Genomic DNA, 72,089 nt, shown 5'->3' with positions numbered 1-72,089 from the left:
TTAGAATCATCTCGCTGGCTTTTAGAACGTCGACGGTTCCTACCCAGGTGCCCGTCGGTGCTTCAAAAAATACCCGGAAGGGCATCTGAACCTTCATCTTAAGGATGTACGATCGAATTTTTTCTAACAGTTAGAATTTTTTCATACTCTGTGAGCTTGAAGAACATTAGTTTTCAAGACAAACAAGAGAAGAAAAAACATAGGTCACCGAACTCGTTTTAATTTTATAGGGCATTTTGTACACCCACTGTTTAAGCATTTCTGAAATTTTGTAAAATTGAAAAAATGGTTGTACTTTATAAAACATATAATATCCCATTTAATGTTATAGGGATTTCATGTCTTACAGGTTAATATGAATACAAGGTGATGTCAGTATTATATAAGCATAAATGTCACAAACAAATCTCTTTCATTTTTACATGTTGACATAATTACCCCGCCCACTTTATTTTCAATGGAAAAAATGTATTTAGATCTACAAAAAAATTTCTGACGGTAAGATTTTAAAAATATTTTGCAACTTTAATGACGCACAAAAATGTTTTAAAATGGAAAGAAAAAAAGTAGGGGTCACCGTGCATCTAAGAGATTTATTAAGAAAAAACTGTCAAAAACTGGTGAATTTTGATATTTTGTGTTCTTTTTTATTTAATTTATATTTTCCAGATAAAATAAAGAGATATCTTGAAATTTTTTATTTCATTTATAGCTTATCATTACATGTATCAGTCAGGAAAATATCAAAACGAAACCTGATCTAGTTTCATAGATATTTGAAATTACCTACCCCTACCCCGTTGTAAAACTTACGTCAATTTTAGACAAATGCCAGCCAAAAATAAGGGTGAAATTTTTTTTTTCGTAAAAAGCAGAATCCATTTGCTTAAATGGTACTTTATTAGCCATATTTTAATGATTTAGCATTAATTTTCGGCAAAACTTTTGTTGGAAGGCAATATTTGAAGAAACATTTTTCAAAATGGCGGATATCCTGAAAAAAAAAAACGCTCGTACATCCTTAAAGGGAATTCCTATAATTTTTTATGCGCATCTTTCTGCGCAGCCGACACTTTCTATGGAAAACTGAAATGAAGTCAACATTTTGTTGAAACATGTTACAGACAATCTTAAATATGAGGAATTTTGAATGAAATAACATTTTTGATAAGTTATATCAGTAATCAAATGTTGATACTGGTTTATCTTGTATTGACAAGTATCATGCCTGACAGGTATCTTGCTATTTTTGTGGTTGTGTTTTCACATCGCATTTTAGTACAAAGACAGTGTTGTTCATATAATGTAAGATAATTGACTTAGTACTGATAAGACAATATCGCCTTTCAGATTATTAAGTATTCAATTATAGAAAGAATTAAGAATTTTTAAAACTTTTATTTAACTTTTAGCAGACATAGATGAAATCAATTTGGCCAGGTTCGCGCCATTTCCGTCCGAACAGGTGTTGTATTCTAGCGGTCTTAACATAAAATTTAGCCTGGTGACCCATACATTTTTAGCCATTTTTATGCTCACAATACAATTATCTATACACAAGAAGAAAAAGAAAAAATTCTATGAAAGAGTTTTTTCAAAATTTAAAAATAATATTCTTCACTATGGGTATTTTTCATTGAAAAAAGTTCACAAAAGTAAATATGAAACAATATTTTTTTTTCATTTGTACCCATTATTGTAAGGATAGAGTATTACAAATATGATTATGATATCAAATAAGTATATAATAAAATCTGTGAAAAGAAAAAACCGTATTGTGCTGCCTGGATGTATATTTTGGTTGGTATTTATAAAAAAGCAGAAAATTATGAAAATGTTGAAAAATCGCTGGCAGTTTCAGCAAAAGTGGGTGTGTTCAAAACAATTTTTCACAAAAACAAGCCTGGTGACCTATTGTTTTTATTTGTTCATTGTTTTCAGCACAAATTTTCCTATCATATATGTGAATTTAAAAAAAATCTATGAAAGGAAAAAAACTATAGGAATTCTCTTTAAGCTAGAAAGACGCCAAATGAGCAAAAATTTACCGGTTTGACTCCAAACAAAACAGACAATAAAACGAATGATATAATTACATTTTAGACATCGAAAGATCTGCAAGAGAACAAAAATTCGACAAAAGCTCTTGATGGAATATACTACGTGGCTCTTGTGGCATCATCTTTGTCGTTATTGTTAAAGGTAGCAACATTAGTTCTAGGCATCATCGTCTGTCGTAATATCGGAAACAGAGCTAACACAACAGAGGAGTCTCGTAATGTTACCACTGAAGAAGGTAAAAATTCAACATTTTATTGGATTGGACTAAATAGTTTAAGTTATGAATTCACGGTTCATTATATTCCGTTTTTATAATAAATGTTTATCAGTAAATAAAAGTACTTGGTTGGTACATATACATCTTGCTAGGTAAGAGAATCAACTGGAAAAATTAAGTATGATTCTTGCATTAGAGTATACATTGATAGAATGTAACAGAATTTACAAGATGTAGCACAATATACCTATCTGATAAATGACTCGATTTTCATTATATTTCTGTATTCTTTCCAGAAGTCGCTGTAACTTCTTTCAATAATACAGAACCGAAGCAAAGAAGTGACGGGCTTGAGTCATCCATGTGTTGATAGGAATAATAGAACTTATATTGCATCATAATTCCATATGAAGGTAGAATGGATTTGACTTTAGATATTGACATCACGGCAAACTAAAAATGAGAACTTGTATTATAGTGGTTATATGTTTCTGTTGATAAAGAGCCTTAAAGAGATACAACATATGCTAGAGACTTTGAAAATTCCTTGTCATTACCTAATTGGTACAGGTAACCACCGGGATACCATCAATTTTATTACCTCATTGCTACCGTTACTTAGTTACCATATTTTTTATCAATCCTGAGAAGAATGAACACAACGGTAAACATTGTCATCGTTAAAGGATTTTTGACGCACAGAGGAGAAGCACAAACGTGATTCAATGACTTGTTTCTATTTATTAAATGGTGTTACACATATTTGTTTCTTTGAAATCTAAATCAAGGATATTTACCTGTTACGATGGTCCAAAAAACTTACCGAAAGGCGGGCCTGAACTCGTGACAATCTTACAGTCATTGATTTTGTTCTTCTGAAACCTTTCAGAAAATCATTGGAAAGGAAACTAGATGTATAATTTGACAATACAGTTTAGTAGACAATATCTGAAAGAACGCAGTTGGCAAATAGCATTTTGCATTAACTGTTTGTCATAAAGTAGTCCTTCGCGAACCAGCCTTCCATAAAAATATTAAATTAATAATATAAAAACTTCTTAATATGTCACTTACACGTTCGAGGAACGAGTGAGTAGAAATGCATTTCAACGGAAGGCCGGTGCGCCTTGTTAATTGTCGTTTGCCAAATGCAAAATGCTATTTGCCGAATGCTTAATATCAAATATTGATTGTCAAATGAAAAATTCTAAATATCTGAAAGAACGCAGTTGGCAAATAGCATTTTGCATTAACTGTTTGTCATAAAGTAGTCCTTCGCGAACCAGCCTTCCATAAAAATATTAAATTAATAATATAAAAACTTCTTAATATTTCACTTACACGTTCGAGGAACGAGTGAGTAGAAATGCATTTCAACGGAAGGCCGGTGCACCTTGTTAATTGTTGTTTGCTAAATGCAAAATGCTATTTGCCGAATGCTTAATATCAAATATTGATTGTCAAATGAAAAATTCTAAATGTTGATAGTGAAATGCAATAATGGATAATTTTAATAAATTAATATATGAATGCGTCTTTTCAACAGTCTTTTGGCCTTCGTGAAATAACATTGTCTTGGTAAAAAACGTTTAAACATTTTTGTGTAAATAGTGTCGATACGAATTACAATTACATAAAAAACGATCAATTTCTAATTGGCCACGCAGACAAGTACAGCTGTATGAAGCAATTACGTAACATTTCGGATGAAGTTTTTTTCTATAAATATAATAATTCCAGCGCAATGATATCACCTTTTTAAAATGAGATAATTTATATAGACATTTTGCACGGGCCAAAAAAAAAAAAAACGCCAAAAAATCTCAAAGTCATGGGTTGTTCAAAACATTTACATGCACTCCTTCAATTTTGACCTTTGTTTTATATGGAACATCTTTTTTGGTGCGAAGGCCTGCCAGGCAAAACGTCTGAAGTGTGTCCTTGCAAAAAATGCAGATCAGCGACACTTGCTGCAGAAAACACACTGCTGAGCAGCTCCGTTTAAATCTGCCTCCAAAATTAATGACTAACTAAATTTATTAATCCAGATGTCACACAATATTCGCATCTGCTATTTAAAGCAACACATATGCACTCAGTAATGATCTTCGAATTTCATTCATTAATTAAAACATTTACATTAATACTCTTTGAACAAAGTTACCACAGATATTTAAGAATCTACGATGGTCATCATTCAGAACTGTTCTCGGACCACTTTTAGCTTTTGTATATGTCGTTTTGTAAATACCCATGCAATTATAATTTACAAATTCGCTCTATTGTCTTGTGTCATATTTGATATACGTACTGTTAAAATGATGACTCCATCTCCCCCAATAAAGGGAAACAACAACAACTATCCTAGCTGACATTTGAGCAATGCCACTGTCTTTTCCTTACTTTAATTCTGAAAATTGCACTTTCATGCAATAAAACATACCAGAATTAAAGAATAAATGTAATGAACAATGCATTCTGAGATTGGAATAACCTACAGGAATCTGCTGGAGAGAAAATATAACCTTGACGTAACAGATGTAGAATGATATCTGTCTGGTAAACTGACAGACTGCACAACAAATCATTGTTTCACATTGGTAATTTAAAAAACAAGGCACTAGAAATACACAATATACTCAGTTTAGTATGGAAACAGAGGATATGTGAAGTCAGGGATATTCATTAATCCCCTTCCCCCCACCCCACCTAAAACATAATCATGCACAACTCACAGCCGGTCAATTTGTTGATATTTGTATCAAAATCTGTCCAACTTTTAATAGAATTTTATCCCTTTTTAATGCTTCGAAAAAGCGTGGTGCCCAATATTTTCAAGACCATCTTGCGTTACATGTATACATATGAAAAAAAAAACCGTTTGTATTTTACGCTAAACGTCTTGAAAATCGTTATTCATAAAATGCCATTAAACATTGCTGACTCAGCTCTAGACCATGCTAAATCTATCCGATGATAGTTAAAAATGAGCCATGTAGACATCTTCAAGCGTATGAAGTAGTTCACATTTTTTTAACACTAAAAGTTATAATTTTTAATGAAGACACTATTTTTACTTCAATGTGCCAAAAACTCATTGCCAGTTTTAAAGTTAAGAGCAGTTCAAGTGAAAAGCTGGGAACAAACGTCATGTTAAATGCACTTTGTGACTGGAATGACCCAAGGGAATCTACATATGACAAAATGTGAACCAGGCCAAATTTAATGAGAAAACTTATGCAATTGCTCAGCTAATTCTGTTATTCAAATGCTCGTTTTGCCCTTTATGCGTCTTCGATGTTGACGTTTTCGTCTATCTCAGAACAGCGCATGACTTTTACATGGATCAAAACACGAGACTTCTGAATTTTACATGAAAACAAGTATAAAAATAATAGATATACTCAAGCAAATACTTCAGCTCGTTATGCAGTGCTAAAATAATAATGTCATATCTTAGTGACTGAAATAAGAAGTGCAGACAAATACTGCTAATTGAGTTATAAATACATTGTTTTAGAAAAAAATCATCATAAACATGATTTTAAAATAATAGACTTAACTTAGTAATTGCATATGTAGAATGTTGTCTGTCTGGTAAGCACGCTGCTGAGAAGCACTAGAAATATTCAGCCACATTCTTCTTCTTGCGGATAATGTACTGGACTCTTCTGGAGCATCGTCGCACAATTGTGAATAATAGTATGTACATGTGTGAATGAAAAGTCAGTACATCTAAAAACAGGATAAAATCATTCTGCTCCAGAGTGTTGCCTGCCCATCCTAGTCTTGAAGACATGTAGGGACGGGGCTAACAATACCTCTTCTGGCAGCCTGTTCAAAAGTTTGATTCCGGAAGGGAAGAACGAGATCTTGTATGCGTTTACATAGGTGAAAGGCTGAAGGAATCTGTTTGTATGGCTTCTGGTGTTTACGTCATTTGGAATCAGTAATTTGGCTCGGATGTCCACCAAGTAATTAATGACCCGGTACATCATTAGTGGCTTGGTTTGTTGAAGACGGGATTCTAGTGTATCCCAGTTCAACTCTTGCATCATGGCCTTAACAGAATATATTCATTTTAATATGGAAGCAGAGGTTATGTGATGTCAGGAAAATAAATAAATATTTCCCCCTGAAATACAAACTGGCACATTCCATAGCCATCCGGTCCATTTGTAGAAATTTACATCATAAGCTGTCCATCATTAAATAAAATATTGATATTTCATTTCTTTCTAGTGTTTCCACGTGGTCTTGAATTACTTCAAGATCATTCTGCTAAATATTAAAAAACTGAGAAGAAAGTTATGTATTTCAAACTTAATTTCTCAAAAGATGAGCTAGTTTCTAATAAAAGGTCATAAAAACTGACTCAGCTCCAAATCATGCTTAATTTATTTGTAATAACACGAAACGTTCAAAATTGTCACGCAGACATCTCAGGCATATGAAGCTGAACATTACGAAATATTTCGAATGAGCACTATTGCATGATGAGATTATTAATACGGACTTCTTGTAAGGGCCAAAACATCATCGCCAGATTTAAAGTAAAGGGTGTTCTATACATTTTCATGGTAAGATTAAAAGTAAGCCACTATTTCCATTTGTATTAAGTCAGGTTTAAACCAGCAGCACTTGTGCTCAATATTGTGATATTGCAGTAATATTAATGTGTGCTTCAAACAAACAGAGTTGTCCAATACATGAACATGGTTAGATTGAAAGTACGCCTAATTTATATTACGTCCAATATCATAAAATGATAAATTCTCAAGAACGTTTTGGATACAAAAACATTTCCATCTGTATGAAGTCAGGGATAAATGTGCATCCAGCCCTATTCTTCAATATTCCAATATTGCCTGCTTCAACACCATTGATTTAGGACTTTGTGATCAGCTCTAGAATTTATCAACATTTATATCTATCCCAGCCCCTCTTAAAATCGAGGAAATAATGGCATTTTTTTCTAATTTCCAACACATGCCGTAGACTCGTTTGTGTACTTTTACATGATTTGACCTTGCTTTCATATAAAACAATCTTTACTTTAAAGTGTAAAGAGCCTTTCTAAGCACAATATCTGTTGTGACTTGCGTTTTAGGAGAAAAAGCATGGCAAAAACACGGAAAATAGTTTTCCTACAGAAAACTTACTGCTTCTTTCAAATCTGCCTTCAAAGTAAATGACTAACAAAAGTTACCGACCTAGCTATCGACAAATATTTCCATCAGCTATTTATGCATGAACAAATTGATGATTTCTTCAAGAATTAACATCCAATAACAGTAATACACTTTGAACATACTTATCCAAATATCTATTATAACGCAGCCTGGGGACATAATTCCTAACTTCCCCTGTCACCGAGCGGTTTTCCATATCATTTTTAAGTGTTCATGCTATTTTAACGTACAAATTGTTCTATTTTCAATATAGGAAAGGGAAATAAACATTTGAAAACCCCTTCTTCCCCAACCAAGGGAAGAAACAACAACTATTCTAGCTGACATTTGAATAATGCCACTGTCTTTTGTAACTTAAATTCTGAAAAATTGACTTTTTATGCGAGAATACATGTAAAAAGCAGGGAGCAAATGCCACGTACAATGCATTTGGAGACTGGAATAGCCCAAGAGAATCTGCATGAGATAAAATATAAATCCGTCGTTACAGATTTAAGATGTTGTCTGTCTGTTAAACAAACAGGACGCAAGCTAGTGATTATACAGCAAAACCTGTAAAAAGATCTTTTCGAAGCAAAAATATCCAACCAAGCATAATAATAGCAGACTCGGTTTAATCGAGTCTGTTGATGAGAGGTAATGAAATATGCAACACCTCTCACGCCCCCTAGCACCGGCTTAAGCGGAACTCTATTACACATCAGTTGTATGGACTCCATGATTTTAAAGGACCAGAAAATATAACAACAGTGAATCCAAGTATGAGGAGACTTTTTACAGCCGCCACAAAGCAGTTAAAGATTGTTGTTGTGATAATTAACAGCATATGTAAAAAGATCTTTTGGAAGCAAAGAATGCAACCAAGCATAATAATAGCGGACTCGGTTTAACTGTGCCTTTACATAAGAGGTAATGCAATATGCAACACCTCTCACGACCCCTGGCACACAATATAGCAAACCATAATTTCGCATTTATAATTGAAAAACAAAGATTTTAGAAATATACAACCAACTTAAGCGAATATAGATCTATCCATTTTAGTATGGAAGCAAAGGATTTGCAAAGTCAGAAAAAAAATCAAACTTTTCCCCTGTGACATACAAGCTCAACCCATAGCCATTTGCTAAATGCCAAACTTTCTATTCGTAAAAAAATTACATCATAATCTTTCCATCATTTAATGACCTTTTTTTATTTTACGACTTTCGAGTGTTTCGAAAAGCGTAATGTCCAATACCATTCTGCAAAATATTAACGAATAGAAAAGAAAATAATGTATATTAAACTAAATTTCTTAAAAAGTAGCTTGTATTTTTATAACATACAACCAGACAAGGCTAAATAAGCTCCAATAATAATTAATTTATCCAATGATTCTTTAAAATGAGCAACGCAGACATGTCTAGGCATTCATGAACCAATTACGGAATATTTTGGATGAAAGATATCTTACAAGTATAATAAGTACAGAGCAATGACATGGGAGCGCATATTTCGAAACTTTGCAGCACGTCCTGGATACTCATTTCCCCCTATAACAAGTCAAATAAAAAGGAGTAGCACTTGTGGATAATTTTATATTGCAGTGATGTCCGCTTTCAGATAACACCATTACCTCATACTTTTGGAATCACCTCTAGAATTAATAGGCATTTAAACATTTCCCTGTCCCCGTCTTAAATTCAAGAACATTTTGGCATGCTTTTTCTTATTTTAAACACTTGTCATCAACTCGTTTGTGCACTTTGATATAATTAATCTTGTTTTCTTATAGAACATCCTTTATAAAGCGAAGCAAAATATCTGTCCCAAAAGAGCGTTTTAGGAGAAATAGCAAGTCAGAGACATTTAAATTCGTTTTCTTTCTTTCCGTCACATGTAGAATTTTGTCTATCTAGAAAACAGATAGGCCGCACGCTGGTGATGACACAGCAAACCATTGTTTCGCTACTGAAAAATAAAGCACTGAAATATACAACCACCTTAACTGAACATATTCATTTTAGTATGGAAGCAGGGGATATATGAAGTCAGGTAAATATATTGATATTTCCTCCCGCACAACCCTTAACCATCTGCTGTATACTATAAGGATCTTACATGCCTGCCTGTGTAAGACGGGGTTTTCCCTACCCGAGGGACAGTGTGGAATGGAAAACCGAGCGTTAGCGAGGTTTTTTATCCATGCTGTCCCGAGGGTTGGGAAAACAGCTGTCTTACACAGGCAGACATGTTAGATCATTTTTCTTGCCTATCACGTTCAAAATTGATCGTGGAGACAAACAGATTTGGGTATTTCCTGACATTATTTATAAAGTTTATGACGTCACAACAGTGGCAGTACTATGTGACGTCACCTTAGTGCACGCTTTTTAGACAAGGTTTTTCCCTAGGGAAAGACAGGAATATCTATCTCCGGCGCGTGCTCGGACAAATGTATACTTTCCCCGCTAGGTAGGCAAGAACAGCCTGTCCATTTGTAGCAATTTACATCATAATCTGTCCAGCATTAAATAATGTCTTAATATTCTATGCCATTCTAGTCTTTCTTATATATGTTCAATATCATTTTGCTAAATATGAAAAACAGAGAACAAAAATCATGGATTTTAAACTACATTTCTTAATACAAGAACTAGCTTTTCATAAAATACATTACACAAAGCTTCTGCTTATGCTAAATCTATCCGATGATACGTTCAAATGGGCCACGCCGACATGTCCAACGTAAAACGCAGTTGGGTTTTGTTTAGAACGAAACCTTTTCTTTTCTTTTGCTATACTAATTCCTATATCATGTTGAGATTATTTATACTAACTTCTTGTATGGACCAAAAACTTACCGCCAGTTTTAAAGTCAAAGGATCTTCTATACATTTACATTGTTACATTTAAAGTACGCCTAACTTATTTTACTTCAATAATCAAGTGGAACGGGAGCGGACATTTCGAAATTCATAAGCTACTATTTCCGTTTGTATTTAGTCAGATTAAAACCATCAGCACTTGTGCTTAATACTGTTATATTGTGCTTCAAACAGACACCATAAATTTAGACCTCACGAATTGATAGGCATTAAATATATCCCCGTCCCCTCTTAAAATCAATGACATTTGGCATGGTTTCCTTATTTCCAACGCTCGTTTGTATACTCTGATATAAGTTGACCTTGTTTTAATATAAAACAACCATTAGGGTGCAATATCATGAAGTGCATGGGGGGAAAAGGTCAAACTCACTTAACGTCGTTTTGCTACAGAAATACACACTGCTTTGTTCAAATCAGCCGCCCAAAACATCCGGATGTAGTTGTAGCCAATTATTCGTATCTGCTATCTATAGCTACGTTAATGCACAAATCGTATTCTTTGAAAATTAACATTCAGTAATTAATTCAATGTCCATAATTATTTTTTTTATATATTTCACGCCATTCTAGTGGTTCGATTCATGACCATTTTGCTAAATCTTCCCGAATAGAGAAGAAAATCGTGTTTATTAAACTAAATTTCCTAAAAGTCCGCTAGTTTTTTGTAAAATACAATCAGACAAAACTGACTAAGCTCCAAATAATAATAAGAATAACCGGTTATACTTTCAAATAGACCACACAGACTTGACCTGTCGTATGACGCAATTATGTAACATTTCGGATGAAACATATTGTACTATAGTTTTTTCAACGCAACGATATTACCTTTTTTATAATGAGATTATTAATACAGACTTATTGCAAGGGCCCCTAAAATAAGGAAAGGGTTGTTCAATACATTTATATGGTTAGATGAAAAATACGCCTTATTATTTTGCCTTTAATATTTCTGAAGGTGGCACTGGAGAGGGTATTTCGAAATATTGAAGTACGTTCTGAATACTCAAATCAAGTAAAAAGGAGCAGCACTTGTGTTTTATTCTGTAATATTGCAGTAATGTGTGCGTTAAAATGACACCATTTATTTATACCTTTAGGATCACCTCTAGATTTAATAGGCATTTAAACCTATCCCAGCCACCTCTTAAAACCGAGAAAAGTTTGGTATTTTCCCCTCATTTGCAACACCTACTATACACGTTTGTGTACTTTAATATACTTTAACTTTGTTTTCATATAGAACATCCTTAACGGTTTTATGGAGCGAAGTCCTGCAAAGCGAAATTACTGTCACGATGTGCGTTTCCGGAAAGAAAAAAACAGTCGGAAACACTTAAAATCGTTTTTGTTTTGCAAGAGAAACAAAACTTTTCGTTCAAGTAACTCCAAAAGTAATGACACACGAAATTCATAAATCTCGGCGTCGCGAAATATTCGCATCTGCTATTAATAGCTACATGCATGAACCCACTGATTTCTGTAATTAAAACATTAACATTAATACACTTAGAACAAATTTACCCCAACGACTTAAAAAAAATGACCGGGACCATCGTTTGAAGCTACAGTAAGATGTTACGTGTCATTTCATTTGTTCATAATATTAAAATGTACAAATTTTTCCATTCTTAATATAAGAAAATGAAGTATACATGCAAAAATGTGTTTTGTTATATAATGATATATGTACAGTTAAAATCATGACCCACTCTTTCCAAACCAATTTGAACAATGCCACTGTCTTTTCCACACTTAAATTCTGATTTTTTTTATGCAAGGGCACCTGTCAAAAGCAGAAACTAAATATCACATACAATGTATTCTATGACTGGAATAACCCGAAGGAATAGCAAATGACAAAATGTAAACTAGAGATTTTTCTCTGTCTGGTAAACAGACTGGCAGCGCGCTTGTTATAACACAACAGGCCATTGTTTTATAGTTGTAATTGAAATAAAAATCACACAAAAACACCTTAACTAAATATATCCACCTTAATCAAATATATCCATTTATGGTTCGAAGTAGAGGATATGTAAAGTCAGCGAATATATTAGTATTTTCTCAATGAAACATAAACAGGCACAACTCTTAGCCATTTGCTGTAAACCATCAGGTCTATTTGTAGAAAATCACATCATAATCTGTCCAGCATTAAAGCTCATGACTCTCTAGTGTTCCAAAAGAGCTAGTAGTTAGGTCTTGAACATGATCAAGACCATTTTCAAATTGATAAATACAAAAAAATATGTATTTAATCTGAAATTCCAGTTTTTCATAGAATGCCAATAATCAAGGCTGCCTCAGCTATATTTTCCCCCAGACACTTAAAGTGGCACAACACATAGCCATCTGCCGTACACAAGCCAGTCCATTTGTAGGAATTTAGATCGCATCAAATAAAATGTTGGTATTTGATGACTTTTTAGTGTTTCGAATTAAAACCTCTTGAATGTGTTTAAGATCATTTTGCGAAATATAAAAAAGGGATAAAAAATCACGTATTTTAAAATAAATTTCTTAATACATGAATTTGTTTGTCATAAAATTCAAAAATAACTAGGCTGACTCAGCTCAAGATCAGTGTCAAAGTCGAGGTGTGTTCAATACATTTACATGGTAAGATTAAAAGTACGCATAATTTATTTTATCTTAAATATTCATTAAGGTGGGCGAGAACGGACATTTCGAAATTCTTGGGCAACTCTTTCCGTCTAAATAAAATAAAACAGCAGCGCTTAAAATTTACACCTTAGGAATCACCTCTAGAATTGATAAGCATTAATCATATCCCCGCCCTTCTTAAAATCATTGAAATTTTGGCATGTGTTCCTTATTTCTTACACCTGCCATACATTCGTTTGTGTACTTTGATATAATTTGACCTTATTTTCATATAGATCAACCATATGTGTGCAAATCCTGCCAAGCAAAATGTCTGCCATGAAGTGCGTTTCAGGGGTAAAAGCAGGTCACGTTCACTTAAAGTCGTTTTGCAACAGAAACACACACTGCTTCGTTCAAATCTGCCGCCCAAAATTTCTAGATTTACGTGTAGCCAAATATTCGCATCTACTATTTATAACTTCGTGCATGCACAGATCGATTTCTCTGGAAATTAACATTCAGTAATTCAAACATATTAATATTAAAACACTTTGAACAAAGGTACCCAAAATATCTAGAAAAAGACTGTTGGCGATCGTTCGAAACAATGTCGCTGAAACCGATAGTGTTTTACATACAAATTTTAAATGTTCATGCAATTTTAATTTAAAAATTGTTCTTAATAGAAAGAAACATTTGAAAATGTCATATTCGATATACATACTGTTAAAATGGTGAAGCTTTCGCCCCTGACAAGGGAAGAAACAGCAGCTTTCTTAAGTGACATTTGAATAATACCACTGTCTTTTTCTCGCTTAAATTCTGAAAAATTGACTTTTCATGCAAGAAAAAGAACATGCAAATGCCACGTACAATGAATTCTGTGACTGGAATAACCCCAGAGAATCTTCATGAGACAAAATGTCAACCAAACGTTATAGATGTAGAATGATGTATGTCTGGTAAACAAACAGGACGCACGCTGATGGTGAGTGACACAGCAAACAATTATTTTGTATTTGTAATTGAAAAACAAAGAATCAGAAATATAAAACCACCTTAACCGAATATATTCAGTTTAGTGTGGTAGTCGAGGATAATATAAAGTCATGAAATATGTATTTTAATACGATGTCTTTGGATGATGACATTGATCGATTTATATACATAATTTAAACTTAAAAACATATATCAATAAAGGTGATCTACCCGCATCACCACCCCCCACCCCCACCCCCCATCTAAAGGCTTGTTTGAATATTTTAATGCTGTATTTTTATTACATACCAAACAAACTGAGAACTATCCGAGGCTGTCATTATTCGACTATCATTTATTTTGCGCTAGTTTCCTATTTAGTGTCTGTTTTTTCTACTAGAAAAAACTTTCTTAAGATAGTGCCAGTCTCATGCATAAAAGTACAAGAGCTTTGCTTGATACCAGCATTTTAAGTTATCCTTAAGTTTTGCCCTGTTTTAACATTTTCTACTCTGATTTGCATACAAAATATTAAATTATTACATTTTTCATTGTCTGCTAACTATTTTTGTCCCCTGTTCCCGGTAATTATTTTACCGCGTTTTCTGCTTGCAATTCACGATTTTCTCATGTTTTCAGTGCACTATATAAGTGATTCTTAACTGATATTCACTCGAGGTTGAATATTTGACAGCATAACAAGTATTTTGATTATTTGTTTATTCCCTTCCACCCACCCTTACAGACATTTCTTAATAATTATTGCTGATGGCTTGTAGCAGTATTCGAATATTAAAGGCAGATTTGACTTTTTGACTGTGATTTAAACAAGAGTAATCATTTAGTTCTAGAGAGATTCCTCAGGCCAGACATTACGTCTCCTTTATGTTCTGATAGAAAATAAGGTTAACAGTTACGTACCTTATATTTCAAGGGTCTTTAGACATGAACTGTTCCTTGATAATTATGACTGTTGAGTATTCATGTATTACTAGAACTTTAAAGGCATATATACATTTAACATTATATGAGAACATTTGAATTCTTCATGCCAGACTCGGTATCTCATTAAGAAGAGTAGCATTCACAAGTATGCATTTAATTCTATATCAATATATCTTATGCTGTTTTCCCCATGCAATGTTATTTTTCGTTATCAAATGGAAATTGCCGTTATCCTCTTTTGAGCTAGTTTTCATTTTAATTTGATTTTACATTGAAAGAATGTTATGTTTTACACACTGCACATTTTTTCTTATTTTGTGGTTGTTCAACGAAGCTGAGAGAGACCAGAATGGCCATCTTATATACTGTTTAACTATTCTAGATTAGATGAGTTCAAATTATTACATTTGGTTCATTCGGGACCTGATAGAAAACAAATTTTTACAGTTTAGATTTTCATGTACATCTGATTGTATGTTTGCCTTAAATTTTGATAGTATGTTTTCAGGCTGAGTGGTGTACAAAGATAAAGATAACAACATTTATCCAACTTCTATTGGTCGATCATCACCTCATCGCACAACATCGTACCACATGTTATTGTCATAAAATTGTTCCAAGTCACGTAATGTTGTCGGGAAGAGAATGGGGGTGCACCTAAACTGCCTAGCTACAGCTACTGCTGTTATAGGGAAGTGGTAGAGTGTGTGCCTTAGATGTGAGAGGTCCTAGGTTCGAGTCCCGGTCAGAGCTTAAATATTTGCCTTCTGCTACAGTATGGTTTTGCTGTTATCAGACTGTTCCAGATGTTCTATATTTTTAGCGAACAGTAGCATGGGTCATTATTTAGCAATCCAGATCACAGCTGAATGTTAAGTCAAATGAATTTAAATAGAAAATATTCAATATATTATGCCCCTTTGATATTACTGCTCTCCATGTTCAAGAAGAGTTAAATTTCCTTAATCACAAAAATTTTTATTAATATAATATGAAAATTTTAAATGCTCATAACTCTACGGTTCTGGTTAAAATATTGTATCTATGATTTGGAAAAATAGGTACTATTTCTATCTGTGTCCGCCATAACGCGACATCCATTTTGTTCGCGCCATTTTCCTTTTTTAGTGTCTATATACATCTTATGATGTATTAACTCCATCAGTGAAGACACAGTGTATTCTAAAATTATTCATGATAGAGTTATGGTTCTTGTGATCCTACTTCCACTTACTGCAATCTATGTTGTGTCAAGTAAATTATAATTCCGTTCCGTGCCAAAGTTATTGCATTGAACGTTTCTACACCGACGCAAGAGCAGAGAGACGGCGGACATGGCAAAGTATAAAACTCCTTGTCCCCCACGCTACCACAAAACGTGTTTTATGTGGGTATACTGAAAAAAAAAACAAACAAGTAACTAATAATGATAAAATGATTTTTAAATTAACATCAAAATGAACTTTGTGGCTTAATTTTAACATCAGGTTTGAACTTGACCCCTCTTTCATGAACTGTTTATTGCTTATATTGTGTGTAATGCAAACATTTAAGGAATAATATCAAGAACAGAGTTTTGAACAGTGAAACAATGTCATTTTTATGATTTTTTAAAATCATTTCCTGACATAACGTAAAAATAAAAAAGCATCAATGAGTAATGATGGCACACAATAAAAACAGAGAAAAAGAAAAAATATGGTATTTTTTAGCTTTTACAGGAAAATGGAAATGACATTTAATATCAGGACTGACTTTGACGCATTTATGATGAACTCTTCATTTCTATTTTGTGACATATATGCATTCAATTTGAATGAATAAAAACCAGTGACTATTGATGAAAAATATTTTATTTTGAACAATAAAAATAAATTTATAAAATGCCATGTTGTGACTTTTTAGACTAATTTAGTTTTTGACCGTTAAAATAATGTTTGACCTTGACTCATTTTTTGATGAACTCCTTATTGCTGATTTTATTTGACATATGTATATTTACTGACAATCAGATAGTCACTGTACTGTGGCCGCGTGGTTAAGATTCCTGACTTCAAATCACTTGTACCTCACCGATGTGGATTCGAGCCTCACTTTAGGCGTTGAATTCTACGTGTGAGGACGCTTTCCAGCATGCTTACGAATGGACTTCTAGGTCTTTTCCCACCAATCAAAGTTGGAAAGTCGCCTGTGTTGGTTAAATCCAACAAAATAAGTTACATATTAAATCAGAGCAAACTGCACGCTCTGATTCGTGTAACATGTTATTAGACAATCGAAATACAAATATGGCACTCGATTATGTGCAAACGCGAATATCTTTACTAGATAAGGTTCATGTTGCTTATTAGAAAAAGAAAATATTTCTATAGTATTTCGATTCTCTAACAATTGCTCGCGTCAAATAATTGGTAACATAAAATTAAATGGAAAAGCAGTTATTTTAACGTTAATTTTGTCTGTTGAGTCTTCTAAAATCATTTAAGGCAGTGAAAGAATTTTCAAAATCGACTGTTAAAACATTTCAACATTTCTTTTTGATCAAAATAGTAAACATTTTGTTTTCCAGCTGGCTTACGAATTTTTGAAAAAAAAAAAGAAATTATCATGCTTTACCTAATGAACTAATGAAAACAAGAAAGTTATCCTTCTGAAATGGTATTTGCTTAATAAAGAATGTCTCCATGGCTAGCATTTTTTTTTATATTTAAAACTGCCATACCTTTTTCAAGGGTGGTCCGATTTTAAAAATTATTTTAGCGTTATTAATTGCTGGACGACGGTTTTCATATAAAATCATCTTATGACTAAATATCCCTTTCCCTTTAACTTGGTAAGTTTCGTGTTATTAGTTATTATCGAAAAAGCGAATATGTCTAGGAAACAAGAGGGTCATGCTTGCCGTATATCGCTCATCTGAGTTTATTTGCTTGCTCTCTTTGCTAAAGCTTCAAAAACGAAATCTTTCAGATTTGGTCATGATAAAGATTATTCAAGATAACTACTGAAATCTGGTATAAAGTTATACAGGTGGACCAAATCTCTTTGCTGTAACTTCAAAACGAGGAAGTAGGTCAGCAGGTCACGATTAAAACTATACAAGATTAGTATTTAAACCTGTATCAAACATTAAACTTGTAGTCCAAATTTCTTTGCCATTGCTTCAAAAACAAGCAAGTCTATGTAAAACAAGGGACCACCCGGGCGTGACCTATATTGACCCCAGGGTCATGACTTGAACAATCTTGGTAGAGAACTACTAGAGCATGCTCCATACCAGATATCTAAGCTTACAGAAAATATATTTTTAAGTGTTGACACTTGATCCAGGAGTGCAGTCAATTTTGACCCAAGGGTCATGATTTGAACAAACTTGACAATACAATGTACTAAATTACAAATATCTAAAGTCTGGGCATGATGGTTCTGGACAAAAAGATTTTTAGAGATTTTTCTTTATATAAGTCAATGTAAAACAAGGGACCCTCTGGGCGTGGCATACTTAGACCCCAGGGTCATGATTTGAAGAATCTTGATAGAGAACCACTAGGGCATGCCTCATACTAAATATCTAAACTTTTCGCCTTATGGTTTAAGACAAGGATTTTTAAAGGTTTTTCCCTATACAAGTCTATTTAAACTATGTGCCCCCTGGGCGGAACCTATTTTAACCCCAGGGGGATAATTTGAACAATCTTGGTAAAGGACTACTACACTATGCTACATACCAAATATCAAAGCCCTAGGCCATGTTGTTTTGTACAAGATTTTCAAAGTGTTCCCCGTATAAGACTATATAAACCATGTGACCCCCAAGGGCGGTGCCATATTTGATCCTAGGGGGATAATTTGAACAGTTTTGGTCGGGGACCATTAGATGATGCTACAAACAAACTATCAAAGCCCTTTTCCCCCTATATAAGTCTATATAAACCATGTGACCCATGCCCCCCCCCCCACCCCCACCCCAGTCATTTCAGTCATTTGGGGATAATTTGAACAGTTTTGATAGGGGACCACTAGATAATGCTACATACCAAAAATCAAAGCCCTAGAACCTGTGGTTTTGACCAAGAAGATTTTCATTTTTTCCTATATAGGTCTATATAATGAATGTGGCCCGCAGGGCGGCGCCATATTTGACCCTTGGAGGATAATTTGAATAATTTTGGTAGGTGACCACTAGATAATGCTACATACCAATTATCAAAGCCCTAAACCCTGCGGTTTTAGACAAGACGATTTTCAAAGTTTTTCCTATATAAGTCTGTATAGACCAGTCATATTGAAAAGAGTAATTATTGATGCTCGTTTTTTGAAAATCTTTTCAGTGGTTATAAGATTTGGAGCAAACACAAATTGAAGGTATTTGATTTTTTTTATCTCTAAGTGGACCTAATGACTTTGGTTTGCACTGTGCATTTCGTCTGGATGAGGTTAACAATTAATGCTAACTTTATAAAATTCATTCCAGTGGTTAAGAAGACAGTGAGAGGACACGAATCTAAGCTCTAAGTGTGACATTGACCTTGGACCTAGTGACCTTGGTGAAAGGTACGTCGTCTTAGTGAGGTAAACAACTTTTGTCAGTTCTATGAAAATCTTTAAAGCGGTTAAGACAAAATTGAGCGGACATGAATTCAATTCAGTTTAAATTACATAAAATAAAGCTATTTGACATAAGACCTCCAAGTTTGACCTTGACCTTGGACCTAGTGACCTGGCTTGTGCACTCTGCACTTTGTCCTGATAAGTTTAACAATTGATGCTAGTTTTATGGAAATGTTTCCAGCGGTTATGAAGATATGGAGTAGACATGATGGTCAGTCGTATGCACGGACGGGCAAACGGACGGACCGACGACCATGTGTGACTCCAATATGTACTTTGTATCTCGGCGTATAATAACTTATCTTGTAACAGTTAAGGGCCCTCTTGTGGCTATTTTTTGCGTTGATATATTTATCTTACTTTGAAAAATCACAAACATCAAGTAGATAACCCGTTAACTTTATCGATAATTATCTAGCAAAGAGAATCTGTTTGGGACCCTTAACAGGTTATCGTACGCAATACATACTTTCTATAAATGTAAAAATGCGTAAGAATAGTTCGTCTTTACAATTCCGTATAATTAGTGTGTGTGTCAATTTATTCCATGAAACTATTCATTGTAGAAAATCATTAAGAATGTTCCTTTTAGCAGCCGAGTGACAAAATTTGTCTAGGTATGGTATATACGTGTACCTGTTGTAGATTTGTTGCAGATTTTTCAGATTTTATTTAATGAACGACATCAGGTACCACTGCATTAATAATTGTAGGCAAGGAAGGAATATATCAACCTTTAGAAAAAGCGTATGTGAGGCGCAGCTACCGTAAACACTTTGTACCGGAAACCACTATTGTTCTACTGACTCAGTCATAAATTAGTATACCCTAAACCTGCACTGCATTTAAAGGCTCATTATGCGTTTATTTGTGATGTGGCTGCCCCATTTTCTGCCATGAATACAAAAAAATATTAATTTGTTGTTAAATCCTATTTTGATAATCGTTTTCTGTAACATTTGTCAAAGGTATTAATACTGATGAATATAGTAGATAGTTATATTGAATTTATTGTTCTTATTACCTCCCTTTAAGGCCCTAACTGTATAAGTTCATGCGCAATATTTAAAGTAGCACTTTTCTAGTAATGTAATTATGCATATCAGTTATTTGAACAGTTGTGCTATCGGTTTTTACATACAATTTAAAGCCGTATGGAACTTTTAAGAAAATGTAATATATACAGTCAAGCACATAAAAAGTAGGGAAGATGTTTTTCGGAAGCAGTCTAGTCAGACTTCATAACATATAATTTATTTCTTTTTTAAAAGTGTAAGTTCAAATTACGACCTATTTGTATTAACATTAAAAATGTAACAATTCAATAGTGTTTTCATATAGAACATAACATAACATAACATAACATAACATAACTTTATTAACTCAAGTTACATATGCAAGTATATGTGAGTATACAGACATAAAAGAATTATTACAAATTTTCACACGACATGGTATTTCTAAGAAAATAAGTAAGCGAACATTTTTTTCTATTTCATTATAAACAGTGACCTTAAAAAATTTCCATGGTCACATTTCAAAAGATAGGAGAGGTTGTTGACGCGAGAGGCAGGGTGTGTGTGTGGGGGTGGTGGGGGGTGGGGGGGAGGTGAATGCCATGATGACCTTATTAACCTTCGTTATTAAACTTTAACCCGGGACGAGTCAATCAGGGACAGAAGTATTAGGTAATTGAAATAGACTATAGACTGTGCGTGGGAGGAAACATGATTAACTGACATGAGAGTAAAATAGGTCATGTGGTTAATTCAGGTCAAGGTGTGTAATTTACATGTGTGCTTAGAGTTATGGAATGTTTTTTTTTTTTCAGAATGTAGAATGTGACACATGTGATTATATATATCCTGCGATTGTGGATTTACATATAAGACTTGGGAAAAATCATGATTGGTTTTACATGCATGGACTATATCACGCATATACGGACATATATAGATCAAACAGTAACGGATTAGGGCACCGCGTGTTTGTAAACATCTGACGAGTGTACAGCTGTGTACATGACATGGCAATGGGTAAGTCGAAAGTCATTTTATTTGTACGGCTGGGTTCAGTTCGTTGTGGCTAGAAATAACCAATGATAGTTAAGTGACTAACTTATATACGAATGACATAAAACAAATTGTATGCATTATAAAAAGTGTCATTAAGTTACAATACACAATACAGCTGATAAATATATATAGAAACTGAAAGCAGAGCTTGTAACTAGCTGGCGTTGAAAATTCAACAGTATATCATTTCTTCAATGCATTTTAATGTACATTTCTGATTTACAGAGGCATAAACTGTTGTAAAGTAACAATAAAAAATAACCAAACTTTTCATAAATTTTCAAATGAAAGATATACAGATAATCGTTTGTGTATATACAATGTAAGTACTCTAGTAAACATAACAAAACAAAGCTTTGTTTGACTTCTATCGTTATCGAAATAATTTAGTGACAACAAAACTATATAGATTAGATATGAAACACAAGTTTCAGGTATTTAAGAACTCAGTATGTCAATATTCGGCTTTGCGACACAATTTTTCGTGTTGGTGGTCTCGTACTGTTACAGTGTTGTTATATAAATGTTCGTCTACATGAAGGCAATTTATGTTTGACTGGAAGCAAGTAGGGTAACATCAAATCTTTAGTGAAGCCGTGAATGCATTTTTATAGGCAACTATCAACCCAGTCTTCATCGCACCAGCCTAGCGATGGGATTTTATAGCGAAATATACCTAGCAAACGAACAGAATTGTACATTATTTTCGCCCAACTAAGACATTTTTCTGGGTCGTCCCTCTGTTCTGGATCTGTTCTGCAGCGCCATTCGAGGTTGTCGAGAAATGTGTCATCACATACTTTTCTGGACATCCCATTGTCGTCGCCCTAAAAATAAGATAGTTGTCAATGAATAATCAAAATAATAAAAATAACTATTAGAAATTTGCATAAAGATTTGTCAAAATACGCATGCACATTAATATTGACAAGCCACAGTGAGGTATATAATATTAGATATAATTCTATTTATTTGTATCCACAAACCACTAAGTTTTAACCATTTTTTAATGACTAGTCAGTAAAAAAATTAGGATATTCACGGGTTCCGGAAATGCATCTCGTAAAACTATTGACCTGTCCACTTATTTGTTCCTGGTTATGTATTAAGAAAAACACGAAAAGTACTAAATAAGTAACATTTATTTTTAAAAGGTATTGTCAACAGTGGTGGACAGCATTTCTGCTGACCATTATTCAGACATAACATAAACATGTACGATAATAATTCATTAAAGGAAAATATCACACACACGATGTTGACTGGAAACGAAAACTGTCAGTTATCTCATCTGAATACGCAATCGTTTCTCTCTGTTTATAAAACTAATTTCGTGTCTCCGTGTTATGCACACGGAAAACGTGACATATGGGTTAAGGAAGTAGATTAAATCAAATGAAAAAAACTGAGTACAGATATCAAGAATTACTGCTTTATCAAGTTGATAAATATCATTTATCAAAGCTCAATACTTTATACTTACACAGGCATAGCAGGTATCATGTTTGTTACACTCTGGCCTGAAAAACTTTTTATAGGGGTAAGGTAACCCTTTAGGGCTGCAACCGTTTGTCCTTCCAGAAGGAGGATCACATGGCGCCACTTTCCCTATTGCCGTGGCCAACACAAGTACCAATACTAAAAGTGGTGTGACAGACATTTTACTCATCCCGAGCTGAAAAAGAACGGAATATATGTACACGTACTTCAAAATAATGATTATTCCTGTACAAGGTGATTTCAAATCTTTTTTCATCTTTAAGTGAATAAAGTAAAGATATTATGCAAACGTTCTTTTTCTTAATATAATACCATTTCATACATGCGTAATTTATTTCGATTAACATTTTGTTATGAACCATGGTTCAATAGATTTTTAATATTTATAAAAACAGAATATCTACTTTTGTATTGATTTTTTGCAGAGTCATATAACCTATGTAAACAGCTTTCGATGAATGTTTCAAGGATGTCTGACCAGTATTCACGCCTTGTTACGGGAATGTAGGGATCTGAGCAATTTTCGATCTCGTCTTGTTTCGAACTCGAGACAACGGGTCAAGAGCCCAATGCTCTACGCCTGCACCACTGTTTTACAGATTAAGCTCCAAACCACAATACTTTTTGGATGATAATGATTTTTCACAGCAGAGAACAGAGATAAACTGGCATCCTGACAGGTAATTTAATATATAACTTTTGTTTTTCGCTTTTAGAAAAGTACTTATTTCTTGTGTAGAATCAAAGGAATAAAGGAGATGTATCTATAATAAACAAGATATATAAAACACATTCATATTTCACCTGCAAATTCCGTGTGATATCTTTCTGATACAATACCAAATAACCCTACGTATTAATTTTTTTAGTTGTATGTTTAACTTTTAGTGCATTGTATGTTACTCGGTCGGAACGGTTTAATTGAGGGGAAATTTGCTTTTTATACAGATTTTATACAAATTTCTGTTTTCGACGTGACTGATTGAGTTCAATATTTCATTTAATGTAAACAAAATGTGTTTATTTTCAAACTTACGGGTTGATATTTTCTCTTTTTCAGGACTCCGTTATTGAAAGAATATCCGTTTCCTTTATTCTGTTATTCTTTAAAATAATTACTTAACACTAAGACATACAGATTTCATTTTTCAATAATCAGTAATCCGTTACTGAAATTATTTCTAATCAATGCACACCATTTACATAAAAATAATAAAATAGTGTAAAATGCACAAAGACATTCAGTTTTTAATTACAGGAGACAATTAATAAAATAAACAATATATAATCTTTTAATTCGATAATATAAAGGGGATCACGGAATATTTCCTATTAGAATCTAAAATATTCACATTCAGTTTAAAAAGAATCGTTTATCTTGATCAAAATAGGCAAGTTTTTTTTTTCATTTATCTGTGTAAGATAATCAAACTAAAATGTTAATTGTGTGGGATGAAAAATAAAAAATACTTTCATCAAAATATCTATATTGTGACTTTCCAACAAGCGCTGACGGAGTTGTTGATACATGCACAGAATGAAAGGCCGCAAGAGAGCATGAAATGATAACATAAGACAAGAATAATTAGTACTGTTGCAGTGCTGCTGAGTTTATAATCAATCCTATTGCTAGCAATAGTATCAGAAAGAATCTAATTAACGCCTTTACACTTTCGTCTAACTCCGAATTGATTAGAGCTGATTTAGAATTTATCATTTATTATAGTCTCATTAATGTACATATTCAGCGATAAAATACATATAACATCTTCGTATCATCAGTTATCAGATAAAATGCAATGTGTGCTTACCCAAGAAAAAATAAATAATTTTAGATAAAAAGCATCAAAAACGCTACTTACATAATTTATATATTAGTCAAGTTCTTTCCCTGTGGTGATAATTTATTTTGTATGCGTTTGCCGCAGCTCGGGATATTCATATACTAATTTACCCGGAAGTTTTAGGTAAATGCTAGGTCATATCTTCAAACACTGACTACGTGAAGAATATGAGGTCTAACCCAAACAAAATATTGCGACGTTCTTTTCAGACTGAAAACAACATTTGTATTTTGTTATTTTTTATTTGTTATTGTTCAATGTTTTATTTTTTTTATTTTTTTTTTTCAAGTAAGTCTTAATTTAGTACAAAACTTAAGTTACACGCGTCACTGTTTCGTAGAAAGCACCAAAACGCCTAAGGTGATGATGATTATGATGTAGTCACTTAAAACAAACAACATACTGTTTCATTCGCGTATTTTGGGATTTTTTCGGTAACTTTTTTTCTTGCACACCGGGGCGTTTCCGGTTATTTTACTCATGCCGGCAAAACTCACCTGGCAACCGGCGTGTCATATGTTAATGGCAACTAAAGATTCGTGCACTGTTGACATTTGTTTTATGTTAAATGCGATCAAAATCAAATACATTGATAGATGCGTTTCGTTATTTGATTGGAAATACTTATTTTACGAAAAGAAATACAAAAAAAATAACAAAATAACGTAACGTTGCGCTACAAACAATTACACCACACCGGGACTTTGATGTCGTCATGACGTCCTTTTTCAAATGCGCCATTTCGTTTCTATTATTTGTAAAACCTTGATCTGCATCTGCAACCAGTAACAGACTACTATGAATGGAAGTAGGAACTTTCAATCTATATATCTTTCTACATTCTTATTTTGCGGCTAAAACTGTACTTTTCATTTTGAAATGTCTTAAAATATTAACACCGTGAAAGTATCGGAAAATCTAAAGCTTCCAGTATTTTACATGAACATATTTTGTTTATGGTACCGTAGCTGATAAATTCTGAAAGTTTAAAAAGAATCCGACAAGAAATGGGGGAGAACAACGTTTTGTTAAGGTTAAATGCTCCGTACACAGCCTTTTGATTTATAAAATATAATATTTATAGGTTATCAAATATCTGGAAAGATACGCGCTTCGAATGAAATGCACGAGAAAAATAACTAAATTAATGAATTTATGAGGAATCCGGCCAGCTGGCCTATGAAATATCGATGTTTCTACATAGGTGTCCGCTCGTGCCAAGGGGCACCTGGTGTCTTTCTTCATCACCAAGAGCCAGACTGACAAAATACATAATACGAATGAGCCGCACCATGAGAAAACCAACATAGTTCATTTGCGACCAGCATGGATCCAGACCAGCCTGCGCATCCGCATGCGCAGGCTGGTCTGGATCCATTCTGGTCGCAAATGCACTGTGTTCATTTTCTCATAGTGCGACTCAAATAGTTTTTTAGTATCTAAAAGGACATCAACTTAAAATTGTATGCTTAAGAAAAAAAATAAGAACAGAGAGAAAAACGGTTCAAGGAAACGAACTTGGTTGCAACTTTTAGCTAAAAATGTTTAAATGTTTACAATGTTCCATCAGTTTAACTATTCAATGTTTTGCAACACTCATCATGTTTATTTTCATTGTTGCTCATCATAAATAAGTAACCAATGTTAACAAAAAAGCTGCAACAGTTGTTTTCTTTTTTTTTTTTTTTTTTTTTTTTTTGTTTGTTTTGTGTTTTTGTTGTTTATTTTGAACGAACATAATAAGTTAAAGATATGCTATCTGATGTTTTGCAAGATGCACTGGTCAAATGTTATTGTCTACGTATTTGTTTACTCTTCCCTTACGCGACCTCTGTCAGAAATACGTGCCCAAATGGAGTTCAGCTTTTAAAAACAATCATACAATAACCGTAATAGATAACACTTCTTGATTCATATTAACATTAGTTTTCCTTTATATCTAATACATGTTTGTACACAGAGTATTATACTTACAAACCATAAGATATCACTATTAAAACTAAGCTTGTTTGAAATGAGGTAATTTGATGAAATTTGTGTGTTCTATACAACAAGTGATGCTTATTAGTTTGCAAATATGTTTTGCACTTTTCCTTAGTTTACAACTTATAACTTTACAGCAAATATGGAAAAGAATCAGATTTACATAATATGTATTATAAGCGTGCCACAACACGTATCATAAGAGATATATAATTAACTTAAAGTCAATATAAGATGTCCTGCATAGAGCAGTATCAGTATCTGTTCATAAAACCGTATGTATTTCCAAATAAAGTCAGAAGTTTCAACATGTACAAACGATTCATCTTTCTTTCAAAGTATAAACTATAATTCTTTATCATGGGGCAGGGAGTTCCAAAGCAATTGTCTACCTGCCTGCAATAGTAGGACAGAGAGTACCGAAGCCACCGCATATCAGCCTGCTATAGTAGGACAGGGAGTACCGAAGCCAACGCGTATCAGCCTGCTATAGTAGGACAGAGAGTACCGAAGCCGGCGCGTATCAGCCTGCTATAGTAGGAAAGAGAGTACCGAAGCAACTGCCTATCAACCTGTAATAGTAGGACAGAGAGTACCGAAGCAACTGCCTATCAGCCTGTAATAGTAGGATAGGGAGTACCGAAGCCACCGCGTATCAGCCTGTAATAGTAGGATAGGGAGTACCGAAGCCACCGCGTATCAGCCTGGTGTAGTAGGACAGAGAGTACCGAAGCCACCGCGTATCAACCTGCTATAGTAGGACAGAGAGTACCGAAGCCTCCGCGTATCAGCCTGCTAAAGTAGGACAGAGAGTACCGAAGCAACTGCCTATCAGCCTGTAATAGTAGGACAGGGAGTACCGATACCACCGCGTATCAGCCTGTAATAGTAGGATAGGGAGTACCAGAACAACTGCCTATTAGCCTGCTTTAGTAGAACTGGGAGTACGGAAGCCACCGTGTATCAGTCTGCTATAGTAGGACAGGGAGTACAAAAGCAACCGCCTATCAGCCTGTAATAGTAGGACAGGGAGTACCAAAGCAACAGCCTATTAGCCTGTAATAGTAGGATAGGGAGTACCGAAGCCACCGCGTATCAGCCTGTAATAGTAGGACAGGGAGTACCAAAGCCACTGCCTATTAGCCTGCTTTAGTAGAACTGGGAGTACCGAAGCCACCGCGTATCAGCCTGCAATAGTAGGACAGGGAGTACCAAAGCCACCGCCTATCAGCCTGCTATAGTAGGACAGGGAGTACCAAAGCAACTGCCTATCAGCCTACTTTAGTAGGACTCGGAGTACTGAAACAATTGTCTATAAGCCTGCAATAGTAGGATAAGGAGTACCGAAGCAACTGCCTATCAACTTGCAAAAGACAGGAGGTACCGATGCAACTGTACAAGCCTGTGATAGTAAAACAGGAAGTACCGAAGCAAATGTCTGTCAGCCTGCAACAGTAGGACAGGGAGTACCGAAGCAACTGTCTATCAGCCTGCAGTAGTAGGACAGGGAGTTCCGAAATAGTTGTCTATCAGCCTGCAGTAGTAGGACAGGAAGGACTGAAGCAATTGTCTATCAACCTGGAAACAACAGGGAGTATCGAAGCAATGCCTATCAGCCTGCAACAGTAGGACAGAGAGTACCGAAGCAACTGCCTATCAGCCTGCAATATTAGCACAAGGAGTACCGAAGTAACTGCCTTCGGCCTGCAATAGTAGAACATAAAGTACCGAAGCTACTATCTATCAGCCTGCATTAGTAGGACAGGGAGTACCGAAGCAACTGCAAACGATAGGGAGTACCGCAATAGTAGTATAGGGGAATCTTAGCAAGTGTCCGTCATGAGTATTAATATACATAAATAGCAAAACTGTTGCAAATAAAGCATACTGATATTTTAACCAAAAGACAAAAACTATTACACGCGACTTGACTTGAATCTGATCATGTAACATTTTTGGAAAGTGCAACAAAAGACTAAGCAAGCTAACGTAAGCAAACTTGCAGCCTTACAATTCAAAATTTATCTTATCGAAGTTGCAGTTATCCTTTTGAATAACTACTGTAGGTAATCTAGTCGTAAATGCTCCAAACCGACGATGTAGGAGAAAATTCCGCTGCTTAGTGACATAATGATATAGAGTGTTATACAACTTGAATACAACATTATTTATCTATCATTTTTGTTTCCAAAATCTGTTGAGACATCAATACCAGTTTCTCAAAGACTTGTAAACAACTAATGTCAATTCATGAGATGTCTTTCATGCAATTCAATTGAGCCGTGCCATGAGAAAATCAACATAGTGGCTTTGCGACCAGCATGGATCCAGACCAGCCTGCGCATCCGCGCAGTCTGGTCAGGATCCATGCTGTTCGCTAACAGTTTCTGCAATTCCAATAGATTATAAAAGCGAACAGCATGGAGCCTGACCAGACTGCGCGGATGCTGGATTCTACAACTTACAGTAAAATTTGGGGGTTGAATTCTTCATGTGAGGATGCTTTTCAGAATGCTTACGAATGGACATCTAGGTCTTCCCCCACCTATCAAAGTTGGAAAGTCGCCTATGTCGGTTAATCTCAACAAAATAAGTTACGTATTAAATTAGAGCAAACTGTACGCTCTGAATCATGAAACCGGATATTAGACAATCGAAATACAAATAGGGCACTTGATTATGTGCAAACGCGAATCTTAACTAGACAAGTAGGTTTCTCTGAAAAAGAAACCTAGGAGAGATCCAGTGTTGCTCCTTTTAAAGTTATATCAGGGTCTCTGGTAATATGATGATAGGTTGTACTATATACGAAAAAAATTTCCCTGATACAGATCACTATGACCTATTAGGGGGTTATCACTCTGTTGGTGATGGTCAACCTTCGTATCAAATTTAGAGGTCCTACGCCCAAGCTATTTTTCGTTATATTCAGGAAAATGTTCTCCTGGTCCAGATCAGTGTAACCATAACCTTATGATCTCAAAACCAATAAGTCATTTTCAGGATATGATCAACCTCCGCCAATCCGAAGACTGTAGAACCAAGCATTTCCTAGTTACTGAATTTCATTTAAAAATGTTCAAAAGCTACTAATACAATAATTGTAAACTGAAGTCCGAACTTGGCCCTGGTGAAAGCTGCCAAATTGGCATCTTGCGAGAACCTCACCTGACAAGCTTGTTTGTCAACTGTCCTGTTCATTTGGGCCCAACAGAATAGCTTCCGAGAAGATTAAAAAAAAAAAAAAAAAAAACTTGGAAGAAAATCAAAATCGAACGGACGTCTGCCGGAAGTGAAAAAAGTATCACTCTTTTTTAAATGTGTTTTTTAAAGAGTTTTTTATTGTCAGAAGATGCACAATCAAACATCTCGGAAGAGCTTTTCTTATTCCGATAGATTTCCGTGGCCCAAACGAACGAGGCAAACGAACCGCCAGTTAAACAATACTTATTTTTAAATTGAACTAAATATATTTTAACGTGATTCAATGCATATGCATATCTTTGAATATTGCGAACAAAGAATAGTAACTGCATGTGTATATCTATATATTTTGCTATTAATAACTGAACTGTTTCCAACATTTGTAAGATAGTATTACACTATATTTCTTTATTTTAAATGAACAATTATTTTCGTTTTAGAGGATTTCAAAACTTACTGTTGCGCAAGCGCATTGCGCCATTTTAGACTAGCTCACTGTAATTTGCGCAAGAAAACGAAATCTAACGACGTAAAATTAGTAGATTAGTCTAAATCTTCCTAGCTTGAAAGCCAACACTATGGACAGGTCTTGATAGACATCTGCAATAAGATTCATGTTGCTTATATAAAAGTAAAAATTTCTAAAGTATTCCGATTCTCTAACAACTGCTCGTGTCAGATAATTGGTAACATAAAATAAAATGGAAAAGCAATGGTATTTTAACGCTAATTTTGTCTGTTGTGTCTTAAAAATCATTTAAGGCAGAAAAAGAATTTTCAAAATCGGCTGTTAAAACATTTCAACATAACCTTTGGATCAAAATAGTAAACAATTTGTTGGCAGCTGGCTTACGAATTTTAAACAAAATGACAGACTTAACTTATATTTATCTATATTTCTTATTCAATAAAAAGAAATCATCATGCTTTACTTAATGACCGAAAGAAAACAAAAAGGTAATCCTTCTGAAATGGTATTTGGAAAGTCAATAATCAGTGACGTCACAAATCTAGACTGTCTCCATGGCTAGCCATTTTCATATATTTCATTCCGCCATAACTTTTTTTCAAGGGTGGTCCGATTTAAAAAATTATTTCAGCGTTATTAATTGCTGGACGACGGCAACATATTATTATAAAATACCCTTTTCCATTTAACTTGATAATTTTCGTTTTATTACAATTATCATAAAAAGCAATATGTCTAGGAAACAAGAGGGCCATGCTTGCCTTATATCGCTTACCTAACTTTAGTTGCTTGCCTTCTTTGCTAAAGTTTCAAAAACAAAAATCTTTCAGATTAGGTCACGATAAAAAATATTCAACTACTGAAATCTGTTATAAAATTATACAGATGGGCCAAATCTCTTTGCTGTAGCTTCAAAATGATCAGAGTAGGTCATTAGGTCAGGATTAAGAATATGAAAGATGAGTATTGAAATCTGTATGAAAAGTTATATTTGTGGTCTTTGCTCTAACTTCAAAACAAGAAAGTAGGTCAGTAGGTCAAGATCAAGACTATTAAAGATGAGTATTGAAACCTATATGAAACATTATACTTGTGGTCGTCCAAATTTCTATGCCATTGCTTCAAAAACAAATAAGGGACCACCCGGGCGTGGCCTTTATTGACCCCAGGGTCATGACTTTAAAAATCGTGGTAAAGAACTACAGTTACTAGAGCATGCCACATACCAGATATCTAAGCTCTAGGCCTTACGGTTACAGAAAAAAATTCTTAAAGTGTTTCCATATGAAAAGACTCTTAAGCTGGGGTGCAGTCAGTTTTGACCCCAGGGCCATGATTTGAACAAACTTGACAGTTGACCACTAGACAATACTAAATTAAAAATATCTAAAGTATGGCCATCATGGTTCTGGACAAGAAGATTTTTAAAGATTTTTCTTTATATAAGTCAATGTAAAATAAGGGCTCCCTGGGCGTGGCATATTTTGATCCCAGGGTCATCATTTGAAGAGAACCACTAGAGCATGCCTCTACTAAATATGTAAGCTTTTCGCCTTATGGTTTAAAACAATAATTTTTAGAGGTTTTTCCCTTTAGAAGTCTATTTAAAATGTGCCCACGGGCCGGAACCTGTTTTAACCCCTGGTGGATAATTTGAACTTTCTTGGTAAAGGACTATGCTACATACCAAATATCAAAGCCCTAGACCATGTTGTTTTGTACAAGAAGATTTTTAAAGTTTTCCCTATATAAGTCTATATAAACCATGGGACCCCAGGGCGGTTCCATAAAATTATTTGATCATAGGGTACCAATTTGAACAGTCTTGGTAGGGGACCATTAGATGATGCTACAAACATAATATCGAAACCCTAGGCCCTGAGGATTTGGACAAGAAGATTTTCATTTTTCTCCCTATAGAAGTCTATATAGACAGTGTGAACCCCAGGGCGTAGCCATATTTAAGCCTAGAGGGATAATTTGAATAATCTTGGTAGATGACCACTAGATGATGCTACATGCCAAATATCAAAACCCTAAACCCAGTGGTATTGGACAAGAAGATTTTCATTTTTTCCATTTAAGTCTATATAGACCATGTCACCCCGAGGGCAGGGCCATATTTGAGCCTAGGAGGATAATTTGGACAGTCTTGGCAGAGAACCACTAGATTATATTACATACCAAATATCAAATCCCAATGACATATTCTTTTGGACAAAAAGGTCTTTAAAGTCTTTCCTTTCGGTTACCATGGCAACCAGAGTTCAATTCAATTCTTTTAACAAGGAAAGTGTTTACGGACGGACGCTCACAATATCTCACCCTGAACTCAAAACTAGAGCTGTCACTAAAGATGAAATCCCAGACGCCGCTTTGATACGGAGAGAGTAAAATATTGAGATCAAGAAAATGACCTTTGACCTTCAAGTGTGACTTGGTCCTGGACCCAGTGACCTTGGTTGTGTGCTCTACTGGTCATTTTGATAAGACAAATATTTGATGCTCGTTTTATGAAAACTTTTTCAGTGGTTAGAAGATTTGGTGCGACCACAAATTTAAGGGATTTGATTTTTTGTATCTCTAAGTGGACCAAATGACTTTGTTTTTTCCTCTTTTTCCTCATTCTCCCTATAACCCCTATCTTTTCCCCTTGCAATTGCGCTCCCTTGTTTTGGCATCCCCTCCCCCTTTACTATCAGTAAGTGTTCGTGACCCCACCCCCTTTCTTTTGTCTGCCGGAATTCTAAGGCGGTACACGATTGATTTTTCCTTCTTATATGTGTGCGTGTGTGTTCTTGTGTGTCTTGGGCGGTGCCCATTAGTGTTGATGTATCTTACTTGTCTGTTTATCTATGTTATTTAGTTGTGTGTGGCTGTGTGTGTTTATCTTTGGTACATGATTGTCTGCGCTATTGTGGTTTACGTTTTAGTGTAACTGTAATTAAGGAACGTAGTATTCTCTTTGTATATTCATTCTTGTTTTACTTTCCCTTCAACCTCCCCACTTTCTACCTCTTACCCCTTCCTCCCCCTCTATCTATATTTTGCATAAAATTCAAATATGCTTGTTGGATTTTGAAGCAACCCGTCTGTAATATTTTTCCGTGACAGCTTCTTTTTGTTGTGGGCCTACTTTGCAAGTGCGTGGCTCTTAGACTGTGCTTCCGAGAAAACTACCCTTACCTATTTTCTTTTGGTTTTGCACTGTGCCTTTCGTCTGGATGAGGTTAACAATTAATTTTATGAAATTCAGTCCAGTGGTTAAGAAGACAGTGAGAGGACACGATTCTAATCTCTAAGTGTGACCTTGGACTTGGACCTAGTGACCTTGGTTGTGTGAAAGGTACGTCGTATTAGATAGGTAAACAACTTTTGACAGTTCTATGAAAATCTTGAAAGCCATTAAGAGAATATGGAGCGGACATGAAATAAAGCTGCTTGACATTTTACCTCCAAGTTTTACCTTGACCTTGGATCTTGTGACCTGGCTTGTTATCTCTGCATTTTGTCCTGATAAGCTTAACAATTGATGTTAGGTTTATGAAAATGTTCCAGCGGTTGTTAAGATATGGAGTGGACATGATGGTCGGTCGTATGAGCCATGGGCCAAAGGACGGACCGACGGCCATGTGTGACTCCAATATGTACTTTTTATCTCGGCATATAATATTAACTTAACTTGTGACAGTTAAGGACCCTCTTGTGGCTATTTTTTGCGTTGAGATATTTATCTTACTTGGTAAATCACAAACATTAAGTAGATAACCAGTTAAATTTATCGATATTTATTTAGCTAAAGAGAATCAGTTCGAAACCCTCAACAGGTTATCTATCGTACGCCATACATACTCAAGGTAAAAGGCTTACTTTCTATGAATGTTGAAATGCGTAAGAATAATTCGTCTTTAAAATTCTTAATAATTTTGTGTGTCATTTTATTTCAGAAAGATATTCATCGTAGAAATTATCATTACAAAAGTTCTGTTTTGTTGCCAAATGACAAAAGTTTTCTAAGTATGGTATATACGTGAACCTGTTGTGGATTTGCTACAGACTTTGCAGATTCAATGATTTAATGGACGCTATTAGGTGCCTCTGCATTAATAATTATAGGCAAGGAAGGAATATGACAACTTTAGAAATAGTGTATGTGAGGTGCAGCTACCTTAAACACTCGGTACCGGAAACTACTGTTGTTCTGCTGACTCATTATCACCTCTGAAGTCACAAATTATTATGCCAAAACATGCACTGCGTTTAAAAGCTCATAATGTCTCTATTTGTGATCTGGCTGCCACATGTTCAATCATGAATACAAAAAATATTAATTTGCAGTTAAATCCTAATTTGATAATCGTTTTCTGTATTATTTGTTAAAGATATAAATACTGTTGAATACAGTAGATAGTTCAACTGAATTTATCTTTTTTGTTACTTCCGTTTATGATCGTAACTGCAAAAAATCATGTACAGTATTTAAGTAGCACTTTTCTAGACATGTAATTGTGCATATCATCTATTGAAAAGCTGTGCCATCTGTTTTTAACATAAAATTTAAAGCCTAATGAAACTTTAAGAAAATGTAATATATACAAGCACATAAAAAGTAGAGAAGATGGTTTTCCGGAAGCAGTCTAATCAGACTTCATAACATACAAGTTTGTACTTTTTTCAAAGCGTAAGAACAAGTTACGACCTATTTGTATTAACATAAAAAAATGCAACAATTCAGTGGTGTATTCGTATAGAAAAGATCAGAACAGAGCATAACTTTATTAACACGATTAACTCAAGTTACATATAATATAGTAAAACATAATGATACAACATGTGAGTAAATTATTACAAATTTTCACATGACATGATATTTCTAAGAAAGTAAGCAAGCGAACATTTTTTTTCTATTTCATTATATAAACAGTTATTACAAAAAATTATGATGGTCATATTTCAAAAGGCAGGGGGCGAAAGGCTAGGGGGAGGTGGAGGGGTGAAATTCCAGATAACCTTACTTACCTTCGTTATTAAACTTTAACCCGGGACGAGTCATAATTGACTAATTCATTAATGACGTGAATACCCAGATGACCTTATTAACCTTAGTTACTAAACTTTAAACCGGGACAAGTCAATCAGGGGCAAAAGTACTAGTAATTGAAATAGACTATAGACTGTGCGTGGGAGGAAAACGTGATTAACTGACGTGAGAGTAAACATAGGACACGTGGTTAATTCAGGACAAGGTGTGTAACTTACATGTATTTAATTATGGCGTGCTTTTTTCAGGAATGTAGAATGTGACACATGAGATTATATATACTACAATTGTGGATTTACCTATAAGACTTTGGTAAAAATCATGTTTTGTTTTACATGCATGTACTTTATCACGGATATACGGATATATATAGATCTAACAGTAACGGATAAGGGGACCACGTGTTTGTAAACATCTGATTATTGTACAGCTCGTTTAAATGGGTCAGCCGTGTTGTTGTACTTATATAATAGATTGACCCGGCGGTTTATAGGTTGGTTAGGACTAAGATATGTATTGTATTTTGACATCAAAATATTTCTATAAAATGCTTCTTCCCCTTCCGTTTGGATCCGCCCATGTTTACAAACACGTTTGTTTATTTTATGGACTGTACAGCTGTGTACTTGGCAATTGGTAAGCCGAAAGTCATATTGGTTGTACGGGTTCAGTTTGATGTGGCTAGAAGTAAAAATGATAATTAAGTGACTGACTTATATACGAATAACATAAAACAAATTGTATACATTATAAAAGTGTCATTTAGTTACAATACACAATACAGCTGATAGATATAAATAGAAAGTGAAAGCTTGTAACTAGCTCGAGTTGAAAATTCAACAGTATATCATTTCTTCAATGCATTTTGATGTACATTTCCGATTTGAAGAAGCATAAACTGTTGATGTTTTCGTAAGGCTACAGTTGTTATATAAATGTTCGTCTACATGAATGCAATTTATATTTAACTGAAAGCAAGTAGGGTTACATCAAATCTTTCAGGAAGCCCTGAATGCACTTTTATAGGCAACTATCAACCCAGTATTCATTGCACCAGTCTCGCGATGGGTCTTTATAGCTTCTTTCACCAAACAGACGAACACTTCCATACATTATTCTCGCCCACGTGAGACATTTGTCTGGGTCGTCCCTCTCTTCTTTATCTGTTCTGCAGCGCCATTCGAGGTTGTCGAGAAATTTGTCATCACATACTTTTCTGGACATTCCAGAGTGGCTGCCCTAAAAATAATATTATTGTCAAGAATAATACAAATAATAAAATTTGCATGCATAAAGATTCGCCAAAAGACGCATGCAACTTAATATTGACAAGACACAGTCATGTATATACATGTAATATCAGATATAATTCTATCTATTTGTATCCGCAAACCACTAAGTTTTAACCATTTTCTAATGACAAGTCAGTAAAAAATTTAGGATATTCATCACGGGTTCAGTCGTTTCGTCTCTGTTTTCAAAAATAATTTCGTATCTCCGTGTTATGCACACAGAAAATGTAATATAAGGGTTAATGAAGTAGATTAAATTAAATTAAATACAGAAAACGGAGTACAGATATCAAGAACTACTGCTTTATCAAGTTGATAAGCAACATTTATCAAAGGCCAATACTTTATACTTACACAGGCATAACAGGTATCATGTTTGTTACACTCTGGCCTGAAAAACTTTTTATAGGGGTAAGATAACCATTTAGGGCTGCAACCGTCTGTCCTTCCTTGAGGAGGATAACATGGTGCCACTTTCCCAGTTGCCAGGGCCAACACAAGTATCAATACTACAAGTGGTGTGACAGACATTTTACTCATCCCGAGCTGAAAAAGAACGTCATATATGTAAACGGACTTCAAAAGTACAAATTGCTTTCACATATTTTTCATCTTTAAGTGAATAAAGTAAAGATATTATACCAACGTGCTTTTTCTATATATAATGCCATTTTATACATTCGTTATTAATTTCAACTTACATTTTGTTATGAAACATGGTTCAATAGATGTTTAATGTTAAAAAAAATAGAAATGCTACTTTTGTATTGACTTTTTGCAGTCATATAACCTCTGTAAACAACGTTCGATGAATGTTTAACGGATTTCTGATCAGTACTCACGTCTTGTTAAGAAAATGAAGGGTTTTGAGCAATATTCGATCTCGTTTTATTTCAAACTCAAGACAACGGATCAGCAGCCCAATACTCTACGCCTGCACCACTATTTTACAGATTAAATTCAACTACATGTAAGCTCCAAACCACAAAACCCTTTGAATGATAATAATTTTTACAACAGGGAAAGAACAAAGATAAATTGGCATCCTGGCAGGTAATTTTGTATATAACTTTTGTTTTCCGCTTTTAGAAAAGTACTTATTTCTTGTATAGAATCAAATTTAAGGAATAAAGGAGATGTATCTATAATAAACAATATATATAAAACACATTCATTTTCCACCGGCCAATTCCGTAAGATATCTTTCTGATACAATAACAAATAATCCTACGTATTTTTTTCTGAGACAGAAGTATTGTTGCATGTTTAACTTTTACTTAAGTACATTGTATGTTATTCAGTCGGAAAGATCTGACTGAGAGGAAATTTGCCTTTTATACAGATTTTATACAAATTTCTGTTTTCGGCGTGACTGATTGAGTTCATCATTTCATTTAATGTAAAAATGTGTTTATTTTCAAACTTACGGATTGATATTTTCTCTTTTTCAGGACTCCGTTATTGAAAGAATACCTGTTCCCTTTATTCTATTAGTCTTTAAAATAATTACTTAACACTAAGACATACAGATTTTCAAATTTCAATAATCCGCTTTTAAAACAAACATTGGAAATTGTAATTGTTCCCGTACCTATTCTCTTTAATTTTGTTTGTTAGTAATTATTTAACACTTGCATTGAGCGACAGATATTATTTTCCGTTTGTCCCTTTTTGAAACTAATGATAAAATTGAGTGTTCCCGTTCTCATTCTCTTCCTCATTGTTACATGATAGTTATTCAAAATCTGAACAGAGGGCTTTTCATTGCTGTGGCTCTTTTATTTAAAATAAATATTGAAATTGTTTACGTCTTATATATGTACACAAGTTATATATAAATAATAAAACAGTGTAAAATGCACAAAGACATTCATTTTTTAATTACATGAGACAAGTTATAAAATAAACAATTTGTAATCTTTTAATACAATAATATTAAGGGAAGCACGAAATGTTTCCTATAAGAATCTAGAATATTAACGTTCAGTTTAAAAAGAATCGTTTCTCTTGATCAAAATACGTTTAAATAAAGTTTATTTTTTATTCATTTATCTATGTAAAATAATCAAACTAAAACGATAATTGTGTTGGTTGAAAAAAAGATAAAAATAAATCATCAAAATATCTATATTGTTACTTTACACCAGTTGCTGACGGGATTGTTGATATATACACAGAATGATTGGCAGCAAGAGAGCATGTATTTGTACGAATAATATGATAATATAAGACAAGATTAACTAGTATGGTTGCAGTGCTGTTGAGTTTATACTCAATCTTACTGCTAGCAATAATATCAGAAAGAACCTATTTAACGCCTTTACAATTTCGTCTAACTCCGAATTTATTAGAGCTAGTTAAGAATTTATCATTTATTATAGTTTCATTAATGTACATATTCAGCGAAAAATGAAATAACATCTTCGTTTCATAAGTTATCAGATAAAATGAAATGTGTACTTACCCAAGGAAATTTAAATAATTTTAGCTAGAAAACATCCAAAACACTACTTACAGGTAAGTGAAGTCCTTATCCTGTGGTGATAATTTATTTTGTATGCGTTTGCCGCAGCTCGGGATATACATATACTGATTTACCCGGAAGTTTTAGGTTAGTGCTAGGTCATATCTTTTTGGTACACCTAATTTAAAAACAAAATAATTCGACGTTCTTTAGAGACTAAATTTGAAACACCATTTGTGTTTTGTTAGTTTCTATTTGTAACTCTTGAAGGTCTTTCTTTAAATAAAAATGAAAATGAGTCTTAATTTAGTACAAAACTTAAGTTACACGAGTCACTGTTTCATTAAAAGGCACCAACACGTTTAAGGTGATTATGAGTATGATTTATGGTTGTCCATACGTAATTAAGTCACTTAAACAAAAACATACTTATTCATTCGCGTATTGGGGAGTGTTCCGGGAACATTTTTTCTTTCACACCGGGGCGTTTCCGGTTATTTTACTCATGCCGGCAAAACTCACGTTGGCAACCAACGTGTCATATGTTAATGTCAGCTAATGATTTGTGCAAGTTTTAATGTTAACAATGTTCTATCAGTTTATCTATTCAATGTTTAGCACCTATATTTTCCTTGTTTTTCATCATGAATAAGTAAACATTGTTAATAAAAAAGCTGCAACAGTTGTGTGTGATATTTTTTGTTTGTTTGTTTTTTTGTGTGTGTTTTTTTGTTGCTTATAAGGAACGAACATTATAAATTAGAGATCTGCTATCTGAAGTTTGTGAACAGAGTATTTGTTTCACCTTCAATGGTCATATGTTATTGCCTATGCATTTGTTACCTGTTCCCTCACGCGACGTCTGTCAAAAATACGTACCAAATAGAGTTCAGCTTTTAAAAACAATTTTAATGTATGATCACACAATAATCATAATAGTCAATTCTGCTAGATTTATTGTGCCCCCCGCCCCACATTAGTGGTGGGGGCATATAGATTTGCTCTTGCCCGTCCGTCCGTCCTCCGTCCGTCCGTCCTTCCGAGAATGTTGTGTCGCGCCTAGCTCCGAAAGTATTTGATGTAGAGTCACAAAACTTTACAGGAATGTTGGTCAGCATGTGTAGTTGTGCACCTGGGGTTTCGCGTCCGGATACATTCAGTCGTGTAGGAGTTATGGCCCCTGACTTTGTAAAAATTGGTCATTTTAGTGTTGTGTCGCGCCTAGCTCCAAAAGTATTTGACGTAGAGTCACAAAACTTTACAGGAATGTTGGTCAGCATGTGTAGTTGTGCACCTGGGGTTTCGCGTCCGGATTCATTCAGTCGTATAGGAGTTATGGCCCCTGACTTAGTATAAAATTGGTCATTTTAATGTTGTGTCGCGCCTAGCTCCAGGAGTATTTGACCTAGAGTCACCAAAGTTTACAGGAATGTTGGTCAGCATGTGCGGTTGTGCACCTGGGGTTTCGCGTCCGGATTCATTCAGTCGTGTAGGAGTTATGGCCCCTGACATATTTTGTTTTTTTAAGTTTTTTCATTACACAAGACCAGACTTCTTGTCCAGACATACTCAAAAAAAAGTTTGTGAAACATGTATGTTAAAATGTACTTGACCTAGAATCATAAAACATTAGAGGATTGTTTTATAGCCTGTGAAGTGTTTCTCTTTAGGATTTTACTCAGCTAGGCCAGAGTTATGGCTAACTAAGTGAAAAATACACATAAGGTTCTTAAAAGTTTGTGTTGCAAACATTTTAAAAAGTATTTAACCTGAGTCATAAAACCTGAGTGATAAAAGACATTGTGTCTGAAATCATTTGCCCTCCACCTGTAATAATTCATGAATGTGGGAAATTGGCAGTTACTTGCTGAGAACAGGTTTATCCAGGAACACCGGTTAGGTAAACTACTCGCCGTTACATGACTGAAATACTGTTGAAAAACGGCGTTAAACTCAAAACAAACTTAAAAAATCACTACTAAAGCTAAGCTTAATTGAAAATGATGGTAACAAACAAAATTCTTGTGTCCTATACAACAATTGCTGCACAAAGTACCAATTTAGGAAATATGCAGCGGCAAAATGAAAACAGTAAAAAAGTTATAAAGAGGGTAATTAAATATACGGCTTTGTTATATCTCATTGCAATTTTAGCTGGAAAGCATACACCAGCCGTTTATTTCGTTTATTTACCTTTTCCTTATTTACTTTCGCTTCATATTTATGTTAGTGTTGTCATTTTGCATATTTTCTAAAACCTGATAACTATCATTTGTTTTGCTTTTTCATCAACAATGCAATCATTATTTGACAATCGATCTGAAAATGATTCAGCACCCTTTCACTCGCCAAAATTATGTTGCTTTATGACTTCAAATAAAATTTTCGGCTTTCCACGGGAAAATGATGCAATAGGTTATACGTATGCTATACATACCAAATCATTCCTCGATATTTTGACGATATCTTTCATAACTCTAAGAGTACATTCAATACATTCTCATACATTTAGAAATATAGTTGAATGTCAAGGAAAAAAGTAAGACTTGGGGCTGTAAATACAATCGCTTCATTTTACTGAAATCTTATTATGTTATTGGAAGTTTATTTTTCTAAAAGCATTAGAGTTTTCAAAAATATACTATTAAAGAAGTTGGTTGCTTAAAGATATCGGTTGTGGGGGCGGGGTTGTGGGGGTTGCGATGGAGGTGTCAGAAATTTTGTTAAGTATATATACTAAAACCCTCAGATTTTTGAACCTGAAAAGAGTCAATGTGATGTTTTCCTTTTTTCCTTATTGTACAACTTTTAACTTTACAGCAAATTAAAAATGGCAGATTTAAAGTCAATACATATAAGCATGCCATAGGGACCATAACACTTAAGAGGTCAAAGAATGCATAGGTTACATCTTTTTTTAAACTTTTATTCAATACCAGCTTTTTAAAAAGTCTGTACTGAAAGCCCGATAAGATAACTTTGCACAACGTTGATTTTATCTCAGTTTTATAGCATAATAACAGCGTCGCATAAATATTAAAATGTCATTTTCCATTATCTTTTAAACTTTTTTTATCATGGTATTTTCAGTTTATCCTCTTGATCTGTCTCAGCCTGTAAAAAGCAAAGATAAAGCGTGTCCTAAAAAACAATGTAAAACTCTTTTCTTTAACTGAAGATCTTGAGGTTTTATCTGATGTTTTGTCATCAGTTTACATTTCTTTTCGTATTTTGTGCTCGATATATTGTTCAAAAGGCATAACTATAGTGTCACCTTTAAATTGCTTTCTCAGACATTATCTGTTGAAAAAAAACAACATTTTAAAAGGAAGCACTGCTTCTTCTTTATTTACAACAAACATCATAAAAGACATATAAATAACTTGAGGTTAATATGAGGTGTGTTAAAGTCAGTGGTTTCTACAACATGTACAAGGGATTCCCCTTTCGTTGAACGAATAAGTTATAATTCTTTATCATGTACCATAATATATTATACATAGTAATTAAGCATTCGAAAAAGGAAATAAAAGAAAAAAAATGGACGATTTATCATTGTTATTCAAGGGGTTTCGAGTTTCAGTAAATGATAACGTTAACATAAATTTTGCAGATTTAACGGAAAGGGAATGCCGGAGAAATTGACTATCATGAAAAGTGAGCCGAAAGGAGAACAAGCTAGCCTGCATTATTAGGACAGGAAGTACCGTAGCAACTATCTGTCAGCCTGCAAAAGTAGGACAGGGAATGTCGAAGCAACTGTTTATCAGCCAGCATTATTAGGACAGTGAGTTCTAAGCAATTGTTTGTCATTACCCAATACATAAGTAGCAAAACTGTTGCGAATAAAGCACATATTTCAACCAAAGGGACAAAACATCAAACGCATCTTGACTTGAATCCGCTCAGGTAAAAGACTTGGAAAGTGCGACAATAAACATAGAAAGCTTGGATTGCCAAAACACATGGGCAAAACCTATAAACACAAGCAGACTTGAAGTCAAAATTTATCTTACCTCCATTCAAATTACCCTATAAAAATACTAGTATAAGTAGTCCTGTTGTATATGTTCCAGACCGACGAGAATGAAAACGTGTACCCAACGTCGATATAGGAGAAAACAACCGACAAAGACAATAAAATTACAAATAAAGATAAAATTTTTTTTTAAATTTGTGAAGCTTTAGGCCCGCCTAATCTGCCCTCGGTCGACAGATTTTTTTCCGCTGTTAAGTGATATAATAATATAGAGTGTTGCGAGCATATACAACATTATTTATCTATCATTCTTGCTTCCAAACTGTTAAGGTATTAATCATAGTTTCTCAAACATTTTAATTATTTTGTAAACAACTAAATGTTTTTCAGTTGTAATTAGAGTATCATCTGGCGAATTGCACACACTGTACATCAAAAATGAAACTGTCATTTACACGCAACGAAAACAAAACACAAGTACTGACTGATCCACTTTTTGCCAATTATATTATTTCAAGTATATGTAAAAGCAAAGTTAGAATATGTAAAACATCATACATATCGTACACATATGTCGTACATTTTTTCAAATTTATTATTACGCAGTCTGTCCAGTCAACGAACTGATCCGCTTGAAGAAATGTCAATATCGAATATCGTATGTACAGCCAAGTACTGTCTGATTGGCTCTTACACCATGCATGTCCCTTCAAGCCCAGATATAACGTTAATAATTCGTTCCTCTTGTTTGATGAACAGTGTTACAGTCAGTCCAGAAAAAAAAATTATAAAGAAACACATTAGAGCAAAGCAGACACAATAACTAATGAACATGTAAACTGTTATAAAGTTTTGAAGGGGAAGGTAAGGTGATCGGGCTCTGGCAATTTATTTTTCTAAAAGTAAATCTATTCTCAAACTCAGGTGTCGAATCGAAAAAGGAAAAGAAAACAATAGTACTGGTTTTTGTAGCTTATATATTGTTGGTAGAACTGTTACCTAGCTAAACTGGGTAGTCAGTTGCTTAACGTACTCGCAAAGAACCAGGTAAAATAAACAAAAATATTTGAAGGTCACAAAATACCTAGCGATTGTGACATAATGCCACGGACATAATGCCACAGCAACGGCGCTGACAGCTTGAATAGTTATCTTTTTGCATTAGGATTGTCGGTAAAAATATACCTTCAAACATCAACAAAATTATTTAGGGAAATTATTAATAAATAGAATAATTGTAAAGCCAATTTTTCCTTAGTTTCTTTAGTGGATGTTTATTCTTAAGTAATTTTAAAACAATTATAAACATAATGGTCGTAAGATTTACATCTCGGAGCCTGTATGACAGCTTTCAGAGCAAATCTTTCAAATAATTCTTCTGGTGCTTACTTGATATTTTCGTAAATTATGAGGAATTGGTCTCTTATATGTTTTCCTTCCGGAGTAGATGCCACGTGATTGAGAAACAAAAAATGTGTTTTGTAGACACATTTGTTGATACCGATTTAAGATAATGAAATATAATATATTATCATAAGTTAAGAATTTTATAGCTTTAGGACTGAATTATATCAGAGCATGATACCAGATGTTCGAGACAAACTACCTTTTAAAATGTTGTCGAATCTGTAACCATTTTTGTCAGCAGTTAGATTTGTTCACATATTATTCAATGTAATGTAGTTTTACTGGCTTTACTAGAATTTCCTATATGTTCTTGGGTAAAAAATATCAAGCATGTTGCGATTTTCTTTGAAAACTTTCTTCAAATTTTTACATCAAGTCTCCAAATTGTAGAATTGCAAATGCTTTCAATTTTCCAAAATTTCGAGATCAATGCAACGTCTTTAGCAATATGGAGAGACGAAATTCCGCATGAATTTGAAAATATACTGAATGTATGCATACTTGAATACATCGTTTCTTTCCAAACAAGTTCAACATCAGATTCTATATACATACATACACACAAAGTCGACACAGATTGGCTCCTTGTCCGAATAGCTAAAAGTCGCTGGCATCCAATCAGTTACTCTTCGCCGATCTTGGTCCGAAATAATCATTACATGTATTTATGTATTCATGTGAAGAAGCCATCCATCTGGATTACGGAAGGTCGCTGGTTTTACTCACACCTAAAAAACCAATGCTCGGGAGAGCACCTAGGCTTTTCAGTTATTTATTAGAAGTAACATTTGATTGAAAGTTTTCTTCTGTGATTAATCGGAAAAGAAATTCAACATTGTTATCACATTCATTTAGATATTGTTTCACATGAAACAGGTAAAATCTCACCCCTTTACATTTGTTTCAATTTTAGGTAAAGGATCTGGTATATCAAGAAGTGTTAACAACATTGCTGTGTTATTTTATTATCTTGCAACAGCAACAGTTCAAAATGATACACTTATCAATTTCATACTTATCTGAATAGCAATACGTAATTTGAAAATAAATTTGATGCACTGTTTACTTAATTGTTGTTTGAAATTTGTGGCAACAGATGCGCGATGGTTTAAAGTATTTCTGTTGACAAAGCTGTATCAATTATATTTTTTTAGGAAATTATCGAAAACGAGTTCAGGGAGCAGTACAAATAAAAACTGTTTTATAGTTTGAAAAAAGAAGCTGTTGGAATGTCGCTCTGGCTTTATCACGGTATTAACGCTTCTTTGTATGCACCTATAGAACTATGATGACTTCTCGCATACGGGTATCAACTTATCTGTGCAAGAAAAGTCATTCCACTTGTAGTCTTCAGATGCAAAAAATCCTACGCAGTCTTCACCGCCATTGGCGCTATTCGGTTCGTTTGGTGCCCAGTCTGAAAATGTTGCAAATCCTTTAGAGCCTATCCATTGCCAGATGCCTTCGTGTTTCTGGTCAGATAACCCTATCCAAGCATCTGATGCTAAAACGAAATTTAGGTTTTATAATGTAGTCGATGTTTTATTGTCAGTCAAACACACTTTACAAATTTCTTTGACGTTGTTTAAAAAAACTGAACAGATATATCAAATGTTAAGAGAATATAATTTTATCACTAGTTTTTATCTATTTTGGAGAACAATAACCGGTCCCTAAAGTTTGCAAATTAATTAGATAATTACCTTGCGTTTTCTTTAGCAAATTTCTCAAAAATGAATACTCTCCATAAGATTCAAACTGTACGAGTTGCGCACCCCGGACATGGCAATAAACCTGAAATATAAATAATTTTCTTTGGTACGAACATGTATTGGTCTTTTTCAATTGCTCATTACATTCAGATGTTGCAAATTTGGCAATGAAGTAATGTGATTGCGTTAACATAAACTATGGATTTGGACAGATGGGAAAACACAGTTAGAAGATAACCTTGTTGTAAAATGATTTTTACTTTAAGGACTGGCTCATCGATTTTTACCTGATTTCAGATAAATAAAAATGAAGCTGCTTTTTAAATGGTGTTTTTGTTGGTGTTTTTGGATGACTAGACAGTACATGCAGGCCAAACCGCAGTCAGAATCCGAACGGTAATGCAATGGGTATCTGAGAAACTGTATTAACAAGATTTTTTTTACCATACCATTGCCGCGGAAAACGTCAGCTTTGTTTCATAACCAACATAGTAACAACGGGATTTGTGTGGCATCCATCCATCCGGACAGCAGCCTAGATCGTTACAAAAATAATACTTTGATACCGACTGTGAACATAGTTCAAAAACACATAAATCATAACCATAAAAAACATTATTTCGTTATTTGAAACATAAAGCGTACGTAACGTGTGTCGTTTAAAACACTTTTTTTTAAATCTTAATCAGCTAAGATATTTGCTTGGAAAAAAAAAAGATTTGTAAAAGCATGTAATCAATTGCTCACTCTTTGCTTAATCTACTAAATTTAATCAGCTGACTATCAAACATACATTTTTGAAAATTCAAGAAAATAATGTTCTTTACTCACTCTTTGTCGTGAGTAAATCAATTATTCACTAATTTCATGTTCCTAACTACAAAAACAACAAACAAAATATAGGATACAGGTCTTAGTATTTGACAGCATTCCAATGTACAAAAAATACGAATATATTTGTCTTGCTAATGTCAGATGGTACGATGTTGTGCGATGTGGTGATGATCGACTAGTAGAAGTGGGGTAAATGTGATTATCTTATCTTTGTACACCACTCAGCCTGAAAATATACTATCAACATTTAAGGCAAAAATATAATCAGATGTACATGAAAATCTAAACTGTAAAAATGTGTTTTCTATCAGGTGCCGTATGAACCAAATGTAATAACTTGAACTCATCTAATCTGGAATAGTTAAACAGCATATAAGATGGCCATTCTGGTCTTTCTCAGCTTTGTTGAACAACCACAAAATAAGAAAAAAATGTGCAGTGTGTAAAAACATAACATTCTTTCAAGGTAAAATCATAATAAAATGAAAACTAGCTCAAAAGAGGATAACGGCAATTTACATTTGATAACGAAAGAATAACATTGCATGGGGAAAAAACAGCATAAAATATATTGATATAGAATTAAATGCGTACTAATGAATGTCACTTTTCTAAATGTAGATACCGAGTCTGGCATGAAGAATTCAAATGTTCTCATATAATGTTAAATGTATATCTGCCTTTAAAGTTCTAGTAATACATGAATTCTCAACAGTAATTATCAAGGAACTGTTCATGTCTAAAGACCCTTGAAATATAAGGTACGTAACTGTGAACCGTATTTTCTATCAGAACATAAAGGAGACGTACTGTCTGGCCTGAGGAATCTCTCTAGAACTAAATGATCAATCTTGTTTAAATCAAAATCAAAAAGTCAAATCTGCCTTTAATATTCGAATACTGCTACAATCCATCAGCAATAACTATTAAGAAACTTAAATGTCTGTAAGGGTGGATGGCAGGGAATAAACAAATAATCAAAATACTTGTTATGCTGTCAAATATTCAACCTCGAGTGAAGAATATCAGTTAACAATCACTTATATAGTGCACTGAAAACATGAGAAAATCCTGAATTGCAAGCAGAAAACGCGGTAAAATAACTACCGGGAACTGGAGACAAAAATAGTTAGCAGACGATGAAAAACGTGACTAATTTAATTCATTTGTTTGATATAAGCAAACAAAGACCTTCAGAGAATTTTATCGGAGAATATTGTTAAAACTTCTGTTATCGTGACATTGCCGGTTTTTTCGCATAATTCATAATCAGATTATGGTAGAATTTGAAATGCGACAATTCAGCATTCTTTTTTTACCATTTACGTTTGCTAAACCACAAAGAACAGACATGCTATTGCTACGTACAAAGAAGCAGGAGAGTATGCCATTCTCGTCACAGGGAAGGGGCTCATATTTTTATGCTGTATACTATTATAAAGGACTTCGGACACTATCATATGCTTCTAACCTATATTTTGAATGCAAAATTCTCATTAAGTATTCAAAAAATACCCAAATCGTTTTAAATCACATATAAACCAATGTGTTATCTATCCTATTACAGCAAAAACTGGTTTGTATCTGTTCTTATCAAGATGTTTTTCTTATTTAATCTAAACCAGGGTATATTTTTTGAAAAAAATATAAAATGTTTAATTTCCGTAAAGATATAATGTCATCACTTTACGGTAAATTCAAATATATGAATTCCAATTGAAAAAAAAGTGGCAAACATGTTTATTTAAGGAAAAAAATAACATTTTCAGATTAAAATCCTATACATAAATAAAAAAAAAGAACGATATTTTCGCAAACAATCTGTACTTGATTTAAATTTACTTTACTTTTTTATCCATTGTTATCTATACACTGTTCGTAGTGTAAAGTTATTGATGCATTACATTTGTGAATAGGAATGCTACAGATATACATGTATAAGTGACCGGTTTTATTACAGTGGTTCAGTTGGTTATTTACATGTACATGTATGTATAACTCTGTTATAAGTGATGGCAGATATGTATGTTAATACTAAGAAAAGGCAGTCATCCTCATCTTATCAAGGCCGTAGGGTGGGTTTTTGCTGGGGATAAGTTCCAGTGGCACAGACCATATTTGGTTTAAAAATGTAATAAAATGTATGCGAAATGACATTTCTTTGTAGGGCTTGGCTAAGGATGTTGTATCGGGAAAAATTTAACTCAGGATGAGTCTGACTGTAACCCTGCTAAAGATAATGTTGTGCAAATCAAGTCTTAAGATGTAGGCAAAACGCATTCGAAATGTGTCATTTGTAGGGCTAAAGTAGAAGAATAAAAATTTCACCTGAAACTCGGCTGGACCTTTTAGTTCGTTTTCGAGTCTATCCGTATTTGTGTATGCCAACTGCATGGAAAGCGACTTGACACAACACTTTAATGGCATCATACTGAATGTGAAACCGTCCCTGATATGACCTGACAAGAAGCGTATATCAATGCCAAGCGTTATTTCTGTTTGATAGACTGTAGTCAGGATCAGATTAACTGCTGTGCACATATTGCCTCTTTGTTGTTGTGTTTAAGCCTAGTCCGCCACAAAAAACAATCTTCAATTTAGTTTTCACAAAAGGAAGAACATGAAGTAATGAATGCGTGTGACATTTAGTATGTGTCTAAAGGATATTAATATAAACGCACAGAAAAAGTTGTGAAAAATAAAGAAATGAAAACGATATAAAAAATACAAAAATAAAAGGAAAACAAATAACTGTAATTAATACTACATAATTTATGCTGGCCAAATATGGTTTTGATGCACGTGGGGGAACAGTGTTGTATAAAGAGAAATAGCTTTTATATGTATATAACAGGGTACGTAATTCTATTTAGAGCAAAAAATCACTGTTTTATGAAATACATATTGAAAATTTTACTTTAAGAAATAATCTCAAATACTAAAAGTATGTATTTTGATGGTATTTGTAATAAAATATCTATTTCTTAGTGGTTTAGTTTTCACTTTTGGAGTAGGCAAATTTATATAGAAAGTGTCCAAAGTCCTTAAAGGGATACAACTGGCTTTAAATTCAGTCGTCACTGATTTGCAACATAATGTATTCCCAATATTGCCCGTAAGTTAGTATTAACCGAAGATTGTGTCCGATTTACAATGGCATTTAATAAAAAGTACCAAAACTGTGCATTTTATCTTACCGTTTATTGAGATTTGTTTAAGTATGACGCCAAAGTACTTTCTCCTTTAAGTTTCACGGTTACGGTCTTCAGTTTGCTCTTCATGTAACAAACACATGTAACAAACGCTTTCATTAGTCGTTTGGTAAACAAATAAATAAATAAAAGTATGAACGACGATTAGATTTTTGCTTCAAGCGATTGGTGAATTATTACAGTTTAAAAAGCTAAAACTTAAACTGCACACGATTTGTTTTGCTGTATAGTACCATTTATGACACGTAACAGCCGCCTGTCGATGTTTCGCAGTGATAACTTTGGATTTTCATGTTGCAAATCCATATCGATTTTTAGGCACCTTTTTAGACATGTTTCAATTGTTTCCTTAAAAACATCAAAAGTTTTGGTGCAGTTTGTATTGGTTTGGACAGTTGGCTATCCAAAACAACAAAAATGAAACATTCAGCTTTTCTTGAAAATGATTACAGCCAGTTGCATCCCATTCATTATATAATAGTATATAGCATAAAATATTATCCCTTTCCCTCTAATTCTCGTCACATGACTGTATTACCAATTTTAACGTATTAAAATCATTTTCACTTACTTCGAAACGAACTTATAAGTCTATACTAGACAGAATAAACTTACATACTCCTCGCCTAGGTATATGTAAGAGACATTGTTGACTGTGAAAGGAAAATAACTAACATATATTTGTCTGTTCTGATGTCATTACCTGCAATGGCTACTTGTATTATACCCGGTGATATTGCCACGAACAGTATTAATATACTCGTATTCATTCTGTAAAGTAAAAAAGTATACTCATATTTAGCGTCAATCGAGTAGTTTTCTCAGTAATATGAAGTCTGTAATCATATTCCATTCCATTGGTCTAAACATAGTCACATAGTTTAAAAAAATGTAAAAATGTGGTACATTCTTATTGATCACTTATGTATGTAATATATGTATATAATATATGTAAAATATATTACTGTTGAAGTTAAACAAAATAATACAAATTATTTTATTTATAAATAATTTCTTTTATTTTTCTTGGAAAACCCGTTTCTGATGCGTTGCTATGCATTTGGTTATCCTCGGGACGTATCGTTAGGCGAACGTCTGGTTCCAATCAAGCATACTATACTTTATCGTCTAACACCGCTTAGCCGGGAACCAACCTAAAGTCATATAAATATCACGAAATCCGTGCAACTGCCACTTGGTTCAATACCGTTTAGCTGGACTCAACTAATTTAGCTTACGAACTCGGACTTCGTTTTCAAAGCTTACACACAATGCCACGTGGTCGAGGGAGATTTCGCAGGAGAGGAAACGGGCAAAACGCACACCATGAAGCACATATGAGGTTGCGTCGTCGGGACAGGCCAGCTGCCGACATAAATGCTGCAAATTTGGGTTGTAATGCACGCCAAAACAACGCTGAAAACGACAGACTGCGTCGTCGAGACCGGCAAGCTGCCGTCGTAAATGCCGCTGCAAATGTACGTGTAGAGGCCCTGGAGAACGATGGAGAGGCTGAAGTTGCTGTCCAAAATGCTGAAATCCAGACTGACCCACCACCGGAGGACCCTCGTGGCCAGAAGAGGACTGCAGATGACCTTGATGAAGATAGTAACGACCTGCTGCAGCCTGACTCGGGTAGGTCTCGTTTAATTGATTTTGATACTCTTATAAGGGATTCTGGGGTGTTGCCACCTGAGGTGGGCGGCGGGAGCTCTGTTGCACGTAGGCAAAATCAGCTCTTATCTCCGGCCGACGCAGGTTGTAACTCCACAAACTTCCCTTTATTCCAAAGTAACTCTCATAACCTTTCAAATTTACCGGATATGCGTTTAGCTGGGGACGATTTGGCTGCTCACGTCCCTTCCTCAATTAAACAACAAATTTGTAGGGGAGAGTATATAAATCTGGCTCTTCTTTTGAAAGGTGCCGTTGAACTATCAGAATTTTGTAGTGGCAATGTTCTAAGATTGGTCGGTCCCGATGGTCATATCGAATCTTCAAAAAAGGAATGTAAGAAGAAAATTAACTCGATCGAAAGATGGACTGATGCCTTTATTATCTATGCGTCCATTTATTTGTCCTCTCACTCGAACAAAATCTATGAGCTCCTTCATTACATGTTCACGATTCGTGAGTGTGCTACGCGTCAGGGGGGTTATGCTTGGAGGTCCTATGATGAGCAGTTTCGCCTCCGCCAAGCTCTCACGCCTTCCCCTTGGTCAGTTATTAACAATGACCTCTGGTGGCGTTGTGTACAAGTGCGTAACAGCTCTAGGCCCTCGACCTCTTTCAGTTTCAAATGCAACGATTTCAATCAAGGTTCTTGCAGGTGGCCAAATTGCAGGTTTGCACATACATGTAAGCTGTGTAATGAGCCTCACCCTGCGATGACGTGTCCTAAGAAGCAGTCACAAAATATACCTCAAGGGAATAGCCAAACAACTTTTAACCAACCGTTTCGTACCCGTCCATATGCCCGCCCTTTCAGGGGTCAAGGCCGAGGTCAGCCTTCAAAATAGAATTACCCAGGTGCCACACAATTTAGACCTGTACAGTTTAGCGTTTTCGCCAATTAATATTTCAGCTTTAGAGAAAGGTCTAAAAACTTACGATCGAACTGAGGCAGCATTTTTAATTAATGGTTTCAAAAACGGATTTTCACTGCAATATAGCGGTCCTCGTCAAGCTAGAGATTCGCCTAATCTTAAGTCTACAAACCTAAATCCAGATATTATACAAAAACAGATAAATACCGAAATCGAAGCTGGCATGGTTGCAGGTCCTTTCAAGGTGCCACCTTTTCAAAATTTTATTGTTTCACCGATCGGCCTTGTGCCTAAGAAAACCCCAGGCGAGTTCAGAATGATTCACCATCTTTCGTACCCAAAAAATCAAAGTGTCAATGATTTCATCGATCCTAAGTTGTGCTCAGTTCAATATACAAATTTCGACGAAGCTGTCAAGTTAGTCCAACGTCTAGGTAGGCATTGTAAGTTATTTAAGGTAGACATAAAGAGTGCTTTTCGTCTAATACCGGTTTCTCCTGCTGACTTTGAACTGCTAGGCTTCCGTTTTAAAAATTTCCTCTATTTCGATAAATCTTTGCCATTCGGAGCTTCAGTAAGTTGCATCACTTTCGAACGTTTTGCTAGGTTTTTGGAATTTTTGGCCAAATCAAAAATGAAATCAACAGATTTGATACACTACTTAGATGATTTCCTCGGCGGGGCAGGAAACACTGAACTTTCTGCTTTGGCCTTACAGTCATTCAAACAGACTATGTTAGAATTACAGGTTCCATTGGCTGAGGACAAAACTGTCGGCCCGGCGGAGGTCCTCGTATATTTAGGCCTTGAACTTGATTCAGCTGAAATGTTGGTCAGAATACCGATCTCAAAAGTGCACGAAGTTATAAGTAAGATAAAAGACTTATTACGTAATCCTAAAACAACCTTGAAAGTAATGCAGTCCCTTATTGGCTCTTTGAACTTTTGTTGTCGCGCCATTGCAGTTGGTAGACCTTTCGTTCGCCGCCTGATAAACAGTACTTGTGGCCTTTCTAAGCCACATCATCATATTCGTATTAAGAAAGAAATCCGCCTCGATTTAGAAATGTGGTTAACATTCCTTGAACATTTTAATGGGATATCTGTCTTCCATGACCGTTACTGGGTCACAAACGAGGACGTTCAACTGTTTACAGATTCCGCGGGCGGCACAGGTTTTGGTATTTACTTTGGAGGTAAATGGTGTAACGCTAAATGGCCCGAATCATGGTACACAGCTGGGTTAACTTTAGACATTACAGTCTTGGAATTATTCCCTATTGTTGTTTCATTGTTTATTTGGGGTACAGAGCTAAAAAACAAGAAATTAAAGTTCAACTGTGATAATATCGCGGTGGTTCACATTCTAAATAAATTAACGTCGAAGTCAAACCTTGTCATGTGTTTGGTTAGATTTCTCGCATTAAGATGTTTACAGCTCAATATTCTTATAAAGGCTAACCACGTTGAAGGTCGTTTAAATAGCGTTTGTGACGCATTATCTCGATTTCAGCTGGAAAAATTCAGACAGTTAGCTCCAGAGGCAGACTCAGCTCCGCGCCGGGTACCAGCTTTCCTCTGGGATATCTTCAATTTAGAGCCGGGCAGCTATTACGGTCTGGAATAGCCTCTAATTCTCTCTCAACTTACCAAGTCGCATTTAGAACTTTCCAACAATTCAGACAGTCTTACGACTTAAATGCGTTATGGCCAGCTCCAATTAAACACATAATTATTTTCATGGCCCATTGTTTCGAGAAGGGCTTGTCGCCAAGGAGCATTTCAACATACATTTCTGGGTTAAACTATTACCACAAATTATATGGGTTTTATGACATTACTAACAATTTTATAGTGAAGAAAGTATTAGAAGGCTGTCACAGAAATCGCACTTCTAAAGACAATAGGGCACCTATAACATGGAGCGTTTTAACTGACGTATGCTCCGCATTACCGCTCGTCACGATAAATCATTACGAATACATACTATTTTCCACTTTATTCGTATTTGCATATTACGGCTTATTCAGAGTTAGTGAACTAGTTGCACCAAGGCTAGGCACAAATAGTCAAATACAGCTGAGTGACGTATTTTGTACAAACAATAATACACACCTTATAATAAAACTTCGCTGTTTCAAAACTAATCAGCGTGGAAAACCAATTAGCATTAAGTTACCACGGGTAGATCACCAGCTTTGTCCCGTAAAAGCCTTTAACAGCTTTTTGTCTATAAGGCAAAAATTCCAAGGGCCCCTATTTATTCACGCAAATGGTGTACCCGTCACAAGATCTCAGTTTTCGGGGGTTCTTGCTAAATGCATTGCCAGAACTAGATTTCGGTACGGCCACTACAGGTCTCATAGTTTCAGAATGGGGAGGGCAACTGATCTCGCGGCTTCAGGACTTCCTGCTGAAACAATTAGGAGAATGGGCCGCTGGTCCTCTGATTCATATAAAGTCTATATCAGATCTTAGTACATTTCTTTTTTATAAACTTACTAACTGACCTGCCGCACACTTGATCAAGGTTTAAATAGCCTTAGCATTTTGCAACGTACTTTGATAAAATTTATTTTTTTATAGACGTGTGGATATTGGGGGATTCGATCCCATACTGGGCAGGAGTTAGAGCCAGAACTACTGGAAAGCCAAACCTCCGCTTGCCAGGTAAGACCATTGCTTGGCGGGCGGTTAGAGGCCTGCGCTGGCAAACGCTCCGCAATTGTATTGAGGCTTCAGTATTATTAGCTTCTCCACCAAAGATCCTCGTAATCAACCTTGAAGGAAACGATTTGACTTCTCGATCTATTTTACAGATCAGAAACGTTATTGAGAGAGAAATAAAATACTTTAGAGCAGCTTTCCCTGACACAGTTATCATTTGGGTTGATATATTACCCAGGCGCAAGTGGCAAGGAGCCCTTAAGTCTTGGAAAACTATTGAATTCAAGAGAAGGAGAATTAATCGTTGGGGTCGATACCTGGTTAGTTGTAAAGGTCGTTACGACTCTCTATCACACGACATTGATGTAGAGACTGAATTTTGGCTACGTGACGGGGTCCACCTCAATGACGTAGGATTAGAGTTCTATCTGGATGGCTTAAGGGATATACTGCTAAAAAACTTAAGTTAAAAAAAAAAAAAAATGTAGTTACAGTAAACATTCAAGAACATATATAGGCTAAACATCTTTTTCGACAAAACTGATGTTTAATCATTTCATATGTTGCAGTACCTTTTGTTCGTTTAGTAATCATTTACTGCATTTGGGTTTCTACGCAGAATTTTGGGGGATAAATTTGTTAAAAAATTTATTGTGGCGGAAAATTCTGTCAGTCGAGGGTCGAGCTAGCCAGTCTTACAAAACGCGCCGTTATTAATGTTCAAATTCAGTATTTTTGCAGTAATCATAACGGTCGTGTTTGCTCAGTGATCGTCGTTGGGGCTCCGGCTTCATTCCCGTCGGTCATGGAGCAAAGGCGGCTGGTTTCCTTTATTGTAGATGTATGTAATCGGGTTGATTTAATCTAGTAAACTGTTGCGTTTGCACAGTTTCCATGTTGCGTTTCTAGGTTTTGCCCATAAGGTGCTGGCAATCCTAGCTTGCTTGTACTGTTACGCTTGCCAAATGACGTGTCTTGGTTTTGTACTTAGGCGTCGCCTTATTCGTAACAGTATTGCCATTTGCTAAATGAATCCGCAACAGTATTCGCTTTTAGCTTAGTTAATTGCCGGTAATTCGTTGTAGGCTTGTTCTTCTCTCGGCTGATAGGATTTCTCTTCAGTTGACAGTTGCTTCGGCATTCCCTGTCATCTGTTAAGTGGCCAATATCTTCCATACTTCTATTAATAATTATGGCAGCTTACTACTAGTATTCATTAATATGACTATACAATGTGTAATGTTATCTTATCTTGGCTAGTAAAGGCCGTAATAAATTATTAAACTTACAGAATTTTGGTTTTGTGTTGTGTCAAGTTCTGACACAAAGGTATCACTTTATCAGCTTCTGTCCGTCAGTCCGCTCGCTCATATAAAGATCTGTCGTCAATATTTAAGGGGATGGACGTCAGTCCAGAAATAATTAGAGCGTCACAGGTTATGCTGTCGCCGTGGCGGCAACGTCCATTAAACATCAAATCTTACCGGTGTCTGTTGTCCATTTGTCATGTGGTTCTCGTCCGGTTTTCAGAATGATAAAATAATACAAATTATTTTATTTATAAATAATTTCTTTTATTTTTCTTGGAAAACCCGTTTCTGATGCGTTGCTATGCATTTGGTTATCCTCGGGACGTATCGTTAGGCGAACGTCTGGTTCCAATCAAGCATACTATACTTTATCGTCTAACACCGCTTAGCCGGGAACCAACCTAAAGTCATATAAATATCACGAAATCCGTGCAACTGCCACTTGGTTCAATACCGTTTAGCTGGACTCAACTAATTTAGCTTACGAACTCGGACTTCGTTTTCCCTCCCTCCCACCCGATTTTTACACATATTGTCAGTTATTTTGTGCCTCATTGTCTTGTGCTGCTGTGTTTTGCTTTATAATTTCAGTTCCTGACTCTTATCAGAGCTGCACATGCTTAACCGTTAAAGCCAAGGAAGCTGCCAGAAGAGAACAATGCAACCGTGGAACATAAACTTTCTATGAACAGTGCAAGCATATTACTGATCGTGGTACATTTTGTTAGCACAAAAATAGACTAGTGACACTGCTAAGATACAAAATCAGTATGTTTTTAGTATTGGTTGTTATATTGTGTGAAGTAAAGTTCTAGTTTGCATATAAACTGCATAAGAATTAATGGGTGAAAATAATGTGAATAATTATGTTTCAAGTAGCCTTTTTCTTAAAAAAATTTAACTATAATTGTCACTTATTGTGCGGAAAATTCTGTCAGTCGAGGGTCGAGCTAGCCAGTCTTACAAAACGCGCCGTTATTAATGTTCAAATTCAGTATTTTTGCAGTAATCATAACGGTCGTGTTTGCTCAGTGATCGTCGTTGGGGCTCCGGCTTCATTCCCGTCGGTCATGGAGCAAAGGCGGCTGGTTTCCTTTATTGTAGCTGTATGTAATCGGGTTGATTTAATCTAGTAAACTGTTGCGTTTGCACAGTTTCCATGTTGCGTTTCTAGGTTTTGCCCATAAGGTGCTGGCAATCCTAGCTTGCTTGTACTGTTACGCTTGCCAAATGACGTGTCTTGGTTTTGTACTTAGGCGTCGCCTTATTCGTAACAGTATTGCCATTTGCTAAATGAATCCGCAACAGTATTCGCTTTTAGCTTAGTTAATTGCCGGTAATTCGTTGTAGGCTTGTTCTTCTCTCGGCTGATAGGATTTCTCTTCAGTTGACAGTTGCTTCGGCATTCCCTGTCATCTGTTAAGTGGCCAATATCTTCCATACTTCTATTAATAATTATGGCAGCTTACTACTAGTATTCATAAATATGACTATACAATGTGTAATGTTATCTTATCTTGGCTAGTAAAGAACGTAATAAATTATTAAACTTACAGAATTTTGGTTTTGTGTTGTGTCAAGTTCTGACACAAAGGTATCACTTTATCAGCTTCTGTCCGTCAGTCCGCTCGCTCATATAAAGATCTGTCGTCAATATTTAAGGGGATGGACGTCAGTCCAGAAATAATTAGAGCGTCACAGGTTATGCTGTCGCCGTGGCGGCAACGTCCATTAAACATCAAATCTTACCGGTGTCTGTTGTCCATTTGTCATGTGGTTCTCGTCCGGTTTTCAGAATGATAAAATAATAGCTGCTAAAGTAAATTTTTACGTAATATGTTACTGAATCACTGTAAATGGATTGCATCATCTGTCATAAAATAGAAAAAAATAGGTTAGATAAAATTAAATAAATGTAGCATTTAAATCTGGTTAATAAAAATTCACATGTTGACTTCCAAAAAGGCAGTAATTGCATATATTATGATATATGCATTTCTACAGAAACGTTAGTATTTGTGTGTATTAACGTGTCACACTTAGTCTATTGTTTTCAATGTTACTAAGATACAAGATATAATGATAAAATTCATAAGTTTAAATGATTTTGTAATGGATATGTCATGAAAAGATTGCATCGGAAAATATGGTAAATATTGTGTTCCTGAAATAGTGCAATTTTCGTCGCTGCAGCAAATTAATGGAATCATTTAATTGATAAATTATTAAAATAATAACTAAATCAATCATTTAATGAAAAGGTAGAGCTATCACTTAAGGTTATTAATACTACATGACGCCGCTTTGATACAGGTAAAGTAAATGATGTGATTATGAACTTTGACCGACAAATGTGACATTGACCTTGAACATAATGAATTTGGTTTTGCGCTCTGTATGTTGTCTTGACGAGGTTAATAATTTATGCTGAGTTAAATATTTGGTGCTAGTTTTATGAAAATCCTCTGAGTGGTTTAGATGATATCGAGTCGACACGAAGTTGAACTATTTTGACGTTTGACCTGCAAGTGTGATCTTAACCTTGGTTTAAGTGACCTAGGCATATAAGATAAACAACCAAAATGTGATTCCAACGCAGTGGCGGTGGGTACAATTGCAACGCATTGCGGTGTATCTTGTTTCTTTAATGTTCGTTATGGACTTTTAACTTAACTAAACAGCACATTTCCCGAGATTTTGATCGGGTAGGTCCATGAAATCACTTTGGCATTAGACAGCAGTAGAAACCGAATGTTTAGTAATAATATACTAATGATCTGCACTTCCGTTCTGTTGAATACAGGAGTTGAAAAGTAAGCTTAATGTTTTAAACCATAATCTACTGCCATGTTCTTTCGTACCAAAATACACTTCAATTATGATTGTTTATATTAAGGCATGAAATATTTCTTTAATTTCATTTTCTCTAAATATATATACAAAATATAAACTGACAATATATATTGTTTGATTAAATGCTGACCACATGCGACTTTTTTAAATTTCGACTGACTAACTGAATATTTCCACTTAAATAACTCTAAATTTTAGTTCGCTGACTATCATAAATGACTAGATATGTTTATATCCTGGCTACGACCAGGTACCTTGGGTAGCCGACTAGTAGCCATGAAGGCCCACAGAATACAACGGGGTAGTTATGGCACTTAAAAAAGCAATGTTTCGACAAAGTTTTGGCCTCTTTAGAAAGTAAACTTAGCCGTACCAATACATGTACTATTGTGTACTGGTTACCATTTGAGTAGCAAACTGTGTCACTCGAATACTTCGGTTATTGAGTAGCATAGAGTGTTGCCAGGATATGTTCAAACTTTGCTCATTTCACTATTTTTGCATTATCTGGCATGTATTCTACCTGGATCGAGTCACTACGAAACGAACGTGTACCCATACTGCACATAGATAAATAGGTATACGTCATCTAGAGTAACTTAAGGGCATATCATACAAGAAGGAAAGGGAAATTTTAATTATATATGCTGACACTTAAGAACTACATGTACTAGAAATGAAATGTAGAAAGATACTTCAACTTTACAATTATTTTACTACCTCATAAGCAATAAAATGACTTGTCATGACACAAACATATTCATTAACTGTTTTGTTTTGAACTTTGACAGGCGGATGAACGTTCAAATATTACGGACAAGAAGGCAAGATATTTTGAAATTTCTAGCTGATATGGTGGTATACGTAATTCGAAATGTGGTGTAAGTATAATATAATTTTAAGAAGCTATGTTTAGTTTACAAGTTTTGATATTCTGAGTCGTAATTTCTAGTCACGTATCGGTACAATTTCTAGTTAGTTTCTCGAAAATTTCGATTTGGTAGCACACATCCTGCCATTATTGTATTTTCAAATGGATAGAAGTCTACTCTTGTACATTCTAATGAAAAAAGATACTTACGTAATCACTTCAAAGAATTACAACGACACTAAGACATCTAAACTGCGTACATTCATATTTAAAATGCCATATTTGTAAGGAGTTATCAACACAAAAAGATATTTGAGCCGCGCCATGAGAAAACCAACATACTGCATTTGCGACAAGCATTGATCCAGACCAGATCCATCCGCGCCGTCTGGTCAGTATCCATGCTGTTCGCTAACAGTTTCTCTAATTGCAATAGGCTTTGAAAGCGAACAGCATGGATCCTGATCAGACTGCGCGGATGCTGGTCCGGATCCATGCTGGTCGCAAACGCACTATGTTGGTTTTCTCATGGCGCGGGTCAATTATTTTGAATAAAACGCAACATAAACTCCACTTACTTCCAGACTTCCTTTAGTTTGAAATCACAGCAAACTGATCTTTTGGCGTAGATCGAGGTAATTATTCACTAATAATCCAGGAAGATTTTCTTACTTGTCCATTTTGTTTTACAACAACTACATGTAGTTAGTCATTTTGCCAAAGATTACATAAGATTACATAACTGACGAATTACAAATAAGATAGTGCGATTATCTATTCATTGCTTGTCTGTATTTACTATATTTTGTTTTATTGGATAAAACCTAGATGTGTGTAAAAACAAATTGTTGAATTTCAATCATGCATAATCAGGACAAACAAAGTAGAGTATAACAAAAATGTAAAAATAATGATTTTGGTATGCTTTTAAGCACTGCGTATTTCTTGTTAAATTTATTGCTCTTTAATCGCTTTCTAACCTTTTGTGTGACAAATATATCAAATATTTTTTAAAAGAAGCAATTATTATATAAATTACAAAAGAGTTTACATTGCTAACTTAAACAACATTTGTAGGTCTAACTTAAATGAAGAGCGTTTAAATATAACTTTTGCATTTTCAAGGGATTCCTTCAATTATTGAAACTGGTAAATCACACAAAATTATAGTATACTTAATATGCCGAGCTGATTTTAAGAAAGATTAATTAAATATTTTCCTATTTGTAGCCTTAGAGTAGGCAAACGAAATAGAGTCCAATATAATTGCACCTGTAGTAATCCTACCTGTTCCGTATTACAGAAGTGCTTCTATTGTGACATTTTGATAGAAGCAAAACTGTATTATTTGCACTATGAAATACTTACTCGTATTTCATTTTGTTATCAGCTTATTAAAAATTATTTTTTATCGTAAGTCAGCTGACTAAATCATATAAAGCAGGTGTTAAATGGTAAATCAAACACATATGAATAAATCCTAACTGTTTTTGTTGCGCAAAAATGTATGATATTGTGTCGTAAACCATTTTTTTCATTTTCAACTCAACTGTGTAATTGTAAAAGGGAAGTAAGTAAATATATAGCTCTGCTTATAAATACTGGCCTAAGGCAAGAGTTGTCATTCTTTGCGGATCACAACTTTAAATTAAATATCAAAACTTCTGTTAATGATTATAACAAAACTATCATAAATTTCACATTTGTAAAATCAGTTTTGGTTATTTTAAGGGCTTAGAACTCAATTTCTAGATTTTATTTAATATGTTTCTATAGTTGACCATTTTTGTCAGATCAAGATACTGCTGTAGTTCCATTTCATTACATACCAGTAACCTTCATGTTCTTAAAGCATTTTCCTAAACTAAAACGTAACCGTAGGTTAAAGTGTTGTAATCTAAATAGAAACATCGTTACGAGATTTAATCGAAAAGCGTAATGCAATGTTTAAAATGAAAATAATAAAATTACGTCAATGTCAGTAGTTTGCAAGTTTATGCTTAAACTGAGAATCTCTGTGTCCAGTTTTTCATTTTTCAAGTGCAATACGGAACTTATTTTATACATATTCGTACTTACTTTCGAAATAAAACCGTATTTTCTACAGAATTCGTTAAGAGGTTCTGCTTAAAACCAGTACTTAACGAAAATAAATACCTTTCAAAACCCCTGACTGTGTTCATCACTGATTTTCAAATTTCTTCGGCCACAAAATAATTAAAGTTTTGGCTTAACCTTATATAATACAGTAATAATAAAAAACAAGGTAGCCTGTCTTTAAAATACCGCTAAAAATACAATTTTAAAGATGAGACAACATATCTTTGAAGTCGAAATCGTACTTGCTCCAGCGTATATGCTCGTTCTGACATTACCTTCATATACAAGTTTTCTTCATTAACAAGTAACTCGAGCAGATTGTTTCTGTTCCGACATTTTCATTAGCCTATGCCCAAAACATCAGACATGTTCTGTAATCAGATGAGAAAATGCTATTTTAGAGTCTACGTGCACTGGTAAACTAGTAAAATGTAAACAAGGACTTTACAAATATGCAGGAATGAAAAATGACAATTACTGATTAACAGCAAATACTAATGAATTTATGTGATTCAGGAAAGTATTACGTTTGTAACTGTAATTTCCTATCGATTCAAACCTTCCTGTTATTATTGCTGAAATTTGAACAGAGCCTGCTGTTTTTGCAGTTCGCGTGCTGCTGAAATGGCAAATATCAAAGGTTTGGTGCAAGTGATATTTCATTGTCACTGGCAGTTATTAAGTCCATACCCCTAAAACACGTCAGAAACATTCGGGAGTTTTGACTTTAAGTTATTAAAAATGTTGGACAAACAAAAGTGTTTCAGTTCATGTAATATAGTCGGGTAAAAATACGGTTGCAGTAAACTGCCTTGCTATAGACTTTGCTGTGTTTGAATAAGGTGTGAGAGAAGGCATTACTTTGAAAAAAGTATTGCAAAGTGTTATTTTATCGCTTATTGTTTTCATAATAATTGTTTAAAGGTTAACCACAACATTACAACCTTAACTTGTCTCACGCGATGCCTACCTGAAAATACATATTTACAAGGAAGTACACTTAAAATGTTTGTTTTCTTTATTTACTAGTCAAAAGATCAGTTCATAAAAGTTTTTGGGATGAAATGGTTCATGTAAATATCATAGTGCTCAAATATGGCTTTTCCCATCCCCGCTTAATCATTATGAGCACAGATCTACGGATCACGGTGTCATTTAGTTCGATCTTTGGGCGAGGCGTTTTTTCTCCATGACGATTGGATCATTTAAAATTGCACTGTGTCTGAAATAATTCCCCAATGCCTGATTCGTGTGCAGAAGTAGGCACTAGCGTAAGGAACATGATATTAGCTTTTAAGCTTCTGAAATTACAAATATTATCACACAAATGCTTAATATATGTAATTACACATCCATCGTATCATAACGGAAGATTTGTTACTTATTAACAAACGTTGTATATACAACTTTATTCGGTTATCATAGTTTATAGTCTTAAATGAATAGTTTATCTATGCGAAATTTAGATTGAAATGTCTTTTATTACTCGGTGTAAATAACAAAATACTATAAAGTCAATAAACGGATGAATATATGGCCAGTGCGAATTCTGTGACACATTATTAATTCTTGAATCCGTATGTAACATATTTACACGTGTTACATTGTCAGTTCATATCTTTATTATATAAATCGTTTATTATATAAATGTATCTTACAAAGAAGTTACTAGCAAGTTAATAATACTGTTCTAATAAATATATTTTTCAAATTAAGTAATAATTTATAGCAAACCGGTGTTTTAAAACTATTTATACGCGATTGGCAGTTTTACTTCGAGTGTCATAATTTCACGAGAGCGCAGCCCGAGTGAAATTATTTAGAACGACTTATAACCGCCATCGTGTATAAATTCTTATATGTATTTTATTGTAAACTTTATATCAAATTGATGTTTCTTCGGGCCTGTTTGGCGCCAAATCGTAGGTAGTAACGCTCTTTTGTTTATACACGTCAGGACAGGAAATTGTAAGTTTTTAATACGTTTTGCGGAAGGGCTCAATTTGGGTGAAAATAATAGCGAATTATTCTGTAAAGCAAATAACCAACTCAATATGTGTGTAAATTAATAAAGACAGTTGTACAATTCAACATTTTGTTTTAAACATACTGTAAAATATTTGAAAAAAAAATGAAAGCGCTATTTCTCGAAGCATACATGGCGCTATAAATAACACTTTGACGTGACGTCAACATAATATCGTTGTGATGATTTAACATATTTTTGGTTTAGCACTAGTGCACTAAAGCTTCGACGGTGACGTCGTTTAACTACAAGAGACGTTGGTCGAATTGACTTGGTCTGTGATAAGTAAAGAAAGATTAAATTTTGATGTTTCAGAAAGTAAAGTTACAAAAAGAAGTACGTTATAGAACTAATTAAGCTCGTTGAATAAAATTGGTAATATGCTTGAAACAAATTCATACAGTCAATAATGTGAGTAATGAAGCTTTTTTTTCATTTTACCCGAGAAGTGTGCTCAGGCGACAGTTATAGTATCTAAAATTAAATGTAGGGTTTCTACGAATCGTTCGTCCCAAAACGTGCAAAAACACAATATTTTATTTCGTTTTTATTGAGTCTGCTATTATGTTGCTTGGTTAAGTTCTATGAATTCAAATGATCCTTTCACAGTTTTTCTTATACAAAAATATTTTTCAAATTCGAAATAAAATACATCATAGGGAGGTAATGTGTGAATATTGATGATATGAATATTCAAAAGGATAATAGCAGACTCGGTTTGATTGAGTCTGTTTATGAGAGGTAATGGAAAGTGCAACACCCATCACGCCCTCTAGCACCGGCTTGAGCGGAACTCTATTACACATCCGTTGAATTGACTGCATGATCCCAAAGGACCAGAAAATATAACAACACTGAAATTCACGAAATTGCATCTTGCTGTTAAGACGAAAACAGAAAACAAGAAAAGGAAACAATATGTTTGCTCTATAATTAATATAAAATGAAAAAAGAAATGAACAATCGTTTTGAAACATAAAATACAGTACATATGATTTGAAAAATTACAAGCAAATAGAGTCACTGACGTCAATATATATCAGTTCAGAAATATTTCTAGATATACTGGAAGATTCTGATGAACACTAAGAAATAAAATTATTTAAAACATACCTAAGGAATTTTATCATAATAACAAGAAGGCAAAAAATTTAAATTATTCGGAATTAGTCTAAAATTATTGCAATTATGCTGACATATTTAAAACAAAATATACTGAATACTGTTTAGAACATTCAGGCTTCCTTCTTTTAAAACAAAATATACTGAATACTGTTTAGAACATTCAGGCTTCCCTCTATCTGTTCCGTGGACTTTATCTCACTCTGTCCCACTGATCAGATCGCTCTGTATTTGTACTAGTAGAGGATGAATTTCTCGTCCTGTGTGGCTGCGTTTGCTATATGTATGGCGCCTTTGAACTTTTTATCATGAAAAGGGCGCTTTATAAATCTGGTATAATAATAATAATAATAATAATAATAATAATACCGCGTGAAACATTCTAACATACGAGAATTTTAAAACATGTTTAATATACATTATCTGAAAAAATGCAATGCTCTCATTTTTATGTAGATTACTTGAATCTTCTGCTCATATAAGTTATCATCTTTCGTGATTTAGATGTCGTTTTATAATCATTCTATTCTTTATCAAAATACAAATAACTGACAAAAGAGATAATAATACGCTATCGAAATATATTAATCAGAGACTTGGAGCATTTACAGTGAAGACTAATAAATAAATATGCATAGAGCATTACGCCGGAGAGTAATTCATACTAGTAAATATACAAACGATACAAGACGTTTTACATCAAATCCCTAAAAAGTGTAAAGCAAACTGATTAATATTTACGCAAATTTAGCAACTTAATTGGCTATAAAAGACACATTTTTAATCTTATAATTGTACAAAACAGAAAATCACATGCATACGAATATCTTTGGAAGCATGGATGTAACATCAAAATAATAGAATACCTAGTTTGTCCTTGAGATATAATGCAATATGCTCTTCCACGTTTTAAAAGTAAGAAATGGATGCATAGTTCTTACATATTTCTCATGTGCAATGCTGACCAAAAGAAATGTATTGCTGAAAATGGCCATACACCGATAATAAATCACCATACAGACCACTGTACTAACAAACGCTAGTTGAAACGGCATTTGCTTTTAATGCCGCTTCCTTTGTTAATTTATTGATGTAAACAAAAGCAGACTCCGTTGATACAATAGGTAACCTAAATTACAAAGATTATGTTTCAATTTCAAATCAGTTGCTCTGAAATTTAGGTTTGTTTCATAATTATGGCTACTGGAGTATAAACTCAGGTCATGTGAACTCTTTCAAACAATCATAATAATGTTTTGTTTCGCACAAATGTAGGAATAATTTAATCATAGATGCGGACAGTGAACCTTAAATTAAACTTTAACCTTAAGCTGGAGAAATAATTTGTGGATGCTTTTAAAATGTAAGTGATGGGTAACAGGCGTTAGTGAACATTTAACTTAGAATATTTGTTTACTTATCTGCGAAGCTGAATTCACTTTAAAACAAAAACTGACGTCTTTCTCAATATTGAAAAGAAATATCAAATTAATGTAAAAAGTTAAAGTAACCTCATTTAGTCGGTGACTTTGTATTCACTTCAAAATTTTGTATTGATTATCGGATTAATGGCTCTGGTCGACATGGAAAAATGACATAGCTAATATGAAATCACTTGATAAATAGCATTATATTACTTTCGATGCTGACAGTAATATTTGGTAATTATTTATGATAAAAAATGTTTATTTCATGCATTCTGAATTTTTTGTACTAAAATAAAAATTCGATATTGTAAACTACTCAATATACTGTGTTCATTTGAAATTTGTGTTTGAATCACCTACAAGACTTTAGACGGTTTACATATACTTGCCAAATAAAGTGAACCGGCTGTAAATAATTGAGCCTATAATTTATTATTTTCGTTTCATTTATGTATCTGGATATAAACAGCGTAAGTCAATAGCATTTATTTAAATAAATTCTTCATAGACGAATGGGTTTAAGATCTTTCGCATATGGGTATCAGTTTAACCGTGCACGGAAAATCGTTCCACATATAGCCATGCCGATGATAAAACCCCATACAATCTTCATTTTTGTCGTTGTTTGGGTTACCAGGAGCCCAGTCTGAAAATGTGGCTAGTTCGTTTGTACCATGCCATAGCCAAATCCCTTCATATCTTTGATCAGACAAGCTTGTCCATGCACTGTATGCTGAAACAAAATAGTCAAACTCATTTCATCACAATAACTTTAAAAGTGAATGCGCAGATTCAGAGAAGAAACTTTTCAATGCATGCCGAGAAAGGAAATCTAGAAATTGAGAAAGCGGTTTGTGGCGAGAGGATTTTAAAAGTTTCTTCTTAATATGGACATCGTTTTTATTTTCTTAGTGAATAACTATAACGTTTAAAACTGGTTTTATTTTCGTCCTCAGAACTTAATTCCAGAGAAATCCTGAAACACATTTAAATAATCGCCTTTTTCAAAGTGCACAACCCGTGTGACTTTTAGATACCGTACACATGGAGAAAACCTCTCGGTACGCCTATAGTGCGCAATAGAGATAAAGTGCGCAATGGTGCGCAATGGAGGTAAAGTGCGCAATGAACCCGATTTTTTAGGAACGATTATTGGGTAAACTTGTTGGCTATAGTTTATTGAAATGTCGTTAAAATGCTAAGAAATGAAAATGGCACACAAACAGCAGATATTTGTGCTAAGTAAATGGCGCGCAATGGAGGTAAAGTGCGCAATTTTTTAGGAGCGATAATTGTGTAAATATTTAGAGAGATATTCCCATCTATTGTTTAAAATCGTTTGACTTTATTTACTTTCGGAAAATGCTATTGCAATAAAATTATTGCTACATCATAATTATAACGAAAATAAATAACCCTTTTATTACCCTATTTAAAAATAAGCTTGCAGACTGATTAATATGTATAATTGGATTATCAGGATTATCACACCTATGCCAACTGATCACGCCTCTGGTAAGTACTTCACGTTCTTTTAATTTTTAGCATCAAGAAAGAGAGCACGTGTTTATTGATTTAATTATCAACTTAATGTATAAGAGAATAAATGGTTTGTTTCTTATAATGTGTGCCGAAAAAATAATTCTTTCACGGCTACAGCAGTAATTAAAAACCATCATCTCGCGTTCAATACGCACCGACACCTACATGTATAGGTTGATTTTTGTGAAAAGGGATAGCTTCATTTCATCGTTTTATTCTACGATTGTTCCAAATTTTATTATCGGCATTCTTAGATATAAAAGTACAAATTATTCTGAAAATTGTAAACACATGAATAAGGTGACATATAAAACCTCTTGATTAAGGTAACATTTTGTTTATATTTTCCTTAATACTTGATTTTCACAAAATAAAATGCGTCGAAGAGTGATTTCATCCGCACAAGGGAATCTGTCATGAGTTCTAAGTTCTTTTCTCAAACACTTAGCTCAACTACTTTTCGTAGTAACGTACACACATTCGACCAGGGCATCGGATCATTTTGAACACATGAATCAAAGCAAAACCCATTACCGTTTAATTGTTTTACCTCTTGTTCTTTTAAGCAACTTTTTCAGGAAAAAATATTCAGAATAAGTGTCAAGACGTGTAAGGTAAGCGCCATTGATCCTGCAGTATATCTACAAAAAGAAAATAATAATTGTGTTACAAAACTTCTGTTAATGGCTTATTTTTTCTTCTTATACTAAACTAATGATTCATATGAGTCTAATATAATAATTCAATCTGTAAAATACTTTGGCTGATGCTTTGGACAGCCGTTTAAGACTAATGCGTGATATCTGGCTTGTACCTGTCATCGATATGTTCAAGTGGTTCAATGTGTACCAGATAAGTAAGTTATACGATATCTAAAACAATAGTCTCTCTTTGAGCTGTGGCAATATTTGCCTACTAGGCTAGCTTTAGCTGTCAATTTATAATTTGATACGAGCTTACTTACATATCGTTGTAACTGCTGTATAAACGGTTCTTTTGTCATGCATTCTATACATCTAATTATTTTAATGGTCCAAATCTGTCATATTTAAATTAAGCGTGGAAAATGTACCCCGTATAAAGAAAAAATGCATACAGAAGCAGAGCTTTTCGGTTTGGTTTTATTAACTGTAGCAACACGTTATATTTACTAAGTAAAAGACTTAAAGAAAGAGTTTGCAAAATTGCACACGTTCTGGCAAGGCATCTAAGATTTTATCCAGACTTATATATGTAACAAAAACCAAAAATGTAATATATCAATCTACTAGGCTAAGCCTTATACGTATTGGAATTTATTGTGCTTGTAGACCGATGTAATATTGCTATATAAGGGTAGGAGCCGTAATAACTACATAACAAAAACTCGTAGTTTAGGTACTGAATTACGCATTATTATCTTCACTGAAGTTGATGTACAGTGCAACCTCTGTAGAGCAACACCCTTTGGGAGATACAGATATTGACTGTTATTTAGAGGTTGTTGTTCTGGAGAGGTAAATTTGATAGTATATTTCAGCTTAGGGAAAGTTTAATGATGTTGTTATAGAGAGGTTTTTGCTTAGCAGAGAGCCGCTCTGGAGAGGTTGAACTGTATATTTTTGTTGTTCCTCCCCATTATTTTGTCAGACAAAGCCATCTGAAAAAAATATAGTAGATGCGCTTTGTTTTGACTGTGTGAATTTCGCCACAGTGATAATTCGATATCTTGAAGATTCTATTTTGATATAGTATATGTACTTACCTGTGCAGTGGAAAACGGCAGCCGTAGTTCATATCCGACAAAATAGCAATGAGACCTGTACGAAATCCATCCGTCTAAACAGGAAGCTAAAATAATGAATTCTGTTTTAATCCACTTTTAAAATAAAACTTACAAAATGCGATCACTCGGAATTACTTGAAATTTTTAAACAATTAAATCGTTGGATGGTCTAATTACAATGTTTTTAATAAATTTGATTAACGTTATTATAACCATATAAATATATATTTTATATGAAAATCAAAGCAGATTTAGTTATATAGTTTTAAAAATATGTTAATACTATATTATCTCTTTGTTTTACAACTAAAGATGTGTTACTGCGGATAGAAAGTCTTATTTTTCACTTTTCAACAATAATCTCAGACAAATGTTAAAGTAAAAAAAAATACCGCTGAAGCTTCAAGTGTACATGTGATTTATTACCTGCTTTGGTACCTAACAAAAGGTCCGGAGCCAATGCCACCAACAAAATTAATACTCGCATTCTCCCAAAAGAGCGAAAATGATCTGTAAAGAATGCCCATTTTACAACTGTGGTGTGTACATTACAATTTATACTGTTGCATTTGTAAGAGCTATAACATTTATCTTTAATAATTAGTTCTACACAATAGGAGTAACTATATGTATCACTGAAAGCAATGAAAAACATGAAAAAAAAGTCAATATTTGCAAGAGATGGACCAGATTTGTTTTCTTTTTCTTATTGTTTAGTATATTTTTAGTGTAATTCAAATACTTTAAATTTAGGTAATACTTTCTTACCTCAGTTAACACGATAATCACTTCCACGTATTTGACAATGTATAGCGAAGGTTTAAAATATGTATCGAAGAGTAATCAGTATCATGCTATAAATTCAAATTCAAAAACAATTTCGTAGTATCTTTTTTTCTAAACCAATACCTTTCATGATGATATATAATGATCTTAAGTGGCTTATGTGATATTTTATGTAAACACAGTTTAATGTATATCGACATGTTATTACTTGAAATCTTTTTTTCTTGATTTACAGCCTGGGACTTTTAGCAGTAAAAATTCTTTCATTTATTGACACGACTAAATTCATTTGATATATGGTACCTTACCATAAACTACAGAAAAAAATCATTTTAATATTACAAGTGCACTTCAGATAACACTCTGATAAACCTATCAAAGGGAAAAAAGATTATACAAGGGGAGCTTAAAACACACCTTGAAAAGTGTTCTTATATCTTTATATCTGGGTTCATTTGTTAAAACTGGAAAATATGATGTATAAGAACATATTAAATATGAATATTTAAAGTTTTTAGGATATTCACATTATTTATTTGTCGTCTCTAAGGCAACGCCGCTACCTCAAATA

General features: G+C 34.2%; 3 protein-coding genes and 1 long non-coding RNA gene across 5 annotated transcripts in view; 1 reads left to right on the top strand and 3 right to left on the bottom strand.

Annotated features, from left to right (window-relative positions):
* The window catches only part of LOC128551459 (uncharacterized), a 4,622-nt gene extending 67 nt beyond the window's left edge, over positions 1 to 4,555 (top strand). Inside the window, exons 1-2 of the long non-coding RNA XR_008368794.1 lie at positions 1 to 2,296; positions 2,575 to 4,555. The exon at positions 1 to 2,296 is cut by the window's left edge and continues 67 nt beyond it. This is a non-coding gene — a long non-coding RNA (uncharacterized LOC128551459). The remainder of the gene's footprint in view (positions 2,297 to 2,574) is intronic.
* A 30,769-nt stretch (positions 4,556 to 35,324) lies between these two features.
* Positions 35,325 to 39,673, bottom strand: LOC123551278 (conodipine-P1-like). 2 transcript variants are annotated; one of them, XR_008368795.1, is made up of 3 exons: positions 39,411 to 39,673; positions 37,250 to 37,441; positions 35,325 to 36,842 (listed from the first exon to the last, which is right to left on the bottom strand). XR_008368795.1 is itself a non-coding variant. In XM_053532320.1 (2 exons), exons 1-2 carry the CDS (start codon positions 37,433 to 37,435, stop codon positions 36,624 to 36,626), a joined length of 405 nt encoding a protein of 134 aa, XP_053388295.1. In that variant the 5' UTR covers positions 37,436 to 37,441; the 3' UTR covers positions 35,325 to 36,623. The 2 variants fall into 2 exon arrangements, 1 of the variants encoding a protein (XP_053388295.1); XM_053532320.1 differs by lacking the exon at positions 39,411 to 39,673.
* A 5,513-nt stretch (positions 39,674 to 45,186) lies between these two features.
* LOC123551280 (perlucin-like protein) lies at positions 45,187 to 61,482 on the bottom strand. Its single transcript, XM_045340094.2, has 5 exons — positions 61,329 to 61,482; positions 51,207 to 51,274; positions 46,907 to 46,992; positions 46,449 to 46,539; positions 45,187 to 46,249 (listed from the first exon to the last, which is right to left on the bottom strand). Exons 2-5 carry the CDS (start codon positions 51,271 to 51,273, stop codon positions 46,029 to 46,031), a joined length of 465 nt encoding a protein of 154 aa, XP_045196029.1. The 5' UTR covers position 51,274; positions 61,329 to 61,482; the 3' UTR covers positions 45,187 to 46,028.
* A 4,254-nt stretch (positions 61,483 to 65,736) lies between these two features.
* LOC123553294 (perlucin-like protein) lies at positions 65,737 to 71,630 on the bottom strand. The gene is made up of 5 exons (XM_045343034.2): positions 71,501 to 71,630; positions 71,159 to 71,242; positions 70,712 to 70,797; positions 69,518 to 69,608; positions 65,737 to 68,158 (listed from the first exon to the last, which is right to left on the bottom strand). Exons 2-5 carry the CDS (start codon positions 71,217 to 71,219, stop codon positions 67,944 to 67,946), a joined length of 453 nt encoding a protein of 150 aa, XP_045198969.1. The 5' UTR covers positions 71,220 to 71,242; positions 71,501 to 71,630; the 3' UTR covers positions 65,737 to 67,943.
* Between the last annotated feature and the right edge of the window lie 459 nt (positions 71,631 to 72,089).

This window comes from Mercenaria mercenaria, unplaced genomic scaffold (genome assembly GCF_021730395.1).
Source record: "Mercenaria mercenaria strain notata unplaced genomic scaffold, MADL_Memer_1 contig_1104, whole genome shotgun sequence".
NCBI classification, from domain to species: Eukaryota; Metazoa; Mollusca; class Bivalvia; order Venerida; family Veneridae; genus Mercenaria; species Mercenaria mercenaria.
Note: the sequence above shows the minus strand (reverse complement) of the source record. Positions and strands in the feature narration are given on the sequence as shown.

Bases quoted from the DNA above. Each gene is read 5' to 3' on its own strand.
- LOC123553294 (XM_045343034.2), bottom strand. From the start codon at position 71,219: ATGCGAGTATTAATTTTGTTGGTGGCATTGGCTCCGGACCTTTTGTTA. The intron at 70,798-71,158 runs GTAATAAATCAC...TCATTATTTTAG, and splicing joins TTTGTTAGGTACCAAAGCAG to CTTCCTGTTTAGACGGATGG. The intron at 69,609-70,711 runs GTAAGTACATAT...TTCTTTTTGTAG, and splicing joins TGCCGTTTTCCACTGCACAG to ATATACTGCAGGATCAATGG.
- LOC123551278 (XM_053532320.1), bottom strand. From the start codon at position 37,435: ATGAGTAAAATGTCTGTCACACCACTTGTAGTATTGATACTTGTGTTG. The intron at 36,843-37,249 runs GTAAGTATAAAG...TATTATTTTTAG, and splicing joins ATGATACCTGTTATGCCTGT to GGCAGCCACTCTGGAATGTC.
- LOC123551280 (XM_045340094.2), bottom strand. From the start codon at position 51,273: ATGAATACGAGTATATTAATACTGTTCGTGGCAATATCACCGGGTATA. The intron at 46,540-46,906 runs GTATGGTAAAAA...TTTATATTTCAG, and splicing joins TGACGTTTTCCGCGGCAATG to GTTTATTGCCATGTCCGGGG. The intron at 46,250-46,448 runs GTAATTATCTAA...ATTTCGTTTTAG, and splicing joins TTTGCTAAAGAAAACGCAAG to CATCAGATGCTTGGATAGGG.